At 36.6% G+C, this 72,089-nt stretch overlaps 1 protein-coding gene and 2 long non-coding RNA genes across 14 annotated transcripts; 2 read left to right on the forward strand and 1 right to left on the reverse strand.

Annotated features, from left to right (window-relative positions):
• Window positions 1-26,911: 26,911 nt before the first annotated feature.
• On the forward strand, window positions 26,912-30,087 carry LOC145822418 (uncharacterized). Its single transcript, XR_014363657.1, has 2 exons — window positions 26,912-27,117; window positions 29,286-30,087. It is a non-coding gene; the product is annotated as an uncharacterized LOC145822418 (long non-coding RNA).
• Window positions 30,088-33,422: 3,335 nt separating this feature from the next.
• LOC145822417 (uncharacterized) lies at window positions 33,423-36,750 on the reverse strand. The gene is made up of 3 exons (XR_014363656.1): window positions 36,608-36,750; window positions 36,411-36,490; window positions 33,423-33,889 (listed from the first exon to the last, which is right to left on the reverse strand). It is a non-coding gene; the product is annotated as an uncharacterized LOC145822417 (long non-coding RNA).
• Window positions 36,751-52,107: 15,357 nt separating this feature from the next.
• On the forward strand, window positions 52,108-56,216 carry LOC114304917 (uncharacterized protein At4g17910-like). 12 transcript variants are annotated; one of them, XR_014363661.1, is made up of 7 exons: window positions 52,108-52,463; window positions 52,562-52,677; window positions 52,766-53,646; window positions 53,740-53,791; window positions 54,956-55,054; window positions 55,345-55,428; window positions 55,541-56,216. XR_014363661.1 is itself a non-coding variant. In XM_082919385.1 (7 exons), exons 3-6 carry the CDS (start codon window positions 52,890-52,892, stop codon window positions 55,411-55,413), a joined length of 282 nt encoding a protein of 93 aa, XP_082775511.1. In that variant the 5' UTR covers window positions 52,114-52,463; window positions 52,562-52,682; window positions 52,766-52,889; the 3' UTR covers window positions 55,414-55,428; window positions 55,541-56,216. The 12 variants fall into 12 exon arrangements, 7 of the variants coding, with proteins under 7 accessions (XP_082775511.1, XP_082775512.1, XP_082775509.1 ...); XM_082919385.1 differs by having other exon boundaries at window positions 52,114-52,463; window positions 52,562-52,682; window positions 52,766-52,951; XM_082919386.1 differs by having other exon boundaries at window positions 52,114-52,463; window positions 52,766-52,951.
• The last annotated feature ends 15,873 nt before the right edge of the window (window positions 56,217-72,089 follow it).

The following is a 72,089-nucleotide window of genomic DNA, read 5'->3' on the forward strand; positions in this document are numbered from 1 at the left end:
TCAAACATTCTGTCCAAACCAAGCACGTTTATTATTTATGTTTTTCAAAAAATAAATAAAAACCAATTTATAAAATATTTGTAAACATCAACCAAAAACGTAAACGTTACCAAACCCTACCGAAGTGTTTTGGGGCAGAGTCCAAGCTTTGGTCTTTATTGGTAAATACAAACATATTGTTGTGATAATAACAATTAGCGGATGACACATGCAATATGTGTGCAACTTAAACAACTAATAATAAACATAATAATAAAAAAATTAATATCATAATATGTATGTTGCTTAAGTGATAAGTATATTCTTAATGAAATCCAAGATTTTGGGTTCAAAACCTATTTACACTGTGTACAATAAATTTTTTTTTTAACATATATAAAGTTGTCACGTGACATGAGGAGAAGAATGTTTCAATAAACTAATTGAAACTTACACTTAATACTAGTATAGATTCTTTATACTTTTACCTTTTATATGTATTTTGTGCTTTTTTTTTTTTTTCAAATGTCATACTTGACTTCTACAAATTGATCCGTAACAAAATTGATATCTTGGATTTGTCTCCTCAAGATCTTTTGAATAAGATCAATACTAAATACGGAATTTAAAAATAAGAAAACAGTTTGATTTTTCAGTCAATCAAACCAACGACACAATTTTTTTGTGAAAGTAAGTGTACGGACACAGAAAAATTGCGTACTTGTTGATAAAGAAATGCAACGAAGAATATGATCAGTATTACCACACAATCGCCATTTACAAGACAAAACGTTCCCAGCCGTTGCACTGTTGGGGGCCCTCCGACGCCCAAGTTAGTCCTCCAATATTATCAAAATATTTACTAGACTAATAATTCAAAGAGAGAAATTGCATACCTCAATCTATGGCGGTGTCACCTATTTATAATATCTAATGGCTTGCTTAGCAAATTGTTTGAATGCTCCAGAAATCCTATCACAAACAATTTCTAATTATTTGGGAATCCTATATCTATATGATTTCATATCTTGATGAGTTAGCCATATACATGATAATTCATAATTACGTCACGTGACAGTATCAGAACCCACATAATTCTTATGGTTATTTTTATTCCTCTCACTTGCCCCCAAATTTTCATTTTTTTTTAACCCAGTGAAAGAGTGAAAGTTTTTTGTTGTTCTGATAAAAATAGCCGTGCAATATTGCCTAACTAGAACCATACATGGGTGCTAGGTTTATTCCAAAATGCCTAATCTTGTTAGGACTGCCTAGCCCTACTGAAACTTATTCCAAGAATGCCTAATCTCTTTATGATTTATTTTGAAAATGCCTAGTCTTGTTATGACTTATTTCAAGATTGCCTAACCTCGATAGGACTTATTTTGAAAATATCTAGTCTTGCTAGGATTTATTTCAAGAATGTTTAACCTCGTTAGGACTTATCAAAACACCAACTTACTTCTTGGTAAGTAAAACCCGGAATCCCACTGTTGGACAGACCACCAATCTACTTAGGCAAATATTTTCAAAATTGGTCAAACCTCTCAACCTACTATGCAGGGACAAAATGCCACTCGACAAAGATTTTTTAAATTGGTCAAACCTACCAACCTACTCTGCAGAGCAAAATGTCGTTCAACAAAGATTTTCAAAGTTGGTCAAACCTGCCAACCTACTTTGCCATGCAAAATGCCGCTCGACAAAGATTTTCAAAGTTTTATTTAAGAGGTACTGTAATTCATCTTGTCCCCGTGATCTATAAAGAGCGGACTCCTTCTCAATATCTTTGATCCAAATAATTTATTTAAATTTAGATATATTCTAAGTCGAACAACATGTCTGACCAAATGACAATCACCATCCATGATCGGTATATAAAAATTCTTCGTGGTCAGAGAAATAATATATAAAATTCATACTCCATAGATAACCAAAATCCGACACAATACATAATAAAAATATCTTTATGTGCAGAGTAATAATGCATAAAATTTGAGCTCCACAAATAAAAATTTGACATAATAACTGATAATAATATCTTTATACCCGAAATAATTGTGCATAAAATTCATGTATTTCGGGCATAAAAATATCTTTAATTAAAATTTTTCCTGTTATTCATGTGAGAAAGCGAGTTGAGTCTCTTGAGTCTGTATGTCTCTTCTTGGAGAGAGAATCTGCGTGAACTACATCTCTTTGTCAAGTAATCCATGTCGCTTGCTATGGCCGACCATGTTGCAGTAACATACATTCTATTGATTCATGAATATTGATCACCCTGTTTGGAATCACGTTTCTCTTGTTGAATCCATCCCAATGACTAATTAATATATGCTCTAATGCATATGGAAAATTTGGCTAGGTATCTTGCTGCCATATGCATTAAAAAACAAACTAAAATTTGGCTAGGTAACTTGCTGCCATACATCCTATTCCTTTGTTTCTCTTTGCAGGAGGTGATTTTCATGCTAACGGGTTAACTTTGAGTCAATAATGATAGATGTCATATTTGCTATACAATTCTTCCTTTCGTTTTCACACACTACAAGAAATTGCACTTTTATCAACTACTTTTGGCGACGACGTCAATGTCAATTTTTCATAGCCAAAAGTATATTTTTGGCACAATGATGAATTTCGTTGGTAAAAGTAGACCTTTACCGACGCAATTTACTATCGTCGCTAAAAAAGCATAACGTTCTTTAAGTGCCCAAATTATTTGTTGGCACCAAAATTTCAAAAGTTTTAGCTACAAGGCTTATTTTTTACCAACACAATGAGCGTTGCTATTAGTGTACTTACTTTTGGCGACGACAAGTTAGCGTGGGCAAAGAGTTAAACATTTAGCGACGATAACACTATTCGTCGGTAAAAGTTTTACTAGTGAAACAGGTGATTTATTGATTTGTGTTTTTATTATAACTTTTGAAAAAGTTTTAAATATTCTAGTTATTGAATTGTAAAATCAAAGTGATCATTGAATTAGATCACAAAATGAACCCATCAAGGCCAAACATACTTTTAAGTTGAGATGGCTAATTTGAGTTAATTTAAACTTTTCTAAAGAATGTGGTTAGATTATCAATTTCAATATGTTTGGTTTTATTTTCATAAATTAGTTTAATTTTTTTTTCCTAAAAAACTATAAAAAAAAAAAAAATTGGGTGAAAAAAAAAATATCCTTATTATTTTTATATAATTTTATCTTTTAGGCCACACACTACAATAAAATTGATTTTTTACCAAACCACATGGACGACCTACAAGGCACTGATAGTGGGTTCTCATCATAAGTAACATAGAAGAAATAGAGAGAGAAGAAAGACAGTGAATTAGTTAGAAGGGGAAAGGGTTCTTCAAACCCTTGTTCTTCAAAGTTCTACTATCAATTGAATCGGTGGAGATTGAGAGGCAAACACAGTAGTCCCGAAGCCCTTTGGAGGTTCTTCAAAGCCATACGCTGTGTCGACCTACACAAAACAGAGAGAGGATCTTGCTGTGAGAGGCAAATGGTACTCTCATCTTTTCGGCGACAAGACTAATTTGACGGTAAGGCACTCATCTCATCTCTTCTCTCTTCTCTTCCTTGTTCCTAAAACCCTTGTTTCGGTTTTCTCTCGCTCTCACTCACGCATTCGGTGTAGTTGGTGGTGTGATTGGAGTGGTTGTGGGTAATTTCACTTTACTTAAAACCCTAATCCAACAAAGAAAGAGAAAAGAATTTGAAGAACAATCAGAAAATCTGAAGATATTCCTCTCTCAATTGATTATTTTTGAAACCCTCCCTCTCCTGAAACCCTATTTTCTCTCTCTGAAATCGTCCCTCTTGTAAAATCCTCTTCTCTCTAATTTTTCCCCTCTTTTCTCTGTGTAGGGTTTTCTCAGAATTCTGATTCCAATCTTTCTTGGCTCTTACAGATTTGGTATTTTTACATTTGAAATGAGGTTGCTAAAATTTTATTTTATTTTGTTTTTTTTATATATTTCAGTTGACAAGTAATGAAATAATCGATGAATATTCTCAGGCATTGGGCTTTTTACATTGATTAGTGTAGTATTTTGGAGCCATACTTTTGCTTCTAGGGTGTAAAAAATGTCATATTGTTTTGGCATTAGATTTATAGATCTAATTATGTTCTTTGAATTTTGATGATGTTTGTAAAAATGCATTAAATTGTTAGCAATTTAAACAAAAGTATTTTGGAACTATATTTTCATTGTGAAAACTCGTGATTGATTTAATTCATTCGCGCCGCTGTTTGTTTTCGATGAAAATAGTAACAGAAACAAAAAACCAAAATTTGCAATTGTTTTCAGTCTTCGTCCTGTCATGATAATGCAATTATTTTGGTTGAATTAAGGCGAAAGCTATATTCTTGTATTACATTTTTGTTTCATTACAAATGTATTGTCATTAATTTTTTTTCTTGCTGTTGCGAACTTGAATGAATTTGAATTCAATTCTAAATGGTGACACTGAATTTTGTTCTGTTTTGTGATCTGTGTTGGTTGAGAAAAATTAAGCATATCTGAAAAATGTTACACAACACTCTGATTGTGGATTTTTGAGCTTTCCCATTAGGTTGAAGGTATACTGGTTGATTTTGTGTGTTCTCTCTTACTTACTGTCATGGAATTCAATGTGCCGTCTGTACTTTGGGAATGGTAGTTGCTCTTGGTCGTCTTTAGCATGCAAATGGAGTTAAACTCTTTGTTCTTGACGCTCGTTATCTCATATAATTTTTGGATTTCATTGGAACCTATCATATGGTATAAAACGTAGTTACAATTCCCGTAGAAGTATAAAACTTGGTTCCAAAATGGTATCTTTATGCCAGGTAGAATTACAGTGGCAGTAATTGTGAGAGGGGTTGAAGGTTTCATATCTTGTTGACTGTTGTGGTTATCTTAGTGTTTGTAAATGATTATGAGTTGCCGAATGTAGGGTGAGGTGGTTTACTTTGAAGAAGTGATATTGTAATACTGAAGTTCATTTGTGGTGTTGGGTTAGGGTAGTGCCTAAATGGTGGTGGTAATGATGGCTATTGTTGTGGCAATACATTGTGGTTCTTGAGATGAAGGCATCAACAATGACCACTTTTCACAGTCTAATTTACTACAAAAATATTGGAAATTCTATAAATATATATATATATATATTTCTAAAACATTTATATGATATTGACATAAATTTTTAATATTGTTTTTGAATCACTAACATTACTCAATTTATTAGAATCATTTTTGCCTCTTTCTATAGAAAAATTATATGAGCAGTTTTATGTTGTAATTCGCTATCTTTTCTTGAATTTCTAAATTCTAGGGTATATTTGGTTTCTATTTTAGTCAACCAACACTTCACCCCTGAAGAAATCTAGTTTCTTTTTCATCAAAAATTGAGTGTATATATATATATATATATATATTTATTTATTTATCAGTATGTGTACTTTTCTGCATAATATGAAGTGTATTGAGTGAGAATTGTTTAAATCAGTGAGAGAAAAGGTGAAAGGTAAATTGGGATTTTTAGGATAGCGAGTGTGATTTTATTTTATTTTTTAGTAGTTTGTAAAGCTTTATATATCTATGTATATATAAAGATATAATCAATCATAATACAATGTGAGAGAATATTGATTCAACAAAGAGGATCTATATATATATATATATATATTATAAATCAAAACAAACAAATAAAAAACGATTTTACTATTAAAAAAAAATTGGAAGGGGAAACAACAAATTAGTTTTTATTTTGAGGCTTGTTTTCATTATGTTGCATTATTCTTGTTGAATGTGTTGCTTTTGTGTTGTTTTTTTTATTTTGTCTATGAATACGTGTCCTGTTATTCATGTTGACATGTATAAGCCCATAAAGGCCACGAATCACCTATGGCCCATCACTTGAAGCCCAGTGCATAACCCAGCTGGTGAGGTCTAGGACAGCTGGAGTCCAACATGGCATAAAGAGCCAATGACATTCAGACACACGGCAAGAGAAGGACGAGCCACATCAGCAGACAAAGATCTGCAAAGTTGTTGCCACTGCACATCACCATTAATGCAGCCCATCACAACATTTATTGCGACAACACCTCTCCGCCGGAACAAGACCCCCTTACCCTAAGCAAGGTAAGCTACAGCATAGGCTTTCGGCAAGGAGAGCAGGTCGGAAGGGACAGCGAAATGATTGCCAAAGGATATAAGCGAACGTTGTAGACAAGAAAAAGGTTAAGCTTTCTATCTCTAATCTCCCCCCATATACTCTACTTCTCTTCCTAACTTGATCGTTGGAGGGTTCACTAGGGGCCTACCCCGTTCCCCGTTGAACTTGTTTGCAGGATATCCGATGGGCTCGATCATTTGGGCTTGGGCTTGAGGAGCTTGGGCCAGTTCGCTCCATTCACTGGGATAAACTGTATCAACAGTTGGCGCCGTCTGTGGGAGACGCTTTGTTCCTCGCGCCAGTTGTGTTCATTGTCGCCAGAGACCCCGTTTCAACAACCTCTTTCTCCTACCCGTCAAAGTGCATGGTCACAACTAGATCCATGGCTTCTTACAATAATGCTGCCGACCATCAAGCCGACCCCCCCAATCCAAACAACCCACCACAGTATTTTATCGAGCTTACCAACAGCATTAACCGCATGGCGGAGCAAAACCAGGCCTTGATAAATGCTTTACTCCAAAGAAACCTTCCAATGCCTCCTCCACCACCTCCAGATATTCCCTCAAACCAAGAAAGAGCCCCGAGCCATACTGCTCCACAACTCCATCCACCTAACTTGGAAGGTTTGTAACCTCCCCACCCACATATAAATCCACCACCACCACCCCCACACCCGTCGGTCGTAGCACCAGCCCCTGAAGGGGAGGCCAGCAGCGTCCAGCCTCCATTAACTGACCATGGTGACCACGTTCCCCTCTGGGACGCTGAGCTCCGAGCAATGAAGCTCCAACTCCAAGGGGTCATGCAGAATATTCAGCATAAACCCTTTACCACGGCAAATTCACCATTTGTTGCCTCCATCCGGGACAAACCTTTGCCCGCCAAGTTCAAGATGCCCACCATTGACTCCTTTGACGGTACGACGGACCTAGTCGACCATTTGGAGACCTACCGTACCCTCATGATCCTCCATGCCTTCCCTGACGAGATCATGTGTCGGGCTTTCCCCGTAACACTGAAGGGGTTAGCTCGACTGTGGTTCAGTCAGTTACCAGGGGACTCTGTCTCCACTTTCCAGCATCTCAGCGACTCCTTCCTCAGCCATTTCATTGGAGCCCAGCGCCAACGCCGCCCTGTAACCCAACTCCTCAACATCCGTCAGACCGAGGGGGAGTCGCTGCGCAGCTTCGTTACTTGCTTCAACACCGAAGCCCTACAAGTAGCGGAGAATGACGATAAGGTCATCCTCACGGCTTTCATGGCCGAGCTACGATCGTCCGATTTCCTCTTCTCCCTCTCCAAAACCCCCCCGACCTCCATGACAACCCTATTATCTAAAGCCCAGAAGTATATGAATGCTGAAGATTCACTAGCCGCTCGGCAGGATCCAATATCCAAAAACCCGACCCCCAGAGAAAAGAGAAAAGACTCGGAACCCAGAAACACCCAGTATAACAGCCAAACACCCCAATATACCGACCGACCTCCTCGCACTGACCGGTCGGCACCGGCCCGACCGCCCGGTCGGTTCGAGCGGTACACGCCCCTTAATTCTCCCATGGAGCAAGTCCTCCACTAGATCCAACGGGATTACCCCCTCAAATGGCCCCTGCCCTCACGGACCCCTTCCAACCGAAAAGACCAGTCTAAATATTGTCGTTTCCACCAGGATCATGGCCACAACACTGATGACTGCATCAACCTCAAGGATTAGATCGAGACCCTCATTCGTCAAGGGCGTCTCAGCCGGTTCACGGACACCCGCCCATAACAGAGGCAAAGAACCGAGCCCCTCAGAAACAACCACCGGCGTACCTTACCCCGGCAGCCAGCCCAACCTAACCAAGGCCATGACTGCCCCCCACAATAGCCTCAGCCCCCAGGTAATCCCCCTCCGCCAGTTGGTGAAATCCGAGTCATTTCTGGTGGCTTTACTTGTGGCGGACCATCCCACTCCACTCAGAGGGAAGAGCTTAGGAAGATAAGGCAAGACTCGGACAGAGCAGTGGACACGATAGACCGACCCTCCAAACAGCCCAAGCAGTGGATAGAGCCCATCACCTTCACGGACGTCGACTGTACTAGCATCCGTTATCCTCATGATGACCCTCTCGTCATTTCTGCCCTTCCCTCCAACTATAAGATCAGACGGGTTCTCATCGACAACGGCAGTTCTTCAGACATCATATTCCTCAGCTGCTTCTGCCAGCTCAAACTTGGGAAGGAAAGCCTGTCCCCCCTCCAAACCCTTTTGGTCGGTTTCACTGGTGACCGGGTGACCTCCATCGGCTCCATCGACCTCCCCATCACCATCGGCGAATACCCACGGCAGACTACCAAGTTGCTCACTTTCCTTGTGGTCGACTGTCCCTCTGCCTACAACATCATCCTTGGTCGCACCGCCCTCAACGTTTTTCAAGCTGTCACTTCAACTTACCACCTCTCCATAAAGTTTCCCACCGACCAGGGGGTCGGGACAGTACGGGGAGAGCAGACCATAGCGAGAGAATGTTACGTCGCCTTACTCAAGGAAGTCAAGCTGAAAGAGGCCATGATCATTGAAGGACTTGACGCCCGAGATGAGGACGAGCTAGTCAGAGGCGAACCGGTGGAGGAGCTCGTTGAGATGCCCATCAATCCCACCAACCCAATGAAAACTGCTAAGATCAGCAGCCAGCTATCCCCCCAAGCTAAGGCCGACCTTACTGCCCTTCTGATCGAGCACAATGATGTATTCGCCTGGACTCATTTAGATATGCCAAGCATCGACCCTTCTTTCATAACTCATCGCCTCAGCATTGAACCTCATTTCCGACCTTATCGCCAGAAGCAGCGCATCTTTCATCCGGAGCACAATACTCTTATAGCCGCAGAGGTCGATAAACTCCTTGAGGCCCAATTAATCAAAAATGTCGACTACCCTAAATGGTTGTCAAACGTGGTCCTCGTCCGCAAGAACAATGGCAAATGACGACTCTGTGTCGATTACTCTGACCTGAACCGAGCTTGCCCCAAAGATAACTATCCTCTGCCCCACATAGATCTGCTGGTCGACGCCACGGCCGGTCATCAAATGCACAGCTTCATGGATGCTTTCTCTGGCTACAACCAAATCCTGATGCACTCGTCCGATCGGGAACATACATCCTTCATCACCGACCGAGGTACCTACCATTACCGAGTAATGCCATTCGGATTGAAGAATGCTGGGGCCACCTACCAACGGTTGGTCAATGCCATCTTCCATCACCAAATAGGTCGGAATATGAAATTATACATCGACGACATGCTAGTCAAGAGCAAACTCTCCACTGACCATTTAACTGACCTGCGGGAGACCTTCGCCACCCTACGCAAGTACCAAATGAAGCTCAACCCAAAGAAGTGTGCCTTCGGCGTAGGATCCGGGAAGTTTTTGGGTTTTATGGTCAGTCAGCGGGGCATTGAAGCTAACCCTGAAAAGATCAAGGCCTTGGTCGAGATGCAGTCACCCAGAACGGTTAAAGAAATTCAAAGACTCACTGGCTGAGTTGCAGCCCTCAATCGTTTCATTTCCCGCGCCACAGATAAGTGCTTACCATTCTTCAAAGTTCTTCGGCAAACTTTTGAATGGACATCTGAGTCCGAAGAGGCTTTTCAGCAGTTGAAACAGTGCATGGCCAACCCTCCCCTCCTTTCACAGGCAATCGTGGGCGACCCCTCTTCCTCTACTTAGCCGTGTCAAACACCGCTGTCAGTGCAGCACTTATCAGGGAAGACGGCTCTGTCTAATGACCGGTCTACTACATCAGTCGGGCCCTCAGGGGAGCGGAACAGAACTACCCACTGTTAGAAAAATTGTTCTTGGCCTTGGTCACCGCCTCCAAATGACTCCGTCCTTACTTCCAAGCCCATTCTATAGTGGTCCTCACCGACCAGCCCTTGAAGAAGGTCATGCAGCAACCAGAACTTTTCGGCAGACTCATGCAGTGGTCAGTGGAACTCAGCTAGTTTGACATCTCTTACCGACCCCGAACAGCAATTAAGGGGCAGGCTATAGCCGACTTCATCCTGAAATTCACTAATCCTACCCCGACCACTGCCTCTCCACCCCTACCAACCCCCAACGAGCCAGAAGACCCTCATTCTTGGACTCTCAACCTCGACGGATCATCCCGCAGGCAAGGTAGTGGGGCGGGCCTCATCCTCACCGCCCCTGAGGGTGGTTATTTCAAATGTGCACTCCGTTTCTTGTTTGAAGCCAGTAACAATGAGGCCAAATATGAGGCACTGATAGCAGGCCTTTGCCTAGCCAGGGACATTGGTGTCAGCCACATCCGAGTGCTTAGTGACTCCCAGCTCATCGTTGAACAGATCACGGGAGATTTCGATGCCAAGGAGGACACAATGCGGGCTTACAGGGATCTTGCACTTCCCCTTGTTCGCCTCTTCAATACTTTCCACATCAAGTACATTCCTCGGGCGGAGAACTCTAAGGCAGATGAGATGGCCCAGTTGGCTTTCGCAGACCAGTCTGACCTCAGCAGTGGTGTCTGCCTCGAATACCTATCCCACCTCTCCATTTCTCCTGACCAGCATGAAATCAAATTCCTCCAAAATGAGCCCATCCCTTGGGCGTCGGACATTTTTCTATTTCTGACAACGGGGGAACTTCCAGACGACCAACAGCAAGCCGCCAAAGTCAGGGCCCGGTCGTCCAATTACATCCTCGTCAGCGGTATTTTGTACAAACGTGGTTTCTCACGCCCTTATCTGCGGTGCCTCAATCCGACTCAAGCAACTTATGTGATGCAAGAAATTCATGAGGGTATCTGCGGCAATCATTCAGGCGGCAGGTCTCTGGCCCACAAGATACTTCGCACTGGATATTTCTGGCCTACTCTCAACCAAGATGCGACTGACTTCGTGCTCAAATGTGATAAGTGTCAGCGTTTTGCCAGTATTCCCCGTGCCCCTCCTACTGAATTGATCACACTTTGCAGCCCCTACCCGTTCGCCAAGTGGGGGATTGACCTAGTTGGCCTCTCACCATCGGCCGAGGCCATACCAAATTTGCCATTGTCGCCATTGATTATTTTACTAAGTGGGTAGAGGCAGAACCCCTTGCCACCATTACTGAGCAGAACACAACCAAGTTCATCTGGCAGTCGATCATTTGCAAATTTGGCATTCCCCAGGCCATTGTTTCTGACAACGGCAAACAATTCGACAACGCCAAGTACAGGAAGTTCTGTGCGAACCTCCAAATTCAACTATGTTTTTCTTCCCCCGGACATCCCCAAGCCAATGACCAAGTTGAGGTCACCAACTGTTCTCTTCTGAAGATCATCAAAACCAAGCTAGAAGCTACCAAAGGGCTTTGGGCTGAGGAACTACCAAATGTACTTTGGGCTTACCGAACTACAGCACAGACTCCCATTGGGGAAACTCCTTTTCGCTTGGCATATGGCGCTGAGGCGGTTATTCTGGTAGAAGTTGGTCTGCCTACCCCTAGAGTTTTACATCCGGATCCAACACTAATGGAAGAGCTCCGTCGGGCAGACCTGGACCTAATTGAAGAACTTAGAGAAACCACTGCTGTCAGACTGGCCTCATACCAACAGAAAATGCGAACACACTACAACCGCAAAGTCCGACCAAGGGAGTTAACTGTAGGGGACCTTGTCTTGAAAGAAGCAACCCTTGCTACCAAAAATCTGACTGAGGGTAAACTTGCACCCAAATGGGAGGGACCTTACATTGTGATGGCCCGACCGCGTCCGGGCACTTACCGACTTCAGGACATGGAAAGTCGAGATCTCCCTCACCCCTGGAACGCTGAACACCTGAAGCGCTACTTTCAATAAGTCCCTACTGTTGTATTGCTCAGTTGTTGTATTTTCTTTTTGTTTTATTACATAATGTAAACTTGTATCGACTGAATTACACTGATCATGGCAACAATTCTATACCTTGGCTATCTATGTGTTGTCTCCATAACATTCTCATTTGCAGCACTTATTAGAAGTCTCAGCTAGACCGACCGTCAACAGCCTCAGCCAGACTGAGCACTCAAAAAGCCTCAGCCAGACTGAGCACTAAAAGCCTCAGCCAGACTGGGCACTAAAAGCCTCTGCCAGACTGAGCACCAAAAGCCTCAGCCAGATTGAGCATCCAAAGCCTCAGCCAAACTGGGCACTGAAAGCCTCAGCCAGACTGAGCACTAAAAGCCTCAGCCAGACTGAGCACGAAAATGCCCCGGCCAGACTGAGCATTAAAAGCCTCAGCCAGACTGAGTATCAAAAGCCTCAGCCAGACTGAGCGTATTTCAAATGTGCACTTGAGCATCAAAAGTCTTAGCCAGACTGAGCATCCAAAGCTTTAGCAAGACTGAGCACAAGAGCCTCAGCCAGTTGAGAATCAAAAACCTCGGCCCGATCGAGCACTAAGAACCTCGGCCCGATCGAGCAGTAAGAGCCTCTGCCAGACTGAGCAAGAGGCACTCGGCCTGCCTAACAAGTCTTAGCCAGACCAAGCGCCACAGCCCAAGGGTCAGACACAGGTTATTTTCTCTTCAGTCAAACCCTCACAAGTTAGCTCTCTCCTCCTCACAAACCACGCCTCCCTCCATGAACCACTAACTTACCTGAGCAATGTGGCAAACACACACTTGTAATTTTACTACATTTCACAAGTTTAACTTTACTCTGCATTGAGTTTTTATCAGAAGTTTAACTTTACTCTGCATCGAGTTTTTTATCGCAAGTTTAACTTTACTCTGAGTTTTTATCAGAAGTTTAACTTCACTCTGCATCGAGTTTTTTATCACAAGTTTAACTTTACTCTGCATTGAGTTTTTTTATCACAAGTTTAACTTTACTCTGCATTGAGTTTTTTATCACAAGTTTAACTTTACTCTACATTGAGTTTTTATTACAAGTCCAATTTCGCTCTGCCTTAAGGAGTCTACCCAATCCTTATTACAATTTCAATCCCACTCTGTCTTGACGAATTCCTAAATGCAGTTTTTATCACAAGCTCACCACAAGTTTTTATCACATGTTTTCATCCATTTCAGACGCACAAGCAAAAATAGTGAAATGCACAATACAACTGAAATTTCATTTATCCACAAACTTTATACAAAAGTTCATTACAGTAAACTTTATACAAAAGTTCATTACAGCAATTCAAAAAAAAAAAAAAAAAAAAAACAATAACAAAAACAATGTCGATGCCCAGTCTTTTTCTCCTTCCTCCCCAGTTACTCCTCCTCACTGGAGAGGAGGTCTTCTTCTTCAATGCCCTCGTCCAGGAGGGTTTGGGCCACATCGTCTTCGCCAATCGTTACACTACTAAGGTCTAAGTCTGGGAGCAGCTCTTCAGCTCTACGTTTGAACGTCTTCCAGCCACTGTCCCAGTACTCAGCCATTTCGTGCTTATAAAAGTCTAACTACTGGAAGCTTTCAATAACTTCTGCTTCAGTTCTTCCTCCAACAGTCGTCCTCGATGGGCCCGTCCCCCTAGATTCTTGTATAGTCAGGCTGCTCGCGACCGCGACATCAACCGCCATTTGAAATTTGGCAGACCCTTTGAATTGCTCCACTGCTGTGACGCACAGATCGGGATAAGCCGCCCTTTCAGAGGCTGCCTTCGCCCTCTCTTCGTCCAGCTCTTTTTGCAGGGCCGCCCTTTCCGATACAGCTTTTGCCTTTTCCGCCTCCAATTCCTTCTTCATGTTCTCCTTCTCCGCTGTCGCCTGTGCTCTCTCTGTTTCCAACTCCTTCTGAAGCCTCCCCTTCTTCTCTATTACCTTGGCGCGCTCGCTCTCTAGTTCCTTCTGGAGATCGCCCACTTTGTCATCGGCCTCATCTTTTTGCCTGACCAGCTCTTCATTACTGCTCATGGCCTCTTCATGTTGCTCGACCGCGACGGCGCAGGCTCTTTGGGCCTCCTCCAACTTCTTCTGCTCGCCAGCAAATTGGAACTCGAGCGACACAACCTGGCGGCGTGTGCTCTCTAGCTCCACATCAACTGCTTGTAGATCAGCATGGGCAGCTTTCCAACTCGCCCTCTCCCTCTCCAACTTTGCAAGCTGGGCCTTGCCCTCATCTGCCTTGAGTTTCGAAACCCCTGCTAAGGTGGTTACCTCAATTTGTGCGGAGCATAACCTCCTCAGCAGTTCAGCCTCGTTGAATCTGGATGCCGAGCACAGGGCTGCCTCTTCTACGATCCCCACTAGGCGGTCTGCTCCTGCCCTAGCTGGGCCTTCTTCTCCCTCCAGCCGCCCAGCCACCGCGCGAGCGTGGTAGATCGCTATGGTCAGACCAACTCCCCCTCCTTGGGGTGTAGGGCTCCCCTGGGGCTGCTCTTCTCTTCTTGAGCCAGGGCCGCTTGCCCCATCTTCTCCTTGCCCTTCAGGGACGACCCTCGCGACCCCCGCGGCGATCCCCGCCACCACTGGCACCACCTCCATGCACTCTGAAGCAACATCCACCGTTTCTAAGCCACCTACCCTTCCTGGGGTCCCCTCCACTTCTCTCCCCTCAGCCCCGTTGGCAGCACTGGTTTCTTTCACACTTGTCTCCCTCCTCCTCTTCTGGGCAGACACTTCCTCACTCCGCCTCACCCTTTTCTTCTTCTTTCCCACGTCCAACGCCTCTATCTCCTTCAAAGACCTCTCTTTCAAAGGGTCTATTGGGGGCAGCCGTGGCACAAAATCGCCTAAGTTTTTCTCTCCCAAGGGTTTGGGGCAGGGTCGAATCCTCTCCCTCACAACCGGTTTTGGTGGTCGGTCGGCCTGGGACTCTTTGAATTTTTGGGCTTTAGCCAGGATGGCCTGATCCTCTGCCTCCTGAGCCCTTCTCCTCGCCTCCAACTCCGCCCGGTCGAGGTCCCCACTACATGGTCTTGGACCCAACCTTGCCTCAAACAATGCAAACGGCTGAACGAGCTCGTCCCATTTGGCCCCTTCTTTCTCTCTCCACTCCTTCACCCTCTTCACCCTCCCCTCCTCGGTTGCTCCCAGTTTCGGCTCCACAGACCTGATGGGCACTTTCCAAATGGTGCGCACTCCAAGTCCCCCATTGGCAGACACGTAGAACCATCGTGGTCGCCACCCTTTGATCAACAACGATAGCCCCGCTACCAACCCTCTCCTCACTGCTGCCTGCAGAGTGACCCACGTCTCCTGTTGCCCCGAGGCCTTATAACATGCAAAGAATTCGTCTACTGTCATAGCCTTCCCTCCATTCGCTTTAGGCCACGCACTTGCGCAGGCCAGCAGGATCTTCCATGCATTGGGCATTAGTTGCCCCGGTGCTACCTCCAGACGGTTGAGCACATTCACCACCACTTACGGTAGTGGCAACCTCAGTCCACCCTTCAGAGCTTCCTCATAAAGGGAAAACTCTCCTGGCCTGGCGTCAGACGGCCTTTCCGTTGATGTCGGCAGCAATAACTCCACTTCCCCAGGGATCTGGTATTTTTCGCAGATAGCTTCCAACTCTGCCTCAGTAATCGTGGATTTGTCAACCTTCCTGTGCCAATGATCTGGTTCCGCCTGGCTGATTGGCTTTGGAGCTGTTATCATGGTGGAACCGTGGGATCGTACCACCGACTCCCTCACTCTCTCTGTCCTATAGTGCGCCTCTAGCTCCACAGCATCGTCATCTCCAAGTGGGTCTACCCTGACAATCGCATTCCCTTCTTGGCCATTTCTGTGGTATGTTTGTGAATCGCTTCGGCGGTAGGTACAAGGAAATCGAAAAAGTGTTGCAGAGGTGTATTGTGAGCAACAAAGGAATTCACACTTGGAATATTTTGATTTTTCGTAAACAGGTAGGTGAATCGAATAATGCCAAAAGCCCACGGTTTTCTCGTATTCCAAGGATCCCAATTAATTTTCGCCAGTTTGAAAACTTTTCAAAATCATCCGCCAAAACTGTCTCTTCAACACCCATAATGACTTACCGTTTCACTTCTGATCCAACGCCTAATCTTTCCCCCTACGGGATGTTGCCACGTGTACGTCCACGATCCACTGTCTCCTCCCCTTACCTTGTCTTTTCCACTTTAACTCACCACGTGACCCGCCACGTCTCGAGCCCCACGCCCCTCCACCTCACCCTTTACGGTCGGCCCTCCTTGCTGCCGACCATACCACTCGGCCAACACCGCGGTCGGCCCTCCTCGTGGTCAGGCGTACCACTCGGCCAACACCGCGATCGGACCTCCTCGCGGTCAGCCCTCCCGTTCGGCTAAACGCCGTGGTCGGCTCTCCTCGTGGTCAGCCCTCCCACTCGGCCAACACCGTGGTCGGCCCTCCTCGCGGTCGGCCCTCCCGCTTAGCCAACCACCGCGGTCGGCCCCCCCGTCCCCTCGCGGTCGGCCCTCCTTGGTGTCGACTGTCCCACTCGGCCAACCTCGCGGTCGGCCCTCTCCGTGATCGGCCCTTCCATTCGGTCGCCCTGGGCAGTCGGACCACCTCCCGGTCGGTTCACCCCCCTCGATCACCCCTTCCGGTCGACCTCCATCCTACCAATCCCTAACACACTCATCTACATCACTAATATTCCCTTCATTGGACTAAAGCTACACTCGGGAATGGGGGACTACTGACATGTATAAGCCCATAAAGGCCACGAATCACCTATGGCCCATCACTTGAAGCCCAGTGCATAACCCAGCTGGTGAGGTCCAGGACAGCTGGAGTCCAACATGGCATAAAGAGCCAATGACATTCAGACACACGGCAAGAGAAGGACGAGCCACATCAGCAGACAAAGATCTGCAAAGTTATTGCCACTGTACATCACCATTAATGCAGCCCATCACAGCATTTATTACGACAACATCTCTTCGGCGGAACAGGACCCCCTTACCCTGAGCAAGGTAAGCTACAACATAGGCTTTCGGCGAGGAGAGCAGGTCGGAAGGGACAGCGAAATGATTGCCAAAGGATATAAGCGAACGTTGTAGACAAGAAAAAGGTTAAGCTTTCTATCTCTAATCTCCCCCCATATACTCTACTTCTCTTCCTAACTTGATCGTCGGAGGGTTCACTGGGGGACTACCCCGTTCCCTGTTGAACTTGTTTGCAGGATATCCGGTGGGCTCGATCATTTGGGCTTGGGCTTGGGCTTGAGGAGCTTGGACTAATTCGCTCCATTCACTGAGATAAACTGTATCAACACATGTCAAAAGAATTCAGACCTTATTTATCACACAAAAATGAACATTAGTGTTTTTATCATAATATTCAGATGTACTAAATTTAAAAAATGAATATTAGAGTCTTTTTGTGTTCTTATGAATTTTGATGGGTCTACGAGAAGCTTCAACAACTCAAAGGACCATAAGCATTCTAAGAGCTCCTCCGAGAAGCTCGTCAAGAGCACTGCCTCTGGTGAGAAATATACAATACCCGTTTTGATTCTTGGTCCCTAGTATGCAATACTCATTGTGTTTTCATCTGGGTAACTGATAAATTTTGATATAGGGACTTGGGAGGATATGATTTATTTTTACCAGTTATTACCAGTACAGGTAGATTTATCTTTTATTTTTATTTTTTATGGTGGAGTGGCTTTAATTTGTTGTTTCACTAAGTTTATTCATTAAGTAACAAATTGGGATTCGATTTATGGTAAGAATAGAGGTATTGGCTAGTTTCTGCAAATGTAAGGTCCAATATGGATGTCAGTAATGGCTTTGGTAATAGGATGGACAAGGACGTGTCTCAGATTTGTGCAGAGGTTTTACATACAAGTAGTTCATCTCCTCAAGAGCTTGGAGATTCATTTACAAATCATGTGAGTGAAGCGATGGCTGTCTATAATTCTGCTTCTGCTTCTCCTTCTGCTTCTGTTGTTTCAGATTCACCAGTAACTTCTCACCTGTTAAGGGATGATTCTCTTCAAGAGACCATATCTCTAGGTCTTGGATTTCTTGTTTCAGATAGGGAACGAGGCCACGGAGGTGGAAGTGCACTTCAAGTTAATGCAGTGAGTATATCTTCCAGAATTTTGTCTAATAATTCCATTGAAATAAGTAATCGTGAAGTAAGACAGAATAGTAGAGACTATTTTGAGATGCTTTTTCAAGACGCAATTCTAGAAGGCTTATTATATATATATATATATATATTTGAAAATTAGTTCTAGAAGGCTTATTGATTCCCAAACATTTGTTTTCTCGACTGATGATGATAATAATGATGGCCTACGATCTCATGACAGATGGCTCTTTGATTTTAGTGGTGATTTCTTTGATGATGAGATTGGTGGTGATTCCGGGTACACAAAAAGTAGAACTCACAGCATGAATGAACAATGTTGGCATTCAACATTTGAGCTGGCTTTTAAGTACTCTCTTCTGACTAAAACCCCCATCAATTTTGAACTGATTTTGTATTTCTTTTGGCTAATGCATATCTTTTTTTGACGCATTGAGAGTAGCTCCACTCGCTGTATCTTTGTTCCTTGATGAAGCCATCATGCATTTCATACTTAATATTAGACATTATTTCATTAAATGCTTAAGATATCTCATACCTCTCAATATCCCTGCTGGTTGACATCTTCTCGAATTTCTTCTCTATTTCTTTTTGCATGATCAATGGATCTTTGCACTCCATTTCGCAGAGCCTCTAAAGTTTCAACTTGGATTGTCAAATTTTCAATGTATTTCGTTTTGTGAATCACAAAACTGAACTGGCACCCAACTAGCTCCACCAATAATTCCGTAACTTTTCCTCCAATGGAAATTAGAATATCTGTCATGTCTAAGGAAAAACAATGTATAAGCAACGCTTAAAAATAGCTGATGTATTACTGTTATTAATAACAAAGCACTTGTGTCTAGGATCTACCTCTTACACTTATATCTCTGGGTTTAGTTTTTGACTAATTATATACAACATTTTTTTTATTCTATCTTGCTGAAGGTTATGGACAAGTTTATTCAAAAGAGTTCGGTATCAAGTGATATATATGTTATAGCCAATAGTAGACGTAGAAGAGAGTTAGAAGAGAGGAAGTATTACCAGGCTTAATAAATCTCCATGTTTGTTGTCCTCTGCTTCAATGGCTCTGTCCAGTATACCTCCAACCGTGTGACTGGTAATGTAGAAACAGCAGATTATATCATTTAGTATGTCCAAAACTGTACTCTATGATTGTTAATCTACAAGGACAATATAGTAAGATTAATTTCCAAATGTGTGATGTATATTCATGGGGTTTGAAAAGACAGTGTTCAGTGAATAAAGTAAGATTACAGTATCATGATTGTCAAGTTATATTTGCAATTTCAAACTAAACTGGGAAAAAACTTACAGATAAAAACCTTTTATCTTCATCAAATGGCTCACTAAGGTGCATTAAGGACTGTTTTATACATACAATTTATAACTAAGGAACACAGACTGAGTAGGGAAAGAGTTCGGCTTTGCTTCATGAATATAAGTTACAGAAATATGCTAAAGAACCAACAAACCTTTCAGCTGTAATAAAATTGGATATGATCTATTAATTACAAATCTTTAAATGCAGGTTTTGGAGTTGGGGATGAATTTTCGTACTGCAGATGACATGAGTGCAATACTTGCTGAAAGAGAATGGATTGCGGAATGTGGGTGAAGTTGCACCTGTCAGGCATGCATCTTGAAGGGAAGGTAACAACTAGTATATTCTTATTTTTAGACTAGACTGTGTATGCATGCTATATTTTGTCATTTGTATTATATGTTCATAACCTATAATGAATTTGAATATTATATGAACGTTGAAAACTGTATTAAGATATCTGTTAGACTTGTGGTTAACAAATTAGAATAATATAGTAGTCTTTATGCATAATGGAACTCCTTATCTTCCACGAGCAAACTAATGCCACAGTGCACTCATCTTTGTAATCTATACCTTTAATTAAGAGAATTCTTAAATCGGGCCACTGGTTGGTATTTGGTCACCATTGGGTAAGATGAAGAATATGGGTCTGCACCAACCCACAGATTGTGGCCTATGGATCCACCACCACTGCATCCTGCTGATATGGAGCAGTCCTGGTTGGAAGAAACAAGTAAAATGAGAGAGAGACTCTTACCCTCTAGTGTAAAATGGAGCAGTCCTGCTGATATGAAGTTTATTAAACCTTACCCTCTAGTGTTACTGCAACAACAAACAACAAATAATGGATGCTAACAAATAATGTAGTGAATGCTAACAAAAAATGGGCAAATCACTGACAATGATTTGAAAGCAGTATAATTAACCATTTTAGGGGACTTTGTTTGATTCTTGTTTGAGGTCCTCCCAATTATACCCATGAATGATCAACACTTTTCTGCTACATTAACTTTGAATATGATTTTTAAATTTTTTTATTTTTGCTTTATTTCTGGGGTGATTAGTCAAGGCTAAATACCAATCAAGGTCCACTTGAAATAACTATTTCCCTTTAGTAGTAAATTCTCAATCTCATCTCATTCTTCTATTTTTTGATCGATTACTCAGCAAAACAATATTAGTTTTCTACCTGCTGGTTCAGCCATATACAGATCTTTACAACAAAGCATGAACCTAATAATTCCAAAAGGATCTTGCTTGATTTTGTTTGTATTCGCACTGATTTTAGACAAAGCTTCTCCAAAATTGGGGGGGAGGGGAATTAGAAAAAAACTCTTATTTCTTCCTAAATTATGCATGCTATTATAAATAATATTCAAGGGGGCTAATTATTTTTATTTTTTATTTTTTCAAACTGAGGCATTGTCCAGTCTCCATATTGGTTTGAACAAGCTCATTAATCAATAACCTAAAACAGTCTAATTGTTTAAGAAACTTTTTTGATTGAATGATACTCATAGAGAAAACAATTCAGAGTGGCAAACACCTCCTCACATAATTCACCATTAGACAGCAAATTGTATGTACTCTGTGTTACTAATAGAATTCAACTGAGAAATTGGACATGAAAACACCAATGCAATGATGCTTTTGCCTTTAAATGTGAGAGAATTCCATAACTGTTTAATTATAACATTCTTTCCTTCAGAAATTCTCTTGTTATTTGCTCAAAGACATTAGCAGTAGATGATTCAATTATGTAGGCTTACGTGACAGATGCATTTCTTCATGAAGTGTTTTTTATTTGAATCTTCACAATCTTTGCAGCCTAATCTGCTAGTTGTTGACCTGGATTGGTCACCTAGGTAACATGCTCCTATTTCAGATGAACTAATCACATGCTTTCACACTATTTCACCAGTATGCTTCATAACTTTGTGTTGTTCTTGAAGGATTACATTGATGGGAAGCTGCCTCACTTTGAAATGCCCCCAGGAATGTCAAACAATGAAGCTGGCCTGGGGGTTGCAGATGCAGCAAGCTCATCTGAGATGCATGAATCAGATTCATCTGATACTGAAAACCCTCCAAGCAGTGAAGATGAAGAAAGCACACCCAATTTAGAGCATGTATTGAATTCATTTGACATGGCTAATGGATTACGTTCTGGGAAGGTCCCTGCGAAGAAAAAGCATGAAAATGCATCTCATAAACAGCACAGGAAGCCTCAGAGGAAAAAATACTGGTCATGGAGGGCCGGTGGTGAGGATGGTGATAGAATGCCAGTAGTAAGAGTATTTCAGAAGCCACCGAATACGGGTCCTCTCAAAGTTGGATAGGTCCTCTTGTGGCTCATTGTGGGTGCCACTTTTTACTTGCTGATCACTAGTATGGTTGCCTCTTACCTATAGTTTTTAAGTTTATGTTTCTTAGTGAATACAATCATTTTATTTGTTTTCTTCTTGTTGCCAAATTATTGAATGATGTGAACTTGATAATGATTAGGAGTTTTGTATTGTAATATCATCATATTGTTGTCTGACTACAGAGAATCTAAAACCTCTGTACATATTGCAGAGATAATGCATATGCCTTCAAAATCAGAAATCATTGAAATGGACCTTATCTGAATATTAGTAGAGAATCTGAAATTAGTTTGCCTTGTGTAAATTATTGCCATTGTTGCAAGTAAATGATTTGTAACTTGGATAACATTTTTCTTTTCACTAGAGTGTAGAATGCATTGGATCTACTGCTACTAATTGTTTTAGTATAGTTTGAAATCGAAGGTTTTTATTTTATTTTTTACCGGATGATGGTAAAAGCTTTATGTTTTGGCCAGTACTTGCGCTTGCATATCTATTAACTCACACACACATACACACACACACACACACACACACACACAGATTGCTACCAGATCAATAAAAAAGCTAATGGACTTTGTTTTAAACTTGTCATTGATCAATAGAGACTGCTACCAGATCCTCCTTTTTGCTGGTGGCTGATGGCTGTTGCTTGTTGGTCTGCTGCTGCTGCTGCCGCTGCCATCCTTGTGGCTGATGCTTGCTGGGCTGTTGCTGCTACAATGTTGCTGTGAGGCGACTGCTACTAGATGTTGGTCTACTGGATAAGTTAGTGGGTGATTTCATGTCGTTTTGCCTGTCTTTGTTAGTTTCATGTTTTCATTTTGTTATTTGTTGTTTCTAATGTGGGTTCACAATTTAGATGTATTTGGGTATTTTAGTGACTTTACCTTTTTAGGTTTTATACATTGCTTATAAAAGCAGTATCAGTAGTGTTTTTTTTGTTTGCACATTAACTTTAGGTGATTTCATATCAATGTTATTAGTTTGTAATAGTGGCGCCTGAGGGATGCCTTTTGTAAATCTGTAAATCTTATAAAAATATATAAATTATTTTCAATTATTTTTGTTAGTAAATGTGTCGCCAAAAGTTTATTTTTGCCCACTCATATTGTGTTATTAGAAATGTATTTTTTGCCAATGCCAATTTGTCGTTGCCAAAAGTAAACCTTTATCGACAAACAAATCGTCGGCAAATGGCAATATATACCGACGTAAATGTGTTGCTAAAAGTTTACTTTTGCCCACTCATATTGTGTTGCTAAAAGTGTATTTTTTGCCAATACTAATTTGTCGTTGCCAAAAGTGAAGTTTTATCGACAGACAAATTGTAGGCAAATGACAACATTTACCGACGTAAATGTGTCGCCAAAAGTTTACTTTTGCCGACGCATATTTTGTTGTTAAAAGTATATTTTTTTCCCATGCAAATTTGTATCATGAAAAGTGCCACACAATCATCATATTTGAATGACTTTTACCGACACAAGGTAAATTGTCGACGATAGATGAAGGCTTTTATCGACGACTATGTTCGTCGCTAAAGGCATTACTTTTACCAACGCAATGATAATTTTGTTGGCAAAAACTTTTGCCGACTCCCTTTTGCCTACGGGTTTTGCCGACGAATTTTCCCTTTTAGCAACATATTTGTTGCGTTGTGAAAAATGCAATTTCTTGTAGTGACATATGGCGCCAATTATACGAAATATCCAGTGAATTACTTAACAAGTAGTTTGAATGTTGCAGAATTCCTATCCCAAACAATCTCGAGTTATTTAGGAATCCTATATCGATTTCATATTTTGATGAGTTTTGCATAACACAAAATGCTAATATAGTGTTTGATAAGCAAGGACGAAACATAATTTTATTACCTGAGGGGCAAAAGAAAAATAATTTTTTTTTCACTATATACACAAAACACATATGTCTGCATATGTGATATATGTGATATATAAATTATATATATATATATACCATAGAAGCAATTTCTAATATGATGAATAAATTTTTTTTCTTTTGGATGTAAAATAGAAAGAAAATTCAAAATGAAAGAAGAATGACATATATATTTTTTATACTAGGAGGCCATAAAATGATATATATATATATATATATATATTTTAAAACTCTATAACAAATTCATAGAAACAAGGGGGGCCATGTCCTTCCATTATCTTCTTTGAGTTCCGTCTCTATTGATAAGGATTCGACAACTACCGTATATATGGTAATTTATAATTACGTCATCTGACAGTATCAAAACTCACATAATTCTTTTGATTATTTTTATTCTCTTAGTAGCATTCACATAACATGTCATCAAAGAAATATTTGTCCAAAACAAATTATCGAGTTCAAAGTTATGACCTATTTTATAGGTTTTTGGCTAAAATATTTTCTGAATAAAAACTGTGGGAAGTTCTAAATGAATAAAACAATAGCACATCATGAGTAGAAATGGAGTAGTAGTTGGTTGAACGTACGTACCCACGTGAATTCAATGCAGACATAATATTGACCCATTTATGGGTTGGAAAGTTAATGTCACTAGGGATTTCCTAAATTGAAATTTGAAGTTCAAGTCCGCTATTATGTTGGATATTTAACAATATGATAATTCATCACAGCATTATTTAAGTCAAGGATCGGGCTCCTCTTTAATCTTTTATTAGCTTCGAGGTTGTTGTTGGGCATTGTGGGCATTGATTCAACTTTATTTTGATAATTTAAATTGTACAAAATGCAAAGATTATCTAGTATATTATTTTTGTAAAAAATTAAATTGATCGAATATTGATAGTCATTTTATTATATCACATTTTTGTCAATGACAAATATAATTTTCAAAATAAATTATGACAGAATATAATCTAATCAAGTAGTTATTGATATTTGATCATTGTAATTTATTGAGGAATGATATACTTTATGGAGTCGGGAGCGGGGTCACTGCTGTGCAGTGTTCCCTGCTGTGCGGTTTTAGTCTTTGTTTTTTTGTTTTTTTTTATCCAAACCCAAAAAAAGAAAGAAAGAAAATAACTCATAAAATGCTGCCATTTTATTAACACAGCAGGAACAGCAGTGACCCCTCATCCTATGGAGTCTATGCATTGAATAGTTTGGATTATCGAGATAGACCCAAATTAAGACCCAAAACAACTCAACAGTATCTCCCCTACAATGGCAGACTAAAGAAGAGCCAAATCCTTATTCGAACAACCATAAAAATTTTATAACTTCATTGGGCTGGCTGGACGGTAAGAATTTGAAGATAAAAGTCAAGTCTCAAATTCTAGTTATTCTAAAGAGTTATTAAGGTTGTGTTTGATTCATAGATTTTGATAAAAATTTGAATAAAAAGGAAAAATTGTGTAAAATATATTGTATTCATATTTCACATACATTTTGCGTTTTCATTTCTAAATTCTTACTTAAATATGTGAGCTAAACACAGCCTAAAAGATTGTCCAATCATTGACTTCAAAATTCAAGAATTAGTCAATGTATGTGCAAATTACCTCAGACACTCAACCATAAAAAAAAAAAAAATTAAAATTAAAATTAAAATTAAAAAAAAAATTAAAAAAAATGTAGGGTGAATTACACTAAAGGTCCCTAAGTTTGGGGCTTGTGTCATTTTGGTCTCTAACTCTTCAATTGTGACACATTTGACCATGAATTTTGAATCTTGTTCTAAATAAGGACAATTGAAGATACTATTAGATTTTTCAATGGTAAAATAGTCAATTTGATAAAATATAAATATAATTTGACAAAAATAAATGTCAAAAAATTATTTTTGAATTTTTAAAAATTATTTCTACCCAGTAAAGATAAAATTATATAAAATTGATAAATCTTTTAGACATTTATTTTTTTTACCAAATTAATTTTTATTATATATTTAGATGATGATCATGTAAAATTAATTTTTAAAAATTAATCATGTAATTTTTATTAATTTTACATAATTTTATTTTTGGTGGGTATAAATAATTTTTAAAAATTTTAAAATATTTTTTTGACATTTATTTTTGTTAAATTAGTTTATATTTTATTAAATTGACAATTATGCCTTTGAAATTAAGAAATGGTAAGTTCAATTGTCCTTATTTGGAATAAGATTCAAAATTCAATGTCAAATGTGTTACAATTAAAAAGTCAAGAATTAAAGTGACACAAGATCCAAACTATAAAGATTGTTAGTATAATTTGTCCAAAAATGTATCCCCAACGAGCTGAAATTTCATAGTTATCACATTCTTATTCTTAGTTATAATCACATTTAAAATGTAGTATTACACAAGCAAATAAAATTTACAAATTAACAGTATGACACTTGTCATATTAATTTTTTAAAACATATCGCATTAATTTCTAATAAAAAAATTATTATTCCTATAACATTTTTAATTCAACAATGATTCATCCCACTAAAAATATCACCACTAATAGTACTAATGTATTAAAAAAGTTAAAAAAAAAATACAACTCTAAGATCAAAATATCACATCATTAATGACGGGATCCACCGCTACCTAATTAGTGGGAGCACTAATTAGTGCTCCCAAGCATTTTTCTTTTTAATTTATGAAAATAAACCCTCCATGCCACATGGTATGTACGTAAACTCCAGGTGGAGAAACAATTGTTGGTTGATTGATTGCATGTCAGCTTCTGATAGGGCAATTACGTCAATCCCCACGTGCGTCCCACTTGGCATCACGTGGTGGGTACATACTGCCTTTTCAACACCTACAGGTCCCAGTACTAAAAAACCCTAATTAGGAAAAAATTATACCATCATTCAGGGCACCATGTCTTTTGGCCCAAAACCAATTATAATTCACTAGCTATTTTTATATTTTTCAATTATTCAATATAAAATTATGAATTTTATCATTTTTATCAATCACAATTTATCTCAGGACCACCAAATAACTTCTCCAAATTAAAAAATTGTAGAAAAAGATAATAGGAACCCCACGCTCTCTCCTCTCACTCTCTCACTCTCTATCTCCTTTGTATATAAAAAGCTTTGTGTTGGAAGTGTTTGTGGCAAATGTATGAAGCCTCAAGGTGTCTTTCATTTTTTCTGCATTTACACCTGCACCTTGTCACTTACTTGCTAGGGTTCTTAAATTGTTAAAACATTTTACAAACCCTAGATTGGTATTGGAGAGGTGCAAGAGTGAGTGCAGACAAAATGGCATCTTGGTTGTTGGTTCTCTCTCTCTCATCTCCCATGTTTGAGAAAGTTGAGGTAAGAAAGAGAGCTTTATCTCTCTCTCTCTCTCTAGACATATATATATATATATATATAGTCAATTACTTTAACTTGTTGATAATATATTCAATTAATGCAGGTATGTGTGTGCTTGTAATTCTGTCTATTCTGTATGAGAATTGAATTCAGTTTGATTTTGATATATTTTTGTTTTGTTTTTTGAGCTAGTAGTGCCGCTTCTATCTTTACAGTTAGATTTGTTGCAAACTATTAAAAATCTTTGTTGTTTCATAAAAAAAATTCGATAGGAGAAAGAGAAAGTTGCATCCAAGGTTATAAAAAGTTGCATCCGAGGTTATAAATATCGCCCAATATGTCACACATCAGCTGATACGTATCCGAATTTGAGAGCTTTGATGCCTGTTATTTACCGGTATACCGGCAGATGTTATCCGATGTTATCCGATCCAAAACGATGTTTGACTATCACTGACAAAAGTGATTTTTATATGCGAATAAAGTATATTTTTATGGTATCTTCCGCACTATTATGATTGGTGGAAAGTAGCGGAATATAAGCTATATTGTTAGGTGTTTGGTGAATACCAATGTTTTAAAAACCGAACCGGTGAATGAATCGGAAAAAATGATTGGGTGGACGGGTCACCGGTTCAACCGTCGGGTTGAACCGGAATCGAACCGTGACGTCATAAATATATTAAAATTATATTTAAATAAAAATATAAGTAATAAAATTATAAATTAAAAATTTTAATAATCTTAAATATTTCTCTTAATACTTTTTTTATTAAAAAATATAAAAATATATTTAAAAATATTATTAATTTTCATTTTGGAAGAAGAATTTAAATATTTAATATTTCTTCCATATGATTTTAATTCAAACACTTTGATTGAAAGAAGAGCAAAATTTTTGGAGGGATATCAAATTTTAAGCTTCCCTCCAATGAATTTGATTGAATCCCACATAGATTTCTTGAGTTTTTTGGAAGAATTTTTTTCTTATAAATAGATAGAAGCTTTCACAATAATTTCAAGCTCTCAATGGGATTCCTCACAAGAGGAGACCCTTAAAAGAGGCCGGACCGGTTCAATCAACCCGTGGTGGGTTCACCGGTTTTCAAAAAATAGGCCGGTTTTTTCAAATGGCCGGTTTAAGAGGGTCGACCGAACCGGAACCCCATCCGGTCACCGGTTCAACCGGTTGAACCGGTCGGTCCGGTCCGGTTTTTAAAACCATGGTGAATACTAAGGACATTTATATTTATAATTGGTGAAAAGATAGTATTACTTACTATCCTACTGATATGTTATCTGATACCGCTATTTAAAAATATGATTGAATCAGATAACAGAGAGACTTGCATACAAACATTCACGTTATACCCAATTAAACTGGCTGAATCATACCAAACCGACTTGTTTTGGTCAGTTTTTCATTAAACAAGGGCGGTTTCTCTTTTGGCACAAAAAATTTATTTATTTTTTTAGAACTTTTTTTTTAATTATTGGAGAAAATATATACTGTAGTTAGTTTTTATATAAATATATTTTCTTTGTTAGTCTTTATATAAAAATGAATGTTAAAATTGGACTCCAGATGAGGCATTTTTCATTTGTTTGTGATAATTAGTAGGATGTGTTTTTTCATATCAAATGGTTTTTTTTTTCTAAATGATTGGGTGTGTTAGATTAGTTAATGCGTATCTCAAATAATCTTGAGAGTTAAACTTGAGATTTAGAAGGAAAATATTTTCAGGTCCCAAATTGCACCCACTAGACAATCTGTTGGGTTATATATATATATGTCTATCAAATGGTTCCATGTAGCATTTCACCTTGATTGGCTGAATGAGATGATCAACTATATAGTGGTGTCACTATTATTTTTTAATCAATCACAATTTTAATTCGTTAAAATGATCAAATCAATTAAACCTTATATAATGATGTCTATTTCAATTCTTGTTAATTGCGAACCGAGAGAAATGGTTTCATGTCAAGTTTTTTCATAAAAAATTGGTCGAACTGAACCACTTATAATCTAAAAAACAAATCTCATTCAGTATATTTTTGAAAGATATTTTTTTTTTGTTTTTGGATCAAGTATATTTTTGAAAGTATTGGTGTTCTTGATCTCAATGGCAGCTCTCTATGTTGCTTCTGTATTTCTTGTGATGAAGATGTGAGTCATGTTCTCCTCCATTGTAATTTCACTTGGAGGATCTGGTCAGAGCTGGTAAAATGGTGGAGCTTAGTATGGGTTGTGCCTGAATCTGTTAATCATTTGTTGTATTGGTGGAGTGGGTTTAAATTCAAGAAAATACTTAAGTGTATGTGGGAAGCTTTGCCATCAGCGGTTATGTGGTTTGTGTTGAAGGCTAGGAATGAAATAAAGTTTGCTGGATCAGTGGCCAACTGGTGTGAAGTTTGTGACTCCATTGAGCTTCATATTGCTTTACTGGTTAAGTACCATATAAAGGGGGTGGATTTCTCAGTGAATGATTTGCTCTATAATTTGGAGTCCATCAGGGGTTTTTGAGGAGTGTGTCTTTGCTTTAGTTTGTTGTGTTTTGCTTTAGGCTTGGTTTGGCATCTACTATATAATCCATATTTTTATCTTTTTTCCGTCAAATCACCTCTCTATTTTTCTGTACATTTTTTCGTAAAAAGATAAAAAATGTATTTTTTTGGGACACTCCAAACCAACCCTTCGTGTGAGTCTATGCTGTATCCAGTTGTCTCAGGTATGGGCCTCTTCTTCTATTTGTGGGTGTTGTTGGTTGAGTCCTCAATTAGTTTCAGGAAATTGCAGCACATGATTGGGTGGCTCTCCTCGTACCAACCTAGGTAGGATGAGTAGGACTTAATATGATGCTTATGGCTTTTTCTTTGTTTGTTTTATTGATATAAAATGTTTGTTCTGATTCAATAAAACTTATATTTTGCCAATCCAAAAAAAAAAAAAAAAGTATATTTTTGAAAGATTGGTACAATCAACTTATAACATTTCAATCAACTAGGTCTAGTTTAGTTGAACTTTCCGTATATTTTTAACTGAAATGTGAGGAGGAAAGTTAATTCTTTGTCAAAGATTGAAAAAAATATATTAATGGCTGTTCCAAGGTAAATATCAATGACCTCTATTTTAGGAGTGAAAATTCAGATACCCATGACGGGGTATCATCGCTACATAATAAATTCATATGTTGTAGAGGATTAATTCGACAATTGCCTTGCTATATATACATGAGAGGTAAAAGATGGGCTAATTGGATGGTGATATTAATAATCTGATATCACCATTATATTATTTTATTTTTTCTATTTTAAAGCATAACAAAGATCATTATTTTCTAACATGTTTCTTCTACAACTTTTAGGATCTAATGGTTGTGAGTTTAAGGTCTAAAAATGTCGTCATTCAAATATTTTAACCTCATCTCTTGTTGGCTTCATTCATGTTTTGAGAAAAGCTTATTCACGGTTGAACTGTGATTGTGCAAATTACGGACAACCACTATTTTATTGACACCTCATTAATTTTGACGCGGAACTGATACTCTAAAAAAACATACTACAATAAAAAATAATAAAAAATTAAAAAAAAAAAAAAAAAAACCCTAAACTACAATCAATGTAACCATGGTTAAAAAAAAATTAACAAAAATTGAGCATAATGCATTAAACTACTTAAAAAGGAATCTCTTCAACATCTCCGATCCTCCCCTTTCTTAAATTTGATGAAAAAATATTCAAAAAATATTTTTAATTTTTTTTTATCAAATGTTGATCAAATTATGGGAGTTTTTTTTCATCAAATTTGAATTTGATAAAAATTTAAAAAGATGAAATATTGGATATGAATTCTTTTTCCATCAAATTTGATGAAAATATAAATTTAGGATTAGAGGAAAAAATTTAAAACGATTTTAATGAAAATTTGCTGAAGGGATTAAAATGGTTCATGTCAAATTAAGTTTTTCTCCCAAATTTGATCCCAAAAAAAATTGGTGAATGAGTGGCTATGGTCTTATATATTTTTGCAATAAATATTACTTAATTTTTTTGATAACATCAAGACAATTTGTGATTCAAAATTAAAATTACATATTTTTATGATATTGTTACATATTTTTCATCAAAATTACAAAAATATGTAACATTACCAAAAAAAAATGCATAACATTGATACAAAATGACTAATTTTATTAAAAAATTATGTAATATTTATCACAAGAATACATAAAATATATATGTACACACACACATACATAAGGTACTCTACAAAAAAAATAGGTAGGCAATGAACTCTACTGGGCCTATTTTGACAATTGGATTAAAGAATTAAATTATTGACTTTTATCACCTTTATATTTTTGTGCATATTTTTTTTTAAAAAAAAATTAAAAAAATTAATTTTTAACCAATTTTTCAAAATAGGCCTAAAGCCATGTTCCTACTGAAAACAAGTATACAGTGAATTGTGCTCAAAATTGATGTGGTGTCAGTATTGAAGTGGTAGTCCGTAATTTGTACAATCACGGTTCAACCGTGAATAAACTTTTCTCTAAAGTTTTTAGTGACCGTTTGGAAAGAGGGTTGTACAGAAATAATTCATTAAAAATTAAAATATATTAAAATAATTGATAAAATAAAATGTCATATTTCATTTATAATTATTTTACTTTTTCTCTTATAATTATCAAACCAACTACAAAAGAAGTCAACTAATTTTATAAACACAACTGCTATTTTTGTTAGGCTAAAATAACTAAAAAAATTAAATAACCAATTAAAATAATCATCTTCCTAAACAAAGCCTTTTGATACTCACATGCATTAATATTACAGAAAGATTACAATTTGAGAATTTTTTGTTCAAAATTCATCTGAAAATAAAAGTTGATGGTTTTATTTCACTCATGGACTACATACTTCATCTATTTGATCTCCACTGCACAAAGTGATTTAGGTCTCGTTTGAAAATATGCTATTTTAGTAAATTTTTAATTTTTTACTAAAATATGAGATAAAAAAATTAATATATTTAAGATATTTTTTAATTTTTTACAAAAAAATGTGCAAAAAGTAAAAATAAAAAGAAATTTTTGATTTTTTAATATAATTTATTGAATTTTTAATTTTTAAATTAAAATAAAAAGTTGCCAAACCCCACCTTAGATAAATTTTGACACCATAAATTTAGGTTTCTAGTTTTTGGCTTAATATTACAGCACTAAACCCAAATTGACCTCAATCATTCACAAAAGTTAGTGGCATTGTCATAAATACATTATATCCATTCAATTTATTTTTGCAAAAAAGCTAAGGACAAACAAAATATCAAATTTTCTATCAACCCCTTACATTTGTGTAAGAACCATGCACAATAAGTCCTACACATGTGAGGAATTGATGGAAAAAATAATAAAATAGTGTGTCCCTAACAATCACTACAGGAAATGCCACTTTTGGCGACCAAAATATTGGTCGCCAAAAGCCTCATTTTTGGTCGCCGAAACAATTAGCGACTAAAATATTTTGTCGCCAAACTAGTCGCCTATACGCTGTCGGCGATAGTATTGGCGACTAAACTATTTTTGGTCGCTGAAAGTAAACGTTTTGGCTACTAAACTCTGGTTAGTCGGCAAAGGTTATCTTTTGGCGACTAAAATATTAGTCGCCAAAAGTGAACATTCGGCTACCAAATTCTGAGTAGTCGGGAAAGGGTATGTTTTGGCGACTAAATATTTAGTCGCCAAAAGTGTTGAAATAAAATAAATTAAATTTTCAGCGACTAAAATTTTTGTCGGGAATAAGTTTTAGTGACAACATTACTACATTTAGGGACTAAAGAATTTAGTCGCCAAAAATATTATTTTTCATTTTATTAAACTTTTGGCTACTAACCATTTAGTCACTAAAAGTTCTACCTTAGGCGTGGTGACTTTTGCCGACTAAAACTGTTCGTAGCCAAAAACCTATTAAGATTCATTTCTTTACTTTTTGCCACCAAAAGTTTTAGTCGCCAAATGATACCCTTTTTTCGGTGACTAAAAAATTTAGTAGCCAATAGTTTATTTCTCTCATTCTCAAATTTTTTAGCTACTAATTATTTGGTGGCAAAAACATTTTGGGTTATGTTTTTGCTACTAAATTATTAGTAGCCAAAACTTTTGATTACCTATTTGGCTACCAAAACATTTGGTGGCCAAATAATTTTCTGTTTTTTTTTTTTTTTTTTTAAAAAAAATTGTAAATAACCTGTATTCATTTATATTGCATGTACCCTGTATAAACAATATGTATAAACAATATAATCCATCAACACTAAAATATATTATCAACCATTAAAGCATTCAACATAATACATGAATAACCATGATTTAAATCCATACATAATACATGAATAACCAACATCAATAATTTAAATTACAACCTGTAAACATAATACTTTCTATTACATTTGTAATTAATACAACAATGATACACAAACACCAGAGAAAATCAGACCAGCCACCTACAACGAGGAAGATTAGTGATTTGAAGCAGCTTAATTACGTCCTATAGCACCCAAAGCAAAAGAGATTTAGTCTTCTGTCCAGCTCTGCTCAACAATTTCACGCACCCTCCGGTTGTATTCACGCTTGTTCTCACTAAACAACAATGCTGCTTCTGAATTTGCAGATGAGTTTGCATTTGGATCACGGAGCATTGACTGAAATGAGAAAAAGGGGAAACCTGCATTTGGGCTTGGGTTTGGGTTTGGATCACAGAGCAATGACTGCGATGAGAAAAATCAAAAAACATCATACCTGAACTAGTGACCAGTAGCTTTGTGGAATCAAAACATTCCTAGAAGTTATATCTATTTGGTATGGTAGAGTCATGCTTGAACAATTGACAAACTGCTGAGTTTATTACATGCATTTGCCAGTTTTGCTCATTTATTTATTAGTAAAATGATTGCACAGTATGAATTTAATATACACCACGCATAAACACGTGCCCCAAGTTGTTATGTTATATCTATGAGCCTGTTAACAATTAATGAAAGGTTGGCCGCTATTTTGCCACACTAAATCCAAGGGATAGTATGCATGGAGTGGCCAACATGGGTTCAATTCTGCTACCTTATGAAAATTTGTTTAAAAAAGAAAAGTAAAAGTTCTGTTAAATAAAGTGGATAGATAGGTATGCACAAACCAATCAACTTTATTTTGCTGCTCTCAAATATTTTTGTATTTCATTCTAGATTTCTCATATTTTATATTACCTACATAGAGGAAAGTGGAAACCATAAAGAAAAAAAATAAATAGCACAAGAGCCAAAGGAGATATGTTTTGTGCTAGCATACTCTAAATTGGTTGCAGGCTTGACGCCCTTTTTTCTCAAAATCAACAAACACGAGTCTCTGCTAGTTCACCTATGGGTTTATAACTCCATAGGTTAAAAGGCATGCATGGAGACTTATTTCTCATTGCTTTAGACTATTTTATGCTAGTTCAGTAGACACCTTTCTTGCCTCTGCTAGTTCACCTATGGGTTTATAACTCCTATGGTATATCCTATGTGAGTCGATTTGCGGACCCTTCATGGGCCACTTTTGACCCACCCATTTCTATTAGGATTTTTCTCTCATTCCTTTTTCCAACAGTGTTTCTCCCACCAACGCAAGTATGGCTGTAATTTCAAATTTCGAATTTGACCTTCATACAAAGAGTGATGCCTTTATACAAAATTATTCAACCTTGTTTGTGACATCTGCTAGATTTGAACCTTATCTGCTCTCCTTGTGGCTTTTTATTTTTAATTCGCTATCTTTGAGTTGACTTTTGAAACTTTGACTAAAACAGTACATAATGCTATGTATCACTGATTCTTGTATTCAGCTACTATAGTGGAATTTACAGTGTGATTTGTACCATCTCTAGATGAGATGTGAGTGGAGAATAATTGTTATTCAGTCTAGTTGGGATCTCATTTAGATAAAGGCCATTTTATGGCATGCTCCAGCTTCCAAGAGCCAAATAGGAACAATAAATACCCACTATTATTTATCAAAAAATAAAAAAAATAAATTATGTATACCAACTATTTGGCTTCTAGACAAACAATTACTTGTTTTCTAAAGGTGGATCTAGGGACAACTTCACGTCATGATGTGATTATTGTTAGAGTCATTGTCAAAGCTGCTGAAAGAACCTTCTGACCCAAAGCTACATGGAACTGCTTTTCCATTCTTCTGCAGTATCCAGCTTGGTTGTAGCAATGATGTTAATTGGAATTCAATGTTGTCACCTACTTATGATATTCTTTCTCCATCTTGTCTACCTAAGCTGTACAAATGGTTTGTGGAGGAAACTTAATTATTTAATTTCTCTGATAAATCCACCTTTCTGTATTACGATTATCCTTCTATAATTTTCTTCTTTGGGACAACAGTGTGAACTGATAAGCACTTAATAGTCCTGGGATCCAACCTTTCAAGAATCATTACCATGGTCTGGATTTAGAACCCTCCAATATATGGCAGAGATGGAATGGCTGGTATTTATTTTCCTGTCTTCTTTTTTGCTTCTTCTGTATGCTTGTGTGTGGGAGCTAGGGCTTAATTAAAGGTAAGAACTTCAACTAGATAGATGCCAATGACAAGTGAAACAGCAGATATTACGTTGAGCTTGGGAACAAACCTATCTGGCATTTACATGGGATTTTTATTTATTGGATCTTGGCATCCCTATAATCTTACGAAGATTGACTAGAAAGAAAGGAAGTCATCATGGAGTGGAAGCATTATGTCAGACATTGGAGCAATTTCTTTGACATCTGGCTAAAAGTCTTAGCCTGTCTGAATATTAACCTTGTCTGGTTTGGGCATGACTATGGGCCTGTTAATCTATAGATTTTAGGGACTGAAGAAGTTATGCAGTCAAATAGAATTGGAATTCTTTCATTTTTTGTTTCTTTTAAAGGCCAAGAACTAAAATATAGTTTTTGAAGGAGCTTTTGTTGACTTAAGCCTAATAGTGATAGTGTGCAGAATAGTTTCAGAGAACAACTTTGATAGTTTCTCTTTTTCTTTTTGTTTTTGTTTTTTTTCTTTTTTTCCCTTGTTCTATGGAAATAAATCAGTTGCTTGCTTGTCATTTACATCTACACTGTCTCTCAAGGTAAGCCCTTATTTCTCATATCAAGATGTGTCCATACATAGCTAAAGTGGTATATGCATGATTGAAAAATACATGGTGATATAATGAGGTGAGAAAGGCACACAAGAATTTGCAATGAGTTTAAAGCAAACCAGGCTCAACAACCGCTTTAGTTCGCTCACATGGGAAGGATGATTTACTGGAATTGGTAATTCTATATACCCAAAGTGACCTGAAAGGTAAAAAAATGAACAAAACTTTAGCAATACTTCAATGTGTCCAGCGGTCATGACCATTCAAACTTCTCAGTGTAATCAGAAAATAAAAAGGATTAAAACATGAAAAATACCTTCGCATGTCCCGGGTTCCGCAGCACCACATGATTCACATTTTCCAGATTCAAGCGGCAAACTAAGGAACGGATTTGAAAGTTGACTAGCATGGCTTATAGGGAAATCACTATTGGATGATGTGCACTAACAAAAAAATAAATAAAAGGAATCATACCAACTTATTCAACCAGAATGGTCACAAGATCCAAAGTTGCACTTAATCAAATGCCAATTGTAGGACAATTTGTTCGGAAGGAGGTTTACATCCATCACAAGATCTAAAATATGTCTGGAACAATATTAGGACTCAAATCTTCTAGGGCCCAGTTTTTTTTTTTAAGAATTTTTAAAACTATAAATGAAAAAACACATCTGAGAACTGTTTTAGTTTCCAAAAAAAAGACAACAATTTTCAATTTCAAAATCTGAAGAAAAAATATTATTTTCAAAACAATTTTTCATTCCCTATCCCCTGCGTACCTCCTCCCTCCACTCACTGAACATTTTTTCTTAATCTCATTTTATTTTTTAAAAACATATGTATGATGTACCAAATATTGAGCATTAAGACTCTATTTACATTATCAATTATAACTCATTTCTCAATGATTAATTCAACAATTATGTTGATAGAATATATATAAAACCATCTAATTAATAGAAAACACCTATGACAACCTTACAGAAAATAAACCTACTTTGCTGTCCACATCTCTATGGTTATCAATCATTTCATCCTCTGTTATTAATCTTTCTAATTTTCTCACTTTACAGCAACAACTAACATCTATCCGATCCGAGTTTGGATAGAAAACAAATTAATACAGTTGTTACATAACATAGGTTTAACTAACATAGGTTTTTGCATAGAGAAAAAAGAAAAAGAAAAAAACAATGCCTAGTAGCCTCATTGGGAGCTTAGCTGGTTTCTTGTTCTTCATCATCTAGGAATTGAAAGAAAAATGAGCATATTCTCAATGGTAGTGTAAAGAAAGAACAGAGGAAAGCTTAGCACCTAATTGCATACCAAACATAATAATGAAATGAAGATGTGAACTTGTTCATCTCCTCCAACCTTCTCTTCATTTTTTAGTACATTAGTATTGCTTTTGTTTTGCCTTAAGTGGTGATTACATAGTAGATATGGCTCAATTATTACGCTACTGAAATTTGAGACTAGTGTTAAAATTTCTTCCCATAACATCTTACACCAAGTTCTTCCCATAAAATGTCTTAACATAACATCTTCAATTGTCCTATATTTGTTAGTTATTTCGTCTTTATTATTTTGAAAACAGTACACATCGCAGTGTAGTCAAAAGATTCACCAATTTGAGCTGTAAATTTCTAGTTAATACCCCGATTAAAAGGTTGCATTTCATGACTCCTAAAAGAGGATCTCTAATGTGTTTGTGGAGAAGCTTGGTCCGAAATGCCACTAGATCCATTTGTCGCCTTATTTATACAATAAAATTCACATGAGTTTGCATAAATTTAGAAAATGATAATATATGATAAATACATCATTTGGATAGTTTCCCCGTGATGATACCAACAATTATAACTCGGACTAATTCCATAGGATACCATGTGATCATGTACAGCTTCTAGGGTCATGTATGAATTCACACATCTCATACATGGACATGGAAATTGTCCATCATTAGATACATTGTGAGAAGCAAACTCCAAAATTCTTTAACCCCTTGTATAGAGTTATATATAGTAACATAAAAAGGCACTACCTAAACCTGCTTTGATAACTTCTAGACTTGCTATTTTATACCATATTTAGTTTCAAATCAAATTCGTGCAAGAAAAAGGCAATGATGATCCATAAGATGCGTATCCTAAGAAACACAAAACATAGAACAAAAAAAAATAAAAAAAAGGAAGCAACTTGTTTTACAACTAATATGAAAATAAATATTCGCTAGATAAGAACACTAAGACAAACTGTAAGTTCTTTTACAACTTTAAAGCGAAAATTACATGTTTTGCTATTCATTTTTCTACATGTTTTGTGAAGTATGGTGCGAAAATGGGTACTTGTCAAGACTCCTAAGACCATAAACAACAGTGATTCTATGGGTTACATATGCCTAACACATTCTGAAGATATGAATTTGGGTTTGTATGATGGTTGCTAAACTAGTAAAAAGGGTGGGATGTTTCAAAGTTCTTCTTTAGTTGTGTATTTGGATTCAACAAAAAAAAGGGGCAAAATTCAATGTTGTATTTTCTCTAATCACATTATTAGGCCAAGAAAACATTACAAGTATACAAGCATTAAAATAATGGACAACAATTTTCTCACAAAAAATAATAATAAAAAATATATATAATGATTCGTCATTGCTATTCATAAATGTGTGTAGCATCAACAACAATTCATTCACTTCAAGGACTATATTGGTTAAAATATGAATATCATAATCAGAATAGAACATGTTAATCATTCTATATTCAAGTATTTTTTTTTTCTCAAATTAAAATCATTCAAGTGTTTCATGAACCTTTCAAAGTAGAGAAGTTTTGGACATGCTAGAAGAAATGAGTGGAATGGCTTTTATCTTATCATAATAAAATAATGGACAACAATTTTCTTAAAAAAATAAAAATAAAAATAAATAAATAAATAAATAGTATACTATGTTCAATCTACAATCTAGAAGGATATACTAGCAGTGGTAGTTTCTAAACCTGATCTTCATAATTTCTATGTTAGCTATACTCACATATTGATTGGGAATGGGGCTAGGACTCTGTTCTGGGAGGATAGGTGGATTAGGGCTAGTTGTTTAAAGGAAGTGTTCCCTAGACTTTTTAGAATTTGACTTGATAGGTAGAGATCTGTTAAGGAAGTCCTTGAACTCAAAAGGGTCTGTTAGAGTGGGATGAGGGGGTTTACAAGAGAGCTGAGAGATTGGGAAAAAGAAGAGGTTGCTAGACTTGTTAATCTGATAACCAATGCCTATGCTCTTAAAGATGATAAGGATGACGATTTAAGGTGGATGGCAGAAAATTCTGGGTGCTTCAGTGTATTCTCAATGTACAGATGGTGTGAAAACAATATACAACCAAATGATTTTGGAGTTATTGCCAACATGATGCGGCATAATGTATCCCCTCCTAGAGCTAAATCCATTGTGTGGTTAGCTTGGAAGCAGAAGCTCAAAACTGTCACTTTTTTACAAAAGATTGGTGTGATTCAAGGCAATGCTAACAACCTATGAGTGTTTTGTAAATCATTATCAATCATCATTGTCATTTATCAATCATTATCATTACAATAACTTTGTGATTGAAAAAAAAGAAAAAAAATAAAAGATGAATCAAATTTCATAATTATCCAATCCTGCTGCTCCTTAAATAAATAAATAAATAAATAAAATACACAAAACAAAACAATAAACACATCTAACCAAATCAAAAGAATAAAAATAATCTGTAAAGAAATACTCTCTTTTTTAGTTATTATAGAGAGCAAGAGCGAGGCAGAGACAGAGACCTGAGTCTCTTTCAGTCGGTCCCCAGTTACTCCTTGAGAGTCTTTCACTGCCAGTCAGATCAATGAGGTTCAACACGCCCTGTACTTGTTGCTCGGTGTTCTAACAAGTGAAGTAAATCAGCATATGGAATGTGCATATTAGAGGGAGATGAGATTTTCTATGGAAACAAACAAAATTCAGAAATGTACCACATTTACTCCAGATATTCGCAGGGTAAAAACAAAGTGACTTCTGGATGAGTGCTTGCCATATACCTGGGTGAACAGAGCATCATCAGTGGCGAGCCTCAAATCATCCTTGGTGTTTCCATTTTCAGTCAAAAGACTCACCTAAACAAAATGCAAATTTCAGTTGCCATTGTGACATTTTGTCGAACACCTTGCAGACACAAAAAGTATATAGCATGATTCATCTTTGCTATACACAGAGAAACTATACAGATGAGAGAAAATAATATGATTTGAGGCGACACAGGGTAAATACTTACAACATAATCATCAATTGTGTTGCCTCCATGCATAGACTCCGGATTCGAGTGTGCAATTGGGGTAACAGGTAAAGATGAAGTTCTCTTCATTTTGGGCGTGAAAAGTTTTGAAAGAGACAATGTCCTCCGAATTAAAGGCTTCTCCCATGTGTCTGCTGGTGAATCTCCCAAAGCTAGGATTGCAGCCCTCTCAATCTCTGAAGTAGTATTACGGAATTTGAAGCTTAGTTTTGGAAAGAGGCTTTTCATGGATGATTTAGCCCTAGTTGACAAGGGACTTGGGGAATCATTGAATCTGTAGTAACTAGGGCTAGGGATTGGCGAAAAATTCACTCTTTTGGGAGTTCGATTTGGTGTCAGGGGTATGTTTATTCGGACAAAATCCTCAGTAGAGCCCTCATTTGTTCTTGAGGGTATCTCTAAGGCAATATTTTGCCTCTGCTGTTGACAGATTGGTTGTTCTTCAATAATTTCACTAGAATCTCCAACCTACAGTATACATGCCATGAAATATGGAGGAGGGCAGAGGCGTGAGAGAGTGAGAAAGAGAGCGAAAATAAAGAAGTAATCAAGTTCCCTCCGATATGAAGCAAAATTTTTAAATTTTGTAATTACAATGGCCGACTAATATTTAGTCGGTAAAAATAAAATACAATCTAAAAAATTAAAATAAAAGTAACAAATATATTAAAATTATTTTTTTAAAAAAATATAAGTAATAAAATTATAAATTAAAAAAAGGCAAAAATTAAATTATCTTAAATATTTGTCCTAATATTTTATGTACTGAAAAATATAATAATATATTTTCAAATTTTATATTCTTATATTTTCTTATATTCTTATATATATATATATATATATATATATATAATAAGAAAGAAAAGAAAGAAAGAAAATTAAAAGAAAAATATATTAAAATTATTTTTTTAAAAAAATTATGAGCCAACTCAACCCGTGTTTTTTTTTTTTTTGGGACTCCTGCATGACTAACTAGGCACTAATCAATTTTTTAGAATTTTAGAACATGCAATATGTATATTTTCTCATAGATAAAGACAGATAAAGAAATCATGTGTCAAGTGGATTTAATTAATTTATTATTCAGTTGTAACTAGCAGTCAAAATCATTTTCTCAAGCATATCTTAGCAGTCAAAATCATTAACGCACAACTAAAAAATATATACGCACAGCCCCAGCTTATGCATTTAGTTCAATTAGCATTAAATCGCCAATTACTTTTATAAATCCCTCAAAATTTAAAAAAAATATATATATCTAAATTAAGTGAGTACTTATTTTGTATTTTAAAAAAATCACAAATATTTTCTTTTTTAAATATATCTAAATTAAGTGAATCTAAAAAATAAACAAATTTGCTTTAAATATTTAAAAAAGTTGAAAAAATTAATTATTAAAAAATTAAGAAAAATTTTAAAATCTGAAATAATATCAATAAGTTTTACAAATATGTATTATTTACTCATAAGTCAGGCCATAGAGTTGAGTTTTTTGAATTTATTTTTTTTGAAAATTGAATATTTTATTTTTCATATTTTTTTGTTTTTAGTGAAATTTTTTAAAAATTTTAAGTAATTTTTTACTTTTTAAAATGCATCTTACTTAGATGTATTTAAATAAAAAAATATTTTAAAAATTAATAAATACACAAAACTAGTGGTGGTAGTAGTAGTAGCAGTAGTAGTAATGGTAGTAGTAATAGCAGTAGTAGTAGTGGTGGTAGTAGAGTGGTGGCGATAGTAGTAGTAATGGTAGTCGTAGAGGTGAAGTAGCGACAGTAGAAGTAATAGTGGTGGTGGAATGGTGTTTGCAATAGTGGTGAAGGTGATAGAAGAGATGGGTGGTGAGAGAGAGTGATAGACAGAGAGACACAGAGATGAGGGAGAGAGTGATAGACAGAGAGACACAAAGATAGAGAGAAGAGCGATGAGCGAGAGAGATAAAGAGAAGAGAGATGAGTGAAAGAGACAGAGAGAGAAAAGAGATGAAAGAAGAGATAGATGAGTGAGAGACATCGAGATGAGGGAGAGAGTGAGCAATGTGAACACAATGGGAGAGAGAGATAAACAGACAGATAGACACATAGAAAGAAAGAGAGAGAGAGAAGAGTGAGAGACAGACAAACAGACACAGAGAGAGAAAGAAAGAGAGAAGAGTGATAAGTGAGAGAGAGATAAAGAGAGAAAGAGATATAGAGAGAGAGACAGACAGAGAGACAGAGAGAGAATGAGATAGAGAGAAACATATAGAAAAATAGAGAGAAACAAGCGATGAGAGAGATATATAGAAAGAGAACGAAAAGAGATGAACGAAAGAGAGAACAGAAAAATAGAGACATAAAGAGAAGACAAATGAGAGAGATAAAGAGAAGAAAGATGAACGAAAGACACACAGACAGATAGACAAACAGACAGAGAAAGAAGAGTGATGAGTGAAAGAGAGAAAAATATGAGTGGTGGTAGTTGAATGGCATTTGCAGTAGTGGTAAATGTGGTAAAGAAGATGGGTGGTGAGAGAGAGAGATGAGTGAGAGACGAATAGAGAAAAGAGATAGAGAGATAGAGAAAGAGACAGAGTGATGAGCGAGAAAGAGAAAAAGTGGTCGCTAAAAGTGCATTTTTTGTAGTGGATCGATAAATCGAAAGGGAGCTCAATAAATAAAGAAGACAGATAATTCAAAACTCTTTTCAAAACTTAATTCAAATCAATTTTTTAAATATTTTAAATATTTAAATATTTTAAAAATATTTTAATTTGTGAGAGACAGATAAAGAAGAGAGAGAGAGAGAGAGAGAGAGAGACAGAGATAGAGTGATGAGCGAGAGAGAGAGATAGACAAAGTGGTTGCTAAAAGTGTATTTTCTTATAGTGGATCAATAAATCGAGAAGGAGCTCGATAAATAGAGAAGATGGGAGTAAGAGAGTGAGCAAGACGAACATAGTAAGAGAGAAATAGACAAATAGACAAGTAGACAGAGAGAGATAGAGAAGAGTGATGAGTGAGAGAGAGACAGGGAGAGAGAGATAGACAGAAAAAGAGATAGAGAGAGAAAGAGAGAGAGAGAGATGAAGAGATAGAAAAAGAGAGAGAAACAAAAGATGAGCGAGAGATAGACAAAAAGAGAGAGACATAGAGCGAATATTTGTTGCTAATTTTTTTCGAGTCAATGAAAAATAGATCATGCTTGTTAAATTAATATTTTTTAATTTTATTTATTGTTTATACTTTTTACTTTATTAGAGTTTTATGACTCAGTTTGTGAAAAAAAAAATTACAAAATTTAGAAATATTTAGAAAGTATAAATTCAAAAATAAGTCTTACAAATCAGATTTATTTACTCATAAGTCATGAGTGAATTTTTTTTACACACTTAGCCCTCGTTTTGATAATGAAATTTTTTTAAAACTTTTTAAATATATGTTTTGTGTCTGTAAAATGATTATTTCATTAGTACTGGTAATAATATTGAAAAATTTATTAAAATGATGAATAATTGGGATATTTTATCTTTTATTTGTGAATTTTGATTTATTCTTAATTTATTAGTGTTATTGAAATATGATGATGTAAAAAGTATAAATAGTTTAATTGTACTTTTTAAAAATAATAAATTTATTATTAAAAATTAAATTCATCAGACTGACCTGTAACTATGCCTTTAAATTTTTGCAATGTAAAACTATCGACAAACAACGTTGTTAGCATACCTTTCGCGTGAGGGCCAAATTATTAAAAGATGTGTTCAACCATCAAATGAAAGCCGACTACTTCTTCCATCCAAAAATAATAATCTATTTTCAGAATTTAATTTCTTTTTATAATACAATTATTACATTTTAAAAATATTAATTTTTCAAAATTACCTTTTGATAGTATATTTTTTTAGAAATATCAATTGTCATAATTGTACTTTTTGTATTATTAATGGATTTAAAAAAAAGGACAAAATAAGAAATTCATATTATTTTAATAATTAATTTTTTTTAAAAATTAATATTTTGAGATAATAAAAAATAAAATAAGATATTAATAATTTTGGATGGTGGGTGTACAACCTAAAAATAAAAATAAAAATAAAAATAACTATTTTGTTTAGTCAAATTTTCAAGTGGAGACTAATGGTATTGTTATTAATAAAATAAAATAACTATTTTGTTAATTTTTTTATTTTCATTCGGCTACCAAAAAATTTAGTAGCCAAAAGTAGGTCTTTGGCGACTAAACGGAATTTTGTCGCCGAAAGTGAACATTTGGCGACCACAATTTTGGTCGGCAAAGATTAAAAATTAATTTTTTTATTTTCATTCGGCTACCAAAAAATGTAGTAGCCAAAGGTAGGTCTTTGGCGACTAAACGGAATTTTGTCGCCGAAAGTGAACATTTGGCGACCACAATTTTGGTCGGCAAAGATTAAAAATTAATTTTTTTATTTTCATTCGGCTACCAAATAATTTAGTAGCTAAAGGTACCTCTACGGCTACTAAATTTTTATTTAGTCGCCAATTGTGATATATTTAGCTACTAAAAATTGTTTTAGTCGCCAATTGTAATATCTTTAGCTACTAAATTTTTTTTAGTAGCCAATAATCAACATTCCCCTACTAAAAAAAATTAGTAGCTAAAAAGTTGACTTTTGCCGACTAATATTATTTTTGGTAGCCAATTCCGTGACTTTTGCCGACTAAATTAGTTTTGGTAGCTAAAAGTGGTCGGCAAAAATGCTTTTTCTTGTAGTGAATATTGATGCAAGCGTTCTCAATGTTGAAAATAGTTGGAAAAATTCTAGGTAAATTAGAATTTTTTCTTAACTTTGGTATAATTTTTAGGTAGAATTCGAGCGTGGATTTTCGCGGGTCAAAGTGGTAACGCGTTCTATGCCGCGTTGTGATTCACATGGTATATTTGGTTGCTCAAAACCATTATCGAGTGAATGAGAAATTGAAACTAAAGTGTACTCCATAAAATAGAGTTTTGGTGGAAATTCCTTAAGGATTGTGTAAATGGCTTGTCCCACATTAATTTGATGAGAAGTTTTGAATGGGTTTATATAGCTTGGACTTATCCCAAGTTTGTACAAGGGAGATGTTATGGGCAAAATGGGCTAGACCCATTGGATCCAAAAATCACCACACACGCGCGCCTCCGTTCGGGCAGGTTGGGCTTGGGCTTGGGCTTGGGCGCGGAATGTGAGGTTGGGTTGGGTTGGGCTTGTCCGGCCAAATACCTATCTTTTTGGGCCAAAAACATTTGCATTTAATTTTATTTTTGGCAAAATAAAATCCAAAATTCAAATTAATTCCGAAAATAAACTGGTCCGGTTTTGCTGTACACCCAAACAAGTCCCTTCCGTTTTTATCTGTTTGAATTTTGAACCCAACAGATTTAAATCTGTTTAATTCAAAACCAAACAGGTTTCATACCTGTTCAAACAGGTTGCACCTGTTTAATTCAAAACCTACAGCCACCAATACATCTATAAATAGACTAGTTCCCCATTTGGATTTCTACTCCAATTTTTGTCCATCTTTTGCTGCAAATCATCTCTGTATTTTGCTGCATTTATTCCATTATTTTTTCTGTGAGAAAGAGTGTAAACACTTAGTATTCATTGAACAAATAAATTGTAGTGCTGCATTTATTTGTTGTTGATCATTTCACCCCGGGAGATAGACGTCCATATTCTGATAGCACCGTGGAGAGGACGAATCTGTCTTAAGGAGACAGTGTCGAACACTGGACTTGATCAGAATATTATTCAAGATATTAATCAAGTAAGTTATTTATTTATTTTCTGTTTTTTATTGTTTATTTAAATCAGATTTTAATTTTGTTTTTTAATAAAATAAAATCTGTTTTTATTTATTTAATTCTTTTTCTAATTTGATTTTTGTAATCAAACATCTTTCTCATTTCCTATTTTTCTTTTATATTCTGTTTGTCATTTAATACTCAAACAGAATTAATTAATTTAATTACAGTAAAGATTGTTCAAAACTCAACCCAAACAAATCGTGTTAAATCTCACATTCCAAATGAATCGTGTCCTTCTATTCACTTCCCCTTTTAAATCTCTCAATCTAAACAAATCGTGTTAAAAAAAGCTTGCCCCTATTTAATAATATAGTAAAAGTTTGCATATGTAAATATCTTCATTATTCACTTATTTATACTAAAGGCATCACTGGGTATTGGTTAATATCGGGATATATGTAAAACGCGCGCTTTGAAGTTTGTTAAATAAAATATAAAAATATATGTAAATATATAAAATATGTAATAAAATTTTAATTTTTTGGGTGATATTTTAAAACTTAACCAACTCCTATTGGGCGGTGGGTTTTTTTTCCTTCCCATTTAGTAAGAAATTAATTACAAATATAAAATAAATTACATCAAACTAGACAATTATATTTTAACCAATCATATTTAGAAATCTAACAATCACTACAAAGAAGAGTTATAATATAAAATAAATAAATAAACAACTTAACGTAAAAAAATAAAAATGAAATAAAAAATAAAAAATAAAACTCACGATGAGAGAGAAATATTCAATATTTTACCTGGATTGATCTCTTAGGAGGTTCCGACCACACTTTATTAATGTCTTAGGTTACAACATTGAGCATTTGAGCATTGTGCTTTGCAGTGGCGGCTCTGGTATGGGCCAACAAAGCCGTAGCCGAGTCTCTCAAAATAAATCAAAAAAATAGCTTTTTCTATTATGATTTAGTATAATATATTAGGTATATTTTAAGTTAAAAAAAATTAAAGAAGGCCCAAACTAACTTAAAATAAATTAATCTATTAAAAAATTAAAAGGCCCATTAAAAAAATTAACATTGTTATCTATTGAAAATAGACTCAAAAAAAGGTCCTCCTATTATAGTTTATTGTAATATATTAGATATATTTTAAATTCAAAAAAAATTAAGGAAGACCCAAACTAACTGTCACGACCCAAACCCGCCCCTAAGGGTTTAGCATCGTAACCGGTCAGTAATCCGTGATTACCAAATGCCTGTTTAACAGTAAAGACAGTAATACAGAGTAAGGGGTTGGCGGAAGCCAAACAGTAAATAAAAGATGTCTAATGAGTTGTGGAAACCTGAAATGGAAAAGACTTTTATGGACAAAATCACATTCATGACCATAAACATATATACATATATAAACATATCAGATACACATAACATACAGGTTAGGGATCCAATCCCTTTACTATAATTGTACAATCAAAAGTCTTAAACATTCGATGCATAACAGAAACAAAAGAGTGAATCTGAAATACCCCAAAAACAGCCTTGGCTTGAGCAGACTCGGAACCTCGAAGTGAGGCACAACGGTTGGCTGGACAAAACATGAGCTTAACTCGACGCTCCTAGCTTCGGTCCGGTGCCTGGTCACCTACATACATATATAAACAGTAAGCTAAAACCCAGTGAATAACAACTGTGTAAAGGGGTTAAGAATGAATATCATTTCAGTGATTAAAACAGTCATTTGCATCAGTAGATCAGTTATTCAATCAGTGGCTTATATTTCATGCCATATTAGTCAATTAGAAATTATAACAGTCATACGTGGTACATCCAATAGCAAAACAGAACAGGAGGTCTTAATAGACCGAACAGTCAGTTGATGGCCATCAAAACAGTAAACAGTAATAGTTCCCAACATTAGAACCGACAGAGATCTCTGTAACAGTAACAGTACAGTAGCAGTAATAGTAACAGTAACAGTAAGTGGCTATGGATGCCACGAGTACAGTTCGTAAAACAAGACAAACATTCATTTAGAAAACAATGTCACTTCAGAAAGCAGTACAGTCGATCATTCAGAAAATAATTATAATTGAACATATCTTTACAACATTGTTACTCACAGATTACTAGGCTATAAGCAGGCTAATCAGCGTCCTCGGGTGCCAACCCTACATAGTTGCAGAACGAACACACACTAAGTTACACACTTGGGATTAATAACCTAGCCCCTTAACTTGACTTGGTGTGGTTCTAGAACATTATCCTCATTAAGATGCCTTAAACACGATCTAGGAATGCCTAGGATGGAATGAGGATGCAAAAATATACATTAGAACACTTTTCAAATTTGCTGAAAACAAGGGTCTTTGCTCGGGCGTGGCTTTCTCCGCTCGAACAAGCTTACCAAAATAGAGAGGTCACTCGAGCGTAGACTCCCTCGCTCGAGCGGTCTGTAAAAATACAAAAAGTACTAGTTGCTGAAATTCCTCGCTTGATGCTCGCTCAAGCGTGAGACACAGTTCCTCGCTCGAGCGTAGGTCTCCTCGCTCGAGCGTGCGTCTGCACACGCAAAAACCTAAGAGCTTACAATCTACGCTCGAGCTAGTATTCCGTCGCTCGAGCAAGATTCTAAGAACAAAGGTGGTCGCTCGAGTATGGAATCCTTCGCTGGAGCGTGGAAGACAAAATCTAGGTTTTCCAGATTTGCTTCCAAAGCTCAAACCAAGAATCAAATATACCAAAACTCATCCTTTTGGGCCAATTTTCAGGAAAACACTTAGAAACTCATAATACAACATGTTTTAAAGATCATTTTATAAAATCAAAGCCCAAAAGTATGTCAATTGAACACAAATTCAACCCAAAATTCAAGAACATGACGTAAATATGCCATGCATGTGTTTATTTGAATTCAAAGCATCTAACACATGATCAAATGAGCCATTCATCCCAAAAACATGATGAATTCGTAGATTACGACTATGATCTAGACATGTATGGAAGAATTTCATGCAAAACAACTTAAAAACTCCATAATATGGACATGCATATATGAATGGACTCTCAAATTAACAATTTAAGCTAATTCTTGACTCTAATCACCAATTTTTTCATGAGCCAAGCAAGAAACAACTTGAATTCATAATTAAAGGAGTGAACTTCCAACCTTAAGTCTTGAATTCCAAGTATGGTAGCTCAAATGTGTAATTCTCCTTCAATTCCTCTAATTTTTCAAGCCAATCTCTAGATGAATTCAATTTCTCTTCCAATTCTCTCTCTCTCACATTTTTGTCAAGAAGATGGATGAAAAGAAGTGTCACTACTACAAAAATAGGTAAAGATCACACTTTAATAAAAAAAAATATCTCACTTTTATTGGAAGTGTGATAAAAAAAAATTAGATTGATATTTTAATCACACTTAATTTGATTGAGTGTGATAATATTTATTTTTTATGTCAATTTTCAATTAAGTATGATTATATATATATATATATATATATATTTAATCACACCTTCTAATTAAAGTGTGATTATATATATATTTTTTAATCACACATTCTAATTAAAATGTGATTATTTATATATTTTTTAATCACACATTCTAATTAAAGTGTGATTATATATACACTACTACTTTTTAATCACACTTTTTAAATGAGTGTGATTATATATATATTTTTTAATCACACATTCTAATTAAAATGTGATTATTTATATATTTTTTAATCACACCTTCTAATTAAAGTGTGATTATATATACATTACTATTTTTTAATCACACTTTTTAAATAAGTGTGATTATATATATATATATATATATATATATTTAATCACACTCCCTAAATAGGTGTGATTTTATAAAATATTCCAAATTGATTTTTATATCAAACATACAATTTCCAATTTTTTTTTTTTTTTAAAAAGCCCCAACACCAAAACGCAAATTAAAAAAAAAATTCAAAATACATTTAACTCTTTGGCTACTTCTAATTAAAAGGAAAGTAGAAGGTAGGGTTCATCACAAGGCGAGATCTCTCTCTCTCTCTCTCTCTCTCTGGCGACAACACCAGCGTGTCTAGGTAACCCTCCTCCTCTCATTCTCTTCTCTCACTCTCGCAGACGCTCACAATCTCTCTCTCTCGTAGACCGACGTCTATAGATCTCCCTATTTTCTCACTCTCTAGCAATGGCGGTAACTCCCCGTTGATGACAACATCGGCGTCTCTAAATCTCCCTCCAATATCCAGGTATGGTTCTCTCTTCTAGGTCATTTTTTCGAGCATGAAGTAAACACTAGACTGAGCATAGTTGGGATTGTATATCTTTTATTGCTCTCCTACTCCCTCACAATCTCTTTTATCTTTTGTTATATATGCCAGTGTGTTGGCAAATGAAATTATCTCATTTTTATTGAAAGTGTGATAAAAAAAATTAGATTAATATTTTAATCACACTTAATTTAAGTGAGTGTGATAATATTTATTTTTAATCTCACTTTTTAAATAAGTGTGATTATATTTTCTTTTTTTAATCACATTTTCTAAATAAGTGTGATTGTATGTATTTTTTTAATTTTAATTTTATATAAAATAATTTTCTATGCTCTGATCTGTAAAAATTCAAACCAGCTATAACTTTTTTTTTATTATTTATTTATTGCGCAGTACTAAGCAGCCTAGGAATGGCAACGGGACGGGGCGGGGCGGGGCCGGGGATCGCACTCCCCGTCCCCGATCCCCGATGGTGGAAATACCCCCGTCCCCGACCCCAATCCCCGACGGGGAACCTGTCACTGCCCCCGCCCCCGCCCCCCAAGAGGGATCGGGTTTCCCCAACCCCGATAATTCCCCGGCTACAATTAAATAACAACAACAACAACATAAACATCATCCAACAACAGATCTAACACATCAGATGTAAAAAATTCATCAAATGTAAAAAATATATAATTCATCAAATGTAATTCATCAAATATAAAAAATAAAAATAAAAAACAAACAATCTAACACATCTTTGATCAGATCTGAGCATGTTGAATCTAACACAACTTGTGTGAGGCAGATCCGAGGGAGGAGGCGACAGAAGTGACGGAATGATGGAGATCGGTGTGAGACAGAAGCGACGGAAGGGAGGAGGTAGTGATGGAGATCAGTGTGAGACAGTGAGATCGGAGGGAGGGAGATCGGCAGCGATGGAGACCGGCGTGAGGCAGCGCAGCGACGGAGATCGGCGTGAGGTAGCGCCGTGAGGCAGCGCAGCGATGGAGATCGGAGGGAGAGGAGGGAGGCTGTGGCTGAAGAAGGACGATCGGCGTGACGGCGTCGCAATGGTTGCTGTGATTGGGTCGCGACAGTGGTGAGAGTGAGAGAGAGAGTAGAGTGAAGAGAGAGAGAGAGAGAGAGAGACAGAAGACAGATTTGGTTTGGTTACTATCACTATGTATGTATGTATATATATCGAGGGGTAAATTAGTAAATTCATTTCGGGGAAAAATCGGGCCAGGGAACGGGAACGGGGACGGGGCTGGGCCAGTACGGGACTGAGACACTTATCCCCGTCCCCGGCCCGAATCTGTTCGGGGATTGATTTTTAAATACCATCCCTGTCCCGTCGGAAGTATTTTTCGGAGAAAACCCGCACAATTCGGGGTCGAGGGGTCGGGTCCCCATCGAGCCAGTTTCAAATTGCCATCCCTAAAGTAGCCCCCCACACACAACACTAACACTAACACAATTCAATTCATATTGATATTGATATTCCAAACCCATCTCTCACTCTTCTCTCTTCAAACCCTAACCCTACATCCTTTGATCGGCGGCGACTACTACGAGCAGCAGTGAAAGGCGAGCAGCAGCGGCGGTGAGCGACTGAGGTATTCACCCAAAAAAAAAAAAGAGTGACTGAGGTATTGATATTGATTTTGAGGTCGAAGCAGGTGGGATTTTTCAAAGATCTGATTCTGTGAAGTCTAAAATTTGTCTTTCTCATGAACACGGGCACGCGGTTGATTTGATTCATTTGGCATCGCATTTTCAAAGAGTGGAACAGCAGAGGTATTCTATGCAAGTGAAACAGGAAAATGGGTATGTATAAGTTTCACTATTTGAGTACTCTGTTGCTTTTTTTTTTTTTTTTTTCAATCAAACACTTCAGTAGTTGAGGGTGTTAGATTATTTCACAGTATGTAAAGCGGGAATGATTTGGGACACTATTTTCATGAGGGCAATGCATGATCTCAAGGCTGTTGAGATAGTGCTATTTTGGAAATGGTAGGCTACAGAGGTTGAGCCTGATGAGGTGAGGTACAATGTTTTAGAAATTGAACAAATTTGATATCATGTTATAAAGTTTTGATGCTTAGTTAGGAGATATCTTTCCCTTGAAGGGTTTTTTGAGGCACTGATCTCCAACAAAGGAGGCTTTTTTGGCATGATCCGTGGCACATGGCAAGAGCTTAAGAATGGATTATTTGATAAGAATAGGAAATATATTTCCCCAACTTCTGTTGTATGATCAAAGAGGCATGGAGTCTGTGGACTATCTTCTCATCCGCTGTAGGGTGGCTAGGATGGTATGGTTTTTATTATGAGATTGATTGTCTTTCCTTGGGTTTACTGAAATACTGTTTTAGACTTCCTCAAATACTCTATGAAATATTGAATCACATTTGCCTTGTATATGTTGGTATGCAAATAAAATAAATTAGGTGAAGATAAAGAACTGATATGTAGATTAAGAAGAGTTATTTTTATTTTTTTTAAAATTTTTTATTTATTATTCTTTTACATGGTTGGGTCATGGAGAGCTTTTGCGATTTTGTGATAACAAGGATACATTGGTATGGATTTTCATTATTTTTATTTTCTATATGTTGTGTATACTTGGGACAACATCTCCTTTTGGTGCCTTCAATAATGAAATGGCTTGTAAAATAAAGAAAAAATGTTCTTGTCAGATCATAGGTCTATATCCAACCAGGCCTGACTTGCAACCTTAATTTTTAATTGACGACTTTATTGTAATAGTGAGTTTAATTCTCTTGGTTGCATTTTGTTTAATGGATCATGTATAATATTTAGGTGAACTTGTATTGGTATACTAAGTTTTTTCCAAGAAATTGATTGTTTTTCTTGTTAGGATATTGGGGTATGTATCTCATTGGTGTCCAATTGGGCAACTATCTGTTTTTTGGTAACTCTGATCTGAGCAAGTGTTGAGATCCAATAAATGAGCAATTAGAGTCTGGATTCTATCTCTTTTGTTTTGGTATATATCTTTATCACTGGAGTCTTTGTCATCTCATTATCTTCTGCTGTCATGTTAATTGATCTTTATTTTTATTTTTTCTGAATGAGACAGGTTATTAACAATGCTTCTGGATAGGCACGTGGAAAGAGTTTCACGCAGAATGGTAGGGCATATTGCTCTGATTACTTTTGTAATAAATAGACCATTTTTTTGAGAATGATGTTATTCTTTGAAAGCAAAGAAGAAAAACATATTTACCCTCCCCCCAAAAAAAGAAGAAGAAAATCTCAATTCTCATTTATAAATATAAAATTTTATTAAAACTAATGGGCAATTCTATTGCAGTGTAATGCAGCTTATGCTACTTTTGTGTTACCTCAAAATCTCCAAGTTAATCTCATTTTTTCTTTCTGCTAATAACTTCTCAAATATGATGGTTTTATCTGTTCTGCAACTTGTTGAGAAACCAGCATAGCTGATGGTTTTGCCTTTGTTGACTTGTATATCTGGTGTCAATGATTCATTGTGTTTGTTTGTTTATCTAGAAGCTAATTTGAGTAATTGGGATTGCTTTCCTTTTGCGAGTTATTAGCCTTTTGGTTTTTATATTTGAATATATGTTGAATTAATCACTGAAATAAAATTCTTATGAAGTAATAAACCTTAGAATTATTATTTTTAATTAGTTTTTTGGTGAAAGTTTAATGCCCTAAACCTCTCTATTATATTTATAGATTTTATTTATAGAAGTCAATGTTTAGGTGAGAAGCAATAAGGCTTTATGATGTTGGACAACCGGCGAGAATAGAACAACTAAAAGAAAATAAAAGAAAGGCCATACAAAATAAAAGAAGGAAAAAGATTGAGATCTACAATTTACCCACAATGATATGCCAAGTTATGTGCCAATTTTTTGTTTGTCACAAACTCAATCATGCAAGGCCCAATCTCATTGCCATATCATTGTGGGACTTAAATTGCGGATCTTTAGCATTTCTCATAAAAGAAACTCTAATTCTCTATTCTCAATATCTCAAAATTTAATTCAATATCATAGTCTATGAAACTATTACATAAAATACCTATTTATAGGCATCCAAAAAAATTCTATTTGATAGTAACCAAAAAGAAAACTATCATAATTAGAGTAATAAAACAATAAAACCTATTAAATTATAAATAAGAAGATATCATCAAAATAAATCTTTAATCTTCGTCCAATCTCTTCTTGTTCCCATCACCGTGTTAATCAAATAGGCAATGGTTATGGAGTACTCTTTGTTAATTAAAACTATTCAACCCTTTTAAATTTTTTGCAATTTTGCAGGTCTTGGCAATCCTAATGCTGTCTGATTACATCCCAGGACATAAGATTGCTGTACTGGAACAAGCATTCAACCGAAATCTATTGGGATCATTTCTTCTGGTGAAATATATATCCTCTTGTTCCATTTTTTCTAATTGTTCTATATGAAGAAAAACGTAACCATATTTGCATACATACTAATGTGGAAAATGAGTTACCTATTACATCAAAACAAGTTGTCGGGATTATGTTTCCAAAACTGCCATTTTCATATCATTATGATGGGAATTTCTATCAAGATTGATGCGTGCAAAGCATTTTGTCCATTTTTGAATACTTTACATCCTTTCTTGAGCTTAAGATGGTATACTAAACATTATATTCACATTTCTACTTGGTTGTTGACACAGATTCAATTCCAAGCTTGTGTTGGCATCTCCAGAACTGCTACAGATGCAGATTATGCTGCAATTTTATGAGTTATTGGCCATGAGGTTTGTCATTTATATCATAAGAAGCAAGAAACTTAGGTATTTGTTTTTAATTTGTATTAATTTGGGTCTTATTTCTGGTGTATATTGTAGTATTTTCTTGTGTATAATGTAGAACTCCAGAAACACACTGATGAGGTTGTTGCCAAAGTTATAGCGAGAGCTGAAGAACAAGGGCAGATGATTGATTCATTTCACAGCTCTGTAAGTATTCCTTAAGGCTTAGACTTGCACACAAGCACTGTTGGGGCTTATATCGTTTCTAATGCCATGTGATATTTTTTTTTCTTTTTTCTTTTTATATTTAAACAATAGTTTGCTTTTATTTTGGTTTTTTGACTTTGAAATATTTGGCCATGCACTGAAGATTTTTATTTTGGATTTGTTAATTTTGTGCATATGTCATATCTATATGGTAATCCAAACATTTTATACTAGTAACAGTCAAAGTGGTTTTTTTTTTTTCTTCTATTGATGCGGGAGATAAAGAGTCAGTGTGATGAGAAAATGTCCGACTTTATTTTTTTTAAGACTAGAACAGTCGCTACAAATAGTAAGTTTATTCATATGTTTCTAGTGATTTTTGAATAAATTTGTGTTTTTATTTTTCAGGTCAATAATTTTTGGGGAGAGATGCAAAATATGGTCAAAGAATTCAAGAACTTAGTTTTTTTTTAATTTTTTCTTTTTTTAAAATATGTAATCATCGTTAAAATTTTTTTATTAATTCATTTGTCTATACTTTTGAATATTTAACTTTCATTTATGAAATATATGGCGTTATTCTATTCCATGTGGTTGTCATTCAAAATATAGTATATAGTGTGTGTTACATTTTTTAAATGTGCATGCAAAAGTGTGATCTTATCTCATTATTAATTACAGGTTTTATTAGATATTATCACACTTAAAATATGTGGTCTAAACGTTTATTATCATAGGTTTTATTAGCTATTAATCACACTTAAAAGGTGTGATCTAAATGTTTATTATCACAGGTTTTATTATTTATTAATCACACTTAAAAGGTGTGATCTAAATATTATTAAGCACACTTAAAAGGTGATTTAAATATTATTAATCACACTTAAAAGATGTGGTCTAAATGTTATTAGTCACACTTAAAAGGTGTGATCTAAATATTTTTAATCATACTTAAAAGGTGTGATTAAAAATGACATTTTTTAATCACACTCTCAAAGATCACACTTTAATAAAACTTAAAAAGTGTGATTAAATAACAAACATCACACAAAAAAAGTGTGATCTTTATCTGTTTTTATAGCGACCCCGGTCTTTTCCCGTTTGATTATTGTATCCGGACTTAGGTTCCGTAGATTCTATCATTGTATAATTGTTGTTGTTGTTGTCCCTTATTTTCTCATTTGGAATTATAGGATGTGTTTGGGCAGGTCTGTTTCAGGTTGGTGGGGTTTAGAAACCAAGTGTTGCTGTCCAGAATTTTGGATCTTCACTCGAGCGAGGAGTTTGTCGCTCGAGTGAGATGTTGTTTTGGTTCTTCGCTCGAGCCGGGGTTTGGTAGCTCGAGCGAGAGTTTGCGTCTGGTTTGGACCTGTAGCTTTGCATTCTTAGCTCGAGCGAGCTTTTCTTCGCTCGAGCGAGTTAGTTCGTTCTTCGCTCGAGCAATAGTTCCTTCGCTCGAGCGTGAGTCTAGTTACAGACCTGAGGGTTTGGGTTCTTCGCTCGATCGAGTTTTCTTTCGCTCGAGCGAGCTTTTGGGTTGTTGGCTCGAGCAAGGTTTTCTTGGTTCGAGCGTATATTTTCTGTGTCTGGTCGCTCGAGCGACCAATTCTTCGCTCGAGCGAGCCTGTCAGGTTTAAATAGGCAGCAACGTGTTTCAGATCAGTTTTTCATTCCCTTTCAGATTCCAAAACCCTAGGTACGAGTTCTCTCTCCCTCTACGCATCTTCTCTCTTAGGATTGATCTACTTAGAGTGAGTTTCTACCTTAGATTCTTTATTAAAAAGATAGAGTGGGTCGAGGACTTCCATTTAATCTGAATTGTTGGTAGTTTGGAGCACTTTTGAGTTTGGGCTTTCATCTCCATCTTCTCTTTTGGGGCTATTTCTTCGAGGTAGGGATTTCCTACTCCATTTTATAAGTTTTGTTCTAAGTTTTAGTATTTTGATATGTTGGGGTACTTTGGTGATTTTGGGGAAAAACCCTAGTTGTTTAAATTAATTAATTTGTATAATTAATTTAAGGGAATTAGGGAATTTGGTTAAATTCTTGAAATTGGGAAATTTATTGCTTAAATGGTGTAGTTGGATAATGTAAATCACTCGCCCATTGAATTGTTGATATATTTATTTCCAGTCTAGAAATAACTGTTTTGGGCTATCGGTGGAGGATAGTCGTGATTGTTGTAGACATTGCATGTGGATTAGGAATAACTGAAACTAATCACATTGGTTAAGTCATTAAGTTTGACTATTGCATTGATACAGAAAATACGTGTATTGATTGAGCATTGCATTTGCATACATTGTTTTGTGTGGGAGGAGATAGGGGATGTACTCCACGGTTTAGGGGAAGATAGGGGATGGACCTCTAAATCGGATTTTGTTTGGGAGGAGATAGGGGATGGACTCCATTAGCATCACTTTTATGTGTGCTTATTTATATAGAAGTGTTTTTATTGATACAGCACTAAAATGTGTATCAATCTGGAAGTATGAAGTGTTTTGATTTGAGCTTGAGTCTCATTTGTTTGTTGGCATAGGAAGAAGGTGAATATGATGTTTATAATGCACTGCTGTAAGTTTGGCCGGGTTCTGAGCCATATTGATAATGTTGGAAAGTGGAACGTGTCATTGACATTAGAGTTATGAGACTGTAAAATGTTGAAATTGATTATCTTGGTTAACCATCTATTGAATGCTATTGCTTTATTCAATGCTTATATTTGGTTTAGTATATTTCTACTGGGTTGTGGCTCACCCTTTATGGGAACATCATTTTCAGGTCCAGGTGATAAGCTACCTCCCAGGACTTAGCTTGGAAGGATTTGGATTGTGAAGACTATCTTTAATTGTTTGTTTTCATTTGATAAATAATCAAGCCAAGGGATTTATTTGTATTTGAGTTAGAACTCATATTTTGTATCCAAGTGTTGGCTTGGAAAGATGTAAGCCTGTAGGGCATTTTATTCGATGTTACATGTAATGCTTTTATTTAGTAATACTCTAATGAATGAGTTAATAAATTGTTTTCTTTAAATAATGCATGTCAATTGTATATATATATAATGGGTCTATTTTGAGGGCGTGACAACTTGGTATCAGAGCGTACCGGGTTTGAATACTTTGGGTACGTGGGAAGTGATTAGTATCACATTGGGTTCATCTCGTTTAATAGAGACTTAGTGTAATATTTTATGCTTATGTGATAACATGTTTATGTGATTATGTGGGTATGGAATGTAGTTTCTAGGATGTTGATTGGACCTTGAGTTTCTTATAGTCTTGTTGGAAAGGCACTTGATCACTGCTGCTTCCAATCGGAACTATAGTAACGCATTGGGACTATCATTATTCCGGGAATGAAATTCGTAGGTGCTTATGTGATTATGTGCTTACGTGAAATGAATTATTGTTCTCCAACGCATTAGGACGCGAGTGTTTAGCTTCGGCATATCTATTAATGTGCTAATGTCTGTGTTTCCTTTATTTAGGATGTCAGGACGAGGACGAGGACGCGGTAGGCGTGGTAGGCCGGGTAGGCAGGAGGTGCCTGTGCCAGAGGAGATTCCGGTAGTTCAGGAGGGAATTGGCCAGGCCAACGTGGCCGAGCCAGTAGGCCAGCAGGCTATGGGTGCTCTAGCCCGAGAGATAGCAGGGGCATTCAGGGAGTCAGTAGGCATCCTCAAAGCTGAGAATCAAGCTCGGGATGTTGCTGCAGATGCAGGACCTTCCTTTCTAAAAAGAGAGTTCTTCCGGTCTAATCCGGATGAATTTGTGGGTGATCCTAAAGAGCCGCTTAAGGCAGATGAATGGCTCGAACAGACAACGAAGATGTTTGAGATGCTTGGCATTGAAGACGAGGGGTTGAAAGTGACCTTGGCATCTTTCCAGTTGAAAGGGGATGCGGGTCAGTGGTGGAAATTTACTAAGGGTCGTATAGGAGGTACATGGGAGGCTTTTGTGAATGCTTTCCAGGAGAAGTTCTTATCTCCAGCAGTTAGGGAAAAGCTGAGAGACCAGTTCTGCCAGCTTAAGCAGTCGAGTTCTTCAGTGGCCGAGTTTGAAGCTGCATTTACTAGTTTGTCCAGGTTTGCACCTGAGTTGGTGGCGTCTGAGGAACGCCGTTGTATTGAGTTTGAAAAGAAGTTGAGGCGTGGACTCAAGCTGAGAGTTGGGGGAACTATGATTCGGGATTATGGGCGTATGGTTGATGCTGCAGCCCACATGGAAATCATGATGCAGGAGGAGGAGGAAGGACAAAAGGGCTCCAAGAGGAGTCAGGATGGTCAGAGTGATGGTAGGAGACAGAAGGGTTTTAATCCTCAGCAGTCTCAGGGTAGCTTTTCTAGTTCGACTTTTCCTGTGCCGAGTGCTAGTTCGGGAAAAGGCAGTCAGGGAGACATTACCTGTTTCAAGTGTGGCCAGCTGGGCCACAAGTCTCCAGTTTGTCCTCAGAGAGGAGGAGTGCAGAGAGCAGCATCATCTTTGGCTCGATCTCAGAGCCAGAGCCAGGGTAGAGGTCAGCCACTCTCGTGTTATCAGTGTGGTCAGCCAGGGCATATGAAGAGGTATTGCCCGCAGTTGGGTGGCACACCTGGTGCATCTGGTTTGAGGCCGATTCAGGGTCAGTAGCCAGCTCAGTCGGGTCAGGCCTCGAGGGCCAATCAGGGGGCTTCATCGTCCCAGTCAGTGCAGCAATCTTATGCTCCTAGGGGTGAGCAGGTTGATCAGAGGTCGTCTGGGCGTGTGTATGCTGTTACCGCGCAGGATCTTGTACCGGCACCATCAGTTGTGAGAGGTACCTTCTTGTTTTGCAACTCGGTTGCTAATGTTTTGATTGATACGGGTGCATCTCATTCCTTTGTGTCTGCTGCATTTGCATCTGTTTTGGAGTTGGAGTTAGCACAGTTAGCATCTCCTATATGTGTAGTGTCACCTCTTGGGGGTGAATTGATTTTGAAACAAGGTGTTAGGGGTTGTGATATAGAGGTTGATTATCATAGAATCCCATTTTCTTTTGTAGTTATGCCTATGAGGGGTTTCGATGTTATTTTGGGTATGGACTGGTTATCGTCATACCGAGCAGTTATTGATTGCTACCGCCAGAGGGTCACTTGTTGTGCCGTGAGTGGAGAGTATTTTCATTTTCTGGGGGACCGGGTTGGTGATGTGTTGCCACCGGGGTATGTTCCACGAGGACAGAGTGAGCTTAGTGGTCTACTTGCTAACCTGTCGATTAGTGAGGATGATGAGTCTCAGATTGTGTTGCCAAGGGTGGTTTGTGAGTACGCGGACGTTTTTCCCGAGGATCTTGTTGGTTTGCCACCGCATCGGGAGATTGAGTTCTCTATTGACCTAGTGCCCGGCACGGCGCCGATTTCTATGGCACCTTATCGTTTTGCTCCAGCCGAGTTAGTTGAGTTGAAGATTCAGCTCCAGGAGTTACTGGATAAGGGTTTTATACGTCCTAGTGTTTCGCCGTGGGGAGCACCGGCCCTCTTTGTTAAAAAGAAATGTGGTGCTTTGAGACTTTGTATAGATTACCGGAAGTTGAATCGGGCTACGATTAAGAACAAGTACCCTATGCCTTGTATAGATGACCTGTTTGACCAGTTGAAGGGTTCCCGTTGTTTCTCTAAGATAGATTTGAGATCGGGTTACCACCAGTTGAGGGTCAGGGAAGAGGATATTCCGAAGACGGCATTCCGTACGCAGTATGGCCATTATGAGTTTTTGGTGATGCCATTCGGGCTCACCAATGCACCGGCAGTCTTTATGGACTTGATGAACCGGATCTTCCGGGAATTCTTGGATCGGTTTGTAGTCGTTTTTGTGGACGACATCCTTATCTATTCGCCTTCTGAGGAGGAGCATGAGGCACACTTGAGGGTGGTGCTTGAGTTACTTAGAGCCCATAGGCTGTATGCCAAGTTTGGGAAGTGTGAGTTCTGGCTGAGGGAAGTCAAATTCTTAGGCCACGTGGTATCAGGGGAAGGAGTGTCTGTTGATACATCCAAGGTAGAGGCAGTGCAGGATTGGGCACAGCCTAAGAGTGTATTTGAGATCCGCAGTTTTTCTGGGATTAGCTGGGTATTACCGTCGGTTTGTGAAAGATTTCTCCAGATTAGCTTCGCCTTTGACTAGATTGACTCGGAAGGGAGTCAAATTTGTATGGAGTGAGACTTGTGAAAAGTCGTTTCAGGAGTTGAAAGTTAGACTGACCACCGCTCCAGTATTGATTATTCCAGAGAGAGGGTTGGGTTATGCAGTCTATTGTGACGCCTTACGAGAGGGTCTGGGTTGTGTGTTGATGCAAGAAAGAAAAGTAGTTGCCTATGGCTCACGTCAGTTGAAAATTCACGAGAAAAATTACCCTACGCATGATCTAGAGTTAGCAGCTGTGATATTTGCCTTGAAGATTTGGAGGCATTATCTTTATGGTGAGAAATTTGAGGTATTCTCGGATCATAAGATTCTGTAATATTTGTTTACACAGAAAGACTTGAACTTGAGGCAGGGAGGTGGATAGAGTTCATAGAGGATTATGACTTTGAATTGCATTATCATCCGGGAAAGGCCAATGTGGTGGCCGATGCCCTTAGCAGAAAACCTGTTGGTGTCATAGCTAGTATAGCCATCCGAGAATGGGAGATGTTGGGTGCACTTGGGGAGTTTGATTTACTTTTGGGCGAATCCGTTGAGGCTGCGGCCTTGTTTTCTGTTGTTGCACAGCCTACACTTGTGACTCGAGTGTTAGAGGCTCAGAGGGGTGATCTGGAGGTAGAATCGCTTCGTGAGAAAATTTTCGGTGGGAAGGTTGAGAAGGGTTTGACGGTGTATCCCGACCTGAGTGTGAGATACCGAGACTGTCTGTTTGTGCCAGAGTCTTGTCGAGAGGAGGTGCTCCGAGATTTTCATCATTCACGTCTTGCGGTGCATCCGGGGGGCACTAAGATGTACTGGGATTTGGGTTGTCAGTTCTGGTGGCGGGGTATGAAGAGAGATGTGGCAGCTTTCGTATCTAAGTGCCTTACTTGTCAACAAGTGAAGGCCGAACATCAGAGGCCAGCGAGTTTGTTGCAACCCTTGCCTATTGCCGAGTGGAAGTGGGAACACGTCACTATGGACGTCGTTGTGGGTCTTCCGAGGACTCAGCGGGGTAGTGATGCTATTTGGGTGGTTGTAGACCGGTTGACTAAGTCGGCGCACTTCATTCCTATGCGCGTGAGAGATTCGGTAGATCATCTTGCCGACTTGTACATTCGGGACATAGTGAGGTTACACGGGGTTCCAGTGACGATTGTCTCAGATAGAGATCCTCGTTTTACTGCCAGGTTGTGGCAGAGTTTGCAGAGTGCCTTAGGCACTAAGTTGACCTTTAGCACGGCTTATCATCTACAGACTGACGGACAGTCTGAGCGTACTATTCAGATCCTTGAGGATATGCTTCGGGGTTGTGTTCTAGACTTTAGTGGGTCATGGGAGAGGCACTTGCCGTTGGTGGAGTTTGCCTACAACAACAGTTTCCAGTCTAGTATCGGTATGGCACCATTTGAGGCCTTGTATGGCCGACCATGTAGATCTCCTGTTTGTTGGGCTGAGGTGGGTGATGCACCTCTGCTGGGTCCGGAGTTGGTGAGGGAAACGACGGAGAAAGTTGAGCTTATCCGTAAGAGGCTTGTTACAGCACAGAGTCGTCAGAAATCTTATGCCGACCGTAGGAGGAGACCTTTGGTGTTTGAGGTGGGTGATCATGTCTTTCTGAAGATATCACCTAGACGGGGTTTGATGAGGTTTGGGAAGAGCGGGAAGTTGTCCCCTCGGTTCATTGGTCCGTTTGAGATCCTTGAGAGAATTGGCGAGGCTGCTTATCGTTTAGCTTTGCCGCCACAGCTGTCCGGAGTACATGACGTGTTTCATGTGAGTAAACTTCGGAAGTATGAGCCGGATCCATCATATGTGTTGGATTGGACCGATTTAGTGGTTGATGAGGATGTCTCATATGAGGAGAGACCGATTCGAGTCTTGGATAGACGGGATCAAGTTTTGCGAGGCAAAACCATTCCTTTGGTCAAAGTTTTGTGGAAACATCACGGAGTAGAGGAAGCCACTTGGGAGCGTGAATTGAAAGTCCGCGAAAAATACCCGGACATGTTTATTAATTTGTAATCTTGTATTTAGATTTTGTAATATTGTTGAACTTAAGAGCTTTATATATGTCTTAAGTTGTAAAACGTTGAGTATGTTTTAGTAAATGAGTGTATCTTGAAACTTGCTTCAATATAGAAGTTTAGTATAGCATTGCATATGTTGATTACATTGCTGAGTGTGTTGTATATATCATGCAATTGAATATGATATGGGGATTGCTAACATTGGAAGGAATAATGCATAATAATGATACAGGTTGAAATATATGTCGTTTTATGTATATATTGTGAGATGCCTCTTGATAAAGAGATGAAATGACCAGTTTTGGGTCAAGATGTTTACTAATGAATTGTCAAAAAAAAAAAAGAAGAAGAATCTGTTTTCAAAAACTTATGCTTAATTTCGGGGACGAAATTCTTTGAAGGGGGGGAGGTTATAGCGACCCCGGTCTTTTCCCGTTTGATTATTGTATCCGGACTTAGGTTCCGTAGATTCTGTCATTGTATAATTGTTGTTGTTGTTGTCCCTTATTTTCTCATTTGGAATTATAGGATGTGTTTGGGCAGGTCTGTTTCAGGTTGGTGGGGTTTAGAAACCAAGTGTTGCTGTCCAGAATTTTGGATCTTCGCTCGAGCGAGGAGTTTGTCGCTCGAGAGAGATGTTGTTTTGGTTCTTCGCTCGAGCCGGGGTTTAGTAGCTCGAGCGAGAGTTTGCGTCTGGTTTGGACCTGTAGCTTTGCATTCTTGGCTCGAGCGAGCTTTTCTTCGCTCGAGCGAGTTAGTTCGTTCTTCGCTCGAGCAATAGTTCCTTCGCTCGAGCGTGAGTCTGGTTACAGACCTGAGGGTTTGGGTTCTTCGCTCGATCGAGTTTTCTTTCGCTCGAGCGAGCTTTTGGGTTGTTGGCTCGAGTAAGGTTTTCTTGGCTCGAGCGTACATTTTCTGTGTCTGGTCGCTCGAGCGACCAATTCTTCGCTCGAGCGAGCCTGTCAGGTTTAAATAGGCAGCAACGTGTTTCAGATCAGTTTTTCATTCCCTTTCAGATTCCAAAACCCTAGGTACGAGTTCTCTCTCCCTCTACGCATCTTCTCTCTTAGGATTGATCTACTTAGAGTGAGTTTCTACCTTAGATTCTTTATTAAAAAGATAGAGTGGGTCGAGGACTTCCATTTAATCTGAATTGTTGGTAGTTTGGAGCACTTTTGAGTTTGGGCTTTCATCTCCATCTTCTCTTTTGGGGCTATTTCTTCGAGGTAGGGATTTCCTACTCCATCTTATAAGTTTTGTTCTAAGTTTTAGTATTTTGATATGTTGGGGTACTTTGGTGATTTTGGGGAAAAACCCTAGTTGTTTAAATTAATTAATTTGTATAATTAATTTAAGGGAATTGGGGAATTTGGTTAAATTCTTGAAATTGGGAAATTTATTGCTTAAATGGTGTAGTTGGATAATGTAAATCACTCGCCCATTGAATTGTTGATATATTTATTTCCAGTCTAGAAATAACTGTTTTGGGCTATCGGTGGAGGATAGTCGTGATTGTTGTAGACATTGCATGTGGATTAGGAATAACTGAAACTAATCACATTGGTTAAGTCATTAAGTTTGACTATTGCATTGATACAGAAAATACGTGTATTGATTGAGCATTGCATTTGCATACATTGTTTTGTGTGGGAGGAGATAGGGGATGTACTCCACGGTTTAGGGGAAGATAGGGGATGGACCTCTAAATCGGATTTTGTTTGGGAGGAGATAGGGGATGGACTCCATTAGCATCACTTTTATGTGTGCTTATTTATATAGAAGTGTTTTTATTGATACAGCACTAAAATGTGTATCAATCTGGAAGTATGAAGTGTTTTGATTTGAGCTTGAGTCTCATTTGTTTGTTGGCATAGGAAGAAGGTGAATATGATGTTTATAATGCACTGCTGTAAGTTTGGCCGGGTTCTGAGCCATATTGATAATGTTGGAAAGTGGAACGTGTCATTGACATTAGAGTTATGAGACTGTAAAATGTTGAAATTGATTATCTTGGTTAACCATCTATTGAATGCTATTGCTTTATTCAATGCTTATATTTGGTTTAGTATATTTCTACTGGGTTGTGGCTCACCCTTTATGGGAACATCATTTTCAGGTCCAGGTGATAAGCTACCTCCCAGGACTTAGCTTGGAAGGATTTGGATTGTGAAGACTATCTTTAATTGTTTGTTTTCATTTGATAAATAATCAAGCCAAGGGCTTTATTTGTATTTGAGTTAGAACTCATATTTTGTATCCAAGTGTTGGCTTGGAAAGATGTAAGCCTGTAGGGCATTTTATTCGATGTTACATGTAATACTTTTATTTAGTAATACTCTGATGAATGAATTAATAAATTGTTTTCTTTAAATAATGCATGTCAATTGTATATATATATAATGGGTCTATTTTGAGGGCGTGACAGTTTTTGTAGTAGTGTGTGCCAACATATACGAATTAAGACTAAAATAAATGGTCTTGTAAGGCCCACTAATGGCAAACATGTAATTAGCCTAGATTCAATTAATTTAGCATTGTTTATTCTAATTTAATCATTTCAAATCAAATTTTAATTAAACTTACCATAAAATTCTATAAATCCTAATTAGCATATAACACCAATCAATTTCTGAATTGGTCGTCGATAAGGTTTTCAATTTGCAATTCGAAATTAAAACATGAACAGATAATTCAGTAACAAACAGATAGAAATGCCTTCTAAACAACACACTCACACAACAATTTAGGATTTCATCTTAATCAATTTCTTATTATGCTTAATCATAATTTAACACTAATCAGAAGTAAGGGTTGTCACACTAACTTCAAATAAATTGACCCATTAAAAAATTGAAAGGCCTATTTAAAATAATTAGCATTGTTATCCATTGAAAATAATTTTGCAAAAAAAACTAGATTATACAAGTATGATTGATTTATTTGCTTCTAAAAATGCAAGAAGAGCGAGGATCAAGCGATACTTATTAATTGTTGTAATGTAATACTAAGTATTTTTTGTGATTTTCACACAATTTTTTTGTCTTTTATCTTCATTTTTTTTTTATTCAATGAAAAAAAATATAAAGAGTCTCAAAAATTTATTAGTTGATTATTGGCTTTAGTCCCCGAAAATCTCAGGGACGGGCCTGGTGCTTTGAGAATTTGGAGCGGTTGATGTGCAGTCTGCACAATAGTTGTTGTTCAGCGAAATAGATTCATTTTGTGTTCTATTTTGATAATTTAAACTGTTCACATTTTAGAATACGTCAAGTAAAACATATTTGTGAAAAATCAAGTTAATCGGATATCGTTTACTCATTCATCCACTCATATTTGTATCTACAAAAATAAATAATAATTATGATTTAAAGTTTAAAATGATACAAATGTCAGTGGATGAATGGATAAACGATATCCGATTAACTTGATATTTTGCATGCATATTCTATTTGATGTATTCTAAAATGTGAACGATTTGAATTATCGAAATAGACCCCGAAATGGATCCATTTCCCTACATAATAGTAACTAATGTATGGGCTGCATAGGAGCCACCCCCAAAAAACCTTCTTTTGTTTATATTTTAAAAGTGCTTCTTGTGTTTATATTTTTTTTTTGGCAAATTATACTAACAGTCTTTATAATTCGGAATTCGTGTCACTTTAGTCTCTAACTTTTCAATTATGACACATTTGACCCTGAATTTTGAATCTTGTTACAAATAAGGACAATTAAAAATATCATTGCTCAATTTTAAGGGCAAAGTGGTCAATTTGATAAAATATAAACTAATTTGACAAAAATAAATGTCAAAAAAATATTTTTGAATTTTCAAAAATTATTTCTACCCACCAAGGATAAAATTATGTAAAATTGATAAATCTTTTTCACATTTATTTATTTTTTACCAAATTAATTTTTATTGTGTGTTTGGATGATGATCATGTAATGGGTGGTTGTTTCTATTTCCGTTAAATTAGTTTATATTTTTTCGAAAATCAAATATGGTGACAACTTTGATATCATAATTAAACCAATCTACTAAACTAAAAAATCCAAAACTAAAAACATTTCATATATTAAATATATCGATTACACATTAAAAGTCTAACAACTATCCATTATATGATCATCATCCAAACACATAATAAAAATTAAGTTGGTAAAAATAAATAAATAAATAAATGTGTAAAAGATTTATTAATTTTATATAATTTTATCTTTTGATAGGTGGAAATAATTTTTAAAAATTCAAAATTGTTTTTTTAATATTTATTTTTGTAAAATTAGTTTATATTTTATCAAATTGATAACTTTTCCCTTAAAATTGAGCAATGATATCTTCAATTATCCTTATTTGGAACACGTTTCAAAATTTAGGATCAATGTGTCATAATTGAAAAGTCAGGGATCAAAGTGAGAAAAAACCCAAACTATAGGGACTGTTAGTATAATGCACCCTCTGTTAGAAATATTTGTGGTAACTTGGCATTTGTTTCACAAATTGAACCAAAATCATTTTTAGAAGCTGAAAATGATGAAAACTGGATTTTAGCAATGCAAGAAGAATTAAATCAATTTGAAAGAAATGAAGTTTGGTTTTTGACCTCTCGACCTAAGGATCATCCCGTTATTGGTACAAAATGGGTTTTTCGAAATAAAATGGACGAATCTGGAGTTATTACTAGAAATAAAGCTAGATTAGTAGCTCAAGGCTATAATCAAGAAGAGGGAATTGATTTTGACGAAACTTTTGCACCAGTTGCTAGACTTGAAGCTATTAGAATGTTACTTGCTTTTGCGTGTTTTAAAGATTTTAAATTATATCAAATGGATGTTAAAAGTGCTTTTTTAAATGGGTACATTTCGGAGGAAGTCTATATTGAACAACCTCCTGGTTTTGAAAATCATAAATACCCGGATCATGTTTTCAAACTTTCAAAAGCCTTATATGGCTTGAAACAAGCTCCTAGAGCATGGTATGAAAGATTGAGTAATTTTCTACTTGACAAAGGTTTTTGTAGAGGAAAAATTGATACAACACTTTTTATAAAAATCAAAAAGGAAGATATGCTAATCGTTCAAATTTATGTTGATGATATCATTTTTGGTGCTACTAATGAAAATTTGTGCAAAGAGTTTGCTAAAGACATGCAGGGTGAGTTTGAAATGAGTATGATGGGGAATTAAATTACTTCCTTGGTCTACAAATTAAACAAACTAATGATGGAATCCATTTAAATCAAACGAAATATATCAAAGATCTACTCAAAAGGTTTGAAATGGAATCATCAAAGCCTGCAGCAACTCCAATGAGCACATCGATAAAAACCGACAAAGATGAGCAAGGTAAACCCGTAGATGAAAAGAAATATCGAGGTATGATTGGTTCTTTACTTTATCTTACTGCAAGTAGGCCCGACATAATGTTTAGTGTTTGTATGTGTGCACGTTTTCAATCCGCACCGAAAGAGTCACACATCACCGCAGTCAAACGCATTTTCAGATATCTTGTCGGCACTCAAAATTTGGGATTATGGTATCCTAAGGGAACCACCTTTGAACTTTTTGGTTACTCAGATGCCGACTTTGCGGGATGTAGACTTGACCGAAAAAGCACTAGTGGCACTTGTCATTTTCTTGGACACTCACTCACCTCTTGGTTTTGCAAAAAACAAAACTCAGTGGCTTTGTCAACTGCTGAAGCAGAATACATTGCCGCCGCTGGGTGTTGTGCACAATTGCTTTGGATGAAACAACAACTTCAAGATTTTGGACTTCACTATGATCATATTCCTATAAAATGTGACAACACAAGTGCCATTAACCTTTCAAAAAATCCTATTCAGCACTCACGCACTAAACACATTGAAATAAGGCATCATTTTCTGAGAGATCATGTACTCAAAGGTGACATTGAACTCGAATTTGTGCCTACAAATTGTCAATTAGCTGACATATTTACCAAGCCTCTAAATGAAGAACAATTTTTTTATATTAGAACAGAACTTGGAATGATGAATACTCCAATATAATGTTTATATTAAAAAATAATTTTTTAATAATTAAATAAAATAAATATTGTAATAATAATTATTATTATAAAAAATAATAACCATAATAATAATATACATATATTTATATATATAATTTTTCTCTCTCTCTCTTCCGTTCCGTCTCTATCTCTCACCCACTCTCTCCCTTACTCTCTCTTTTTCTCCTTCTCTTGTTGTCTCGCTCTCCCCTTCTTCCTCTACCCTTAGCCGACTCCATCTCCACCCTCACCATAGCCTACAACCAACTCCACCATCCACAAAATCATCGATCACTTTCATCACTATCACCATCCATCCAAATCCCTCACTAATCTTCCAAACTCCATCACTTCTCCACCCGAAATCTGCATCACCATCTTCACCGATTCATCAAGTTCCATCACCGATCCATCAAGATCCGTGACTGATCCATCAAGATCCATTGCCGATCTACACAAATTCGTCACCAATCTACCCAATCGTCTCAATTTCTTCCGTTCATCAAGGTTATCACCGATCAACATGTTAAAATTTTTGTTGCACTGTGTTGTATTTTTTTACTTGTTATATGTGCTCCAAATTCTCTTGGATTTAATATTGGTTGCTTCTACCTTGATTGAAGTATTTGTTTTTATTTTTATTTTCTCCTTTTACGCTAGTGCACTTGGTGTAGTTGTTTATGGCCAGATCTTAAGGGCCTTTGGTGTCATAGATTGGTAATTTATTTCTTCAATTTTATGAAATTTCTAGTGCATTAATTCAGGGGGAGACTCATATTTTGAGATTAACAATTATTATAAAAATATATATATATATAAAAAAAAAGGGCATGTGTATATTCTGTGCATAATTTTAGGGGGAGTATATATATACATCTTTTTTTCCTTATCTGTCATACTCATTTTCTGCACCAACAAACAATTTTTTTTTACAAAAACAGAATTTAAATAAATAAATAAATAAAAATAAAAATAAATTTAATAATAACAATAAAATAAATAAATAAAAACGGAAGAAATGCTCGAAATTTTATTTCAGAAAAAGAAAATATTATTCGATTACATGTAAATTTTCAGAAGGCTCTACAGTTTTTTTCTTTTTCACTTCTCTCAACAATTTTTCATGAGCCTTCTTTACATGTCTCTCTCTATTTTCGATTTCTATGAGTCGTGGCATTATCACCGTTGCATAATAATGCACTGTATTCTCCAACTGTGCATTTTTCCTTTTTAGCTCTTTTTTCTCCTTAGCCATATTCACTACTTGTTGTTTTAACAAGCACACCTCATCTCTCCATTGTTGATTTTCTTGCATTTTTGCTTGCAATCGTCGCGCCATATTGGAAACTGCAGTCATGGCCTGTGTACTAAGAGCCATAGTGTTATTAATAGCTTCGAAATCATTTCGATTGCCAATACCACTAGAACTCTCATTTACAGGCATAGCATGTGCCTGCGTCACCGGTACTCTCTCATTTGCCTGCATTACAGGCACCTCATCCAGATCCGACTCATTGATAGACAAGGTAAGGAATGACATGATTACACAAGAAGCTAAACCAAATTTTTCTCTCAAAACACTTGATGATTTTGTATCTTTGCCTCTGATCTGTGTCACTTTTTATACACTCCATTGCTCCATTCCTCGATGCATATCTGCTATCTCTGCTCAAATCTTTTGTTTGTCCATACTTCCTGCGCTCGAGATGCTCCAAAATCCCCACAATGATTCCGACAAGACAGCCGGCCCCTTATTTTATTTTTGGCCACCCAGATTATTGTATCCACTGTGTTTGTTTCTTATCTTCATCTTTATTTTGATGATGTCAAAGGGGGAGAAAAAATATGATTTTGAAAATTATATGCTGCAGGGTTACCAAATGTTGCAGGGTTACCACTATCAAAATTATATGTCGCAGGGTTGTCAAATATTTTGTCAAATTTATTTTGTGTCAAATCCATACAAATATTGCCATTATCAAAAAGGGGGAGATTGTTAATCATATTATTTAATTTTGATGATGTCTAAAATATATTAGTTAATATACATATTATTTGACACAAATTATTATCTTTTTAAAATATATATATTTGTTAAATATTATTTAAATAAAATAATATTATCTTTTTAAAATATATATGTTAAATATTATTTTAAATATTTTCAAAAACTTTACTATTCACTTTTTGAAAAATAGGGTTAATTACTATTCATCTTTTGACAAATCGATTAATTATATTATTTTGACAAAA

This window comes from Camellia sinensis, chromosome 3 (genome assembly GCF_055761805.1).
Source record: "Camellia sinensis isolate YWXY chromosome 3, ASM5576180v1, whole genome shotgun sequence".
Classification (NCBI taxonomy): domain Eukaryota; kingdom Viridiplantae; phylum Streptophyta; class Magnoliopsida; order Ericales; family Theaceae; genus Camellia; species Camellia sinensis.

Bases quoted from the DNA above. Each gene is read 5' to 3' on its own strand.
- LOC114304917 (XM_082919383.1), top strand. From the start codon at position 52,890: ATGATCAAAGAGGCATGGAGTCTGTGGACTATCTTCTCATCCGCTGTA. The intron at 52,952-53,739 runs GTATGGTTTTTA...TGAATGAGACAG, and splicing joins GCTGTAGGGTGGCTAGGATG to GTTATTAACAATGCTTCTGG. The intron at 55,055-55,344 runs GTGAAATATATA...TTGTTGACACAG, and splicing joins TATTGGGATCATTTCTTCTG to ATTCAATTCCAAGCTTGTGT.